General features: G+C 43.5%; 2 protein-coding genes across 4 annotated transcripts in view; both read left to right on the forward strand.

The window, feature by feature from the left end:
• The first annotated feature begins 2,966 nt into the window (after window positions 1-2,966).
• On the forward strand, window positions 2,967-56,984 carry ATP8B1 (ATPase phospholipid transporting 8B1). 2 transcript variants are annotated; one of them, XM_090285454.1, is made up of 27 exons: window positions 2,967-3,167; window positions 15,988-16,085; window positions 17,460-17,573; window positions 19,525-19,623; window positions 19,742-19,803; window positions 22,057-22,129; window positions 22,235-22,305; window positions 23,651-23,733; window positions 23,852-24,010; window positions 24,183-24,271; window positions 26,747-26,937; window positions 29,253-29,461; window positions 30,808-30,851; window positions 31,480-31,636; window positions 36,802-36,990; window positions 39,478-39,590; window positions 39,992-40,156; window positions 41,136-41,247; window positions 42,246-42,321; window positions 45,948-46,080; window positions 46,486-46,774; window positions 50,618-50,841; window positions 51,931-52,014; window positions 52,713-52,958; window positions 53,174-53,312; window positions 55,309-55,439; window positions 56,627-56,984. In XM_090285454.1, the coding sequence occupies exons 1-27, from the start codon at window positions 2,987-2,989 to the stop codon at window positions 56,849-56,851; spliced, it is 3,756 nt and encodes a 1,251-aa protein (XP_090141580.1). In that variant the 5' UTR covers window positions 2,967-2,986; the 3' UTR covers window positions 56,852-56,984. The 2 variants fall into 2 exon arrangements, with proteins under 2 accessions (XP_090141580.1, XP_090141581.1); XM_090285455.1 differs by lacking the exon at window positions 15,988-16,085 and having other exon boundaries at window positions 2,974-3,167.
• A 10,928-nt stretch (window positions 56,985-67,912) lies between these two features.
• The window catches only part of NARS1 (asparaginyl-tRNA synthetase 1), a 15,171-nt gene continuing 11,667 nt past the window's right edge, over window positions 67,913-71,416 (forward strand). Inside the window, exons 1-2 of one of the 2 annotated variants that reach the window (XM_090285457.1) lie at window positions 67,913-68,092; window positions 69,275-69,354. In XM_090285457.1, the coding sequence (XP_090141583.1) occupies window positions 68,050-68,092; window positions 69,275-69,354 (123 nt within the window). In that variant the 5' untranslated portion in view covers window positions 67,913-68,049. Of the gene's footprint in view, window positions 68,093-69,271; window positions 69,355-71,416 lie in introns of both variants that reach the window. The other variant, XM_090285456.1, reaches the window with a different exon arrangement.

The raw sequence follows: 71,416 nt of genomic DNA on the forward strand, positions 1-71,416 counted from the left end.
TAGAGTCCACTTGTAACTTTAGAGGAGAGAGAGGATGGTTGACTGGATTAGGGTTGCGGCGGTGGAGACTGGAGGAAAGAATGGAGTGGAGGTGTGCGTTTGGGTAGGGGTGACCTTGTCTCAGGGTTGTCAGGTGTAGTTATTTGTACCCTCAATAACCTGGAAGTGTCCAAGAGGTCTGCTCCCGGGGCCCAATGCAGTCGCCGACACCTAGAGGGAGGCTGAGTAAATGCACAGGGTGAGCGGGAGTGAGACATGCCACAGGGTTTCCACATCCGTAGTATACACAGCGCCTGCCTTGTAGGGCTTATGGTTTAGACCTGGAAAGCCTTGGCTAGGGCTTCAAAGAAATGATTTGTTCCTGATTTTTCTTTCACCCTCTTAAATGACAGAGCTAAGCTAGTCCTGCGCATGGTTGAGTGCCTGGGTTGCACACCCACATACATCGGAGAACTTCCCATGTAGCTCAGCGCTCCCTGCCTGGCTTCCCAGGCTTCTGGCACCGATCGGGCCTGTGGGGCACGCTCGGGTGTGACTTGGCCGGTTATCAATGTCTTGCTAACTTGGGATCACACTCTCATGGTTGACTAATCTATTTCTTTGTATTTGTTTGTCTCCTCCCCCTGCCTCGTAGGACTGGGTTCAGTCTTAATGTGAGAAATAAGCGTGGAGATGCTTGGAAGTAATGCTGATACATGTTTACTTACAAATGGTTTCTATAGAATGTGCTTGCTGCCACTGACCATACTCTTAAAAATGGTTTAAATGGTAAACTTTGTTATGCATGTTTTACTACAATCAACAAATATTTCTATAAGGTGGTGCTTTCAGACATTTCGATATTTTCTTTGCCCCTATAATGGAGAGATTAGATCCTGACCCTGCTGCTGACCAGCTGAGCCTCAGTCTACTTATCTGTAAGATGGGATGATAATGGCTGCTTGGCACGTAGTAGGTGCTTAGTAAGTGGTAACCGCTTTATTATTTTTGTTGTGAAAGATTTCCGGTGAAAGTTTTGCCTTTAAGAGTTTGGGGATTTTAAAAAGAGACTATATTACATAAATTTAAGTATTAGCTAAAGCATTGATGCTACGATATTACAAAACCACAAAAAGGCCAATTAAGTGCGTGTGAAGTCCCAAGAAATAGCCCACAGACATGTAGGAAAGAGCAAAAATGTTTCACTCTGCAATTAAAAGGCTTTATAACTGAGTATGCCTGGGCTTAAGTATACTCATATTTTTTAATAGTGTAATATTTTACCTCCTAATGAGAGGCAGGTGCATTTTAGAAGTGGTGGTAAAGCCTGAAGGGATAGATACTCATATGATTGCATTGGTGATTATAACATTTTTTCTAATTATGGAAATAATTGTTAACAATAATAACGATGATGAACATTTGAGTACTGTGTGTAGGCTAAACACTGACATGCATCACCTCACTGAAAATCACGCATGGCAGTTATTGGAATTTTGGAAATTGAATAAGTGTATGTGTGAATAACTGGGACTAGAATGCCTAATTTCCCCAAGAATATTATTGATTTTCATTAACATTTTGGTCATAAATCTCACCTTCCAACTTAATGTGTTTGGATATTCACAATGTCATTAAAAACCCTAGTGATCATGATTTAAATACCAATTTCGATCTGTCCCCATAGTATGAGGAGGCCATAGTTTACGTCCACAGCTGCCAGCCACTGGACATCCAGGTTGTTTCTGGGTTTTACGATTTTAAATAACACTGGACAAAAGCCTCATAGGTATTTGAACATTTCCTAGATGTACAAGAATGGCTATAAAAATTTAGATGTCTGAGCGGCTAGATGTAGTACAAAGCATGCAATCAGCTAAATAGTTCCATTCAAGGCAAACACCTGATTAAAAATGTATAACAAACTGTAACATGACAGGATAGAAATATAGAAAAATCTCTCTTTCGAAAGCAGTTGTTTTGGCTAAAAGTTTCTAGTAATTATCGTGCAAGTTATTCCATGTGGCAGAATTTGGGCTTTCTCCTCTGTAGAGCAGGTGTAACCATAATACCCTCACCCAGGTGGTGTGGGCAATGTCGGGTCAGTGTCTATAAAGCATGCCAGGCGGGGCCTGGTGTGCTCGTAACACTAAGTAAATGTGAGGTGCTATTACTGACAGGATTGAGTACACAGCAGTGTGACGCTTATGTAAATAATGCCAGGCTGTATGTCTGTCCTGAAGAATTTGTGTAAATGTTTTCCTAATATAAATGTAACCAAGGTTGTCCTTGTCACTTGGTCGAGTCACTCCGTACAGTGGCATACACACAAACACAAATTGTAGATACAGGCAGCTGGTGGTGGCAATTAGGAAAATTGGCTCGGGGGTGTGTGCAGAAGGTCATTAGCAAACTTTGAGGACCTATTCTTGTACTTAATGTATTGGAGTGAAGACTCAGAATGTTAGTGTTAGCAGAAACCAGGTATGTTAGGTAAATGGTATCCACAGTAAGAAAAATTCAGTTCCGTCAAGAACCACAACGCAAATAAATGTGTGTGCGCATTGGTTTGTAAAACTGTCTCACCAAGAGACTAGCTCTTACTATGTGTGCTGTACTAATATTTTATAATGTTTCATTTTATCTCAGTGTTGATTGTGCACCAGTTGATTTTGTTGGGTTGAGATCCACAATTTGGAATACAGCCTTAAAGTTTGTCTACACCCCCCCTCTTTAAAAATTTTTTGAAGCTACATTTTTGTTGTTGTTAATTCTCACCTAAGTATTTAATCAATGATGAATGATTGTGTTCTTATTTGCATGATAATTTGATAATTTTAACTTTGGGGTCATTATTCAGGTGTATTTACCTGTTAGTAAGATAACATTCTGCTCAAAGGACATTGTAACCACCTGCAGGCAGAATTCCACCAAAAACTGGGCACAGGTCATAATTCACTCTGGTTTCCCTCTCTTTTAAACCAGGTAGTTCCCATTTACCAGCAGAATGAGTAGAAAAAGAGACTCAGAAACGACATTCGAGGAGGATTCTCAGCCTAATGATGAAGTGGTTCCCTACAGTGATGATGAAACTGAAGATGAACTTGAAGACCAGGGGCCTGCGGTTGAACCAGCACAGAACCGAGTCAACAGAGAAGCGGAAGAAAGACGGGAGACGTTCAGAAAAGGTAACCGCTCCGGGACCTGGCAATGGCAGCAAAGGACGAATGGCCCGTGTTAGATGATCCAGGCGGCATCTTCCTATCTCGGGATGCCGCTGAGAGAGTGGTTGATGGGCTTAGAGAAGTGCACATCGTCCTCCGTGCGTAGGTCTGGTCTACCCTATCTGACAAGTCCTGCCCAGGAAGACAAGGCCTTCGTTAGTGTCTGTTAGTTTTAGGAGGGAGTTGTATGTGGAGGGATTTGCTTGTTACTGCACGCGGGGACCTGGGAGTTACCATACATTTTGTTTTTTTATTAGTGAATATAAGATGGTTTGGGCTCTCTATGACTCTATGAAGTTTTTTTATGAGTCTCTGATTGCCACATGGGGCCTGCTAGAGAGCAAACTCTGCTACCAGCCCAGAATCAAGGCAGCTTCAAGGCAGGAGCTAGACCAGGGCTGGCAAATGTTTTTCTGTTAGGGGCCACAGAGTGCATATTTTAGGCTCTGTGGGCCACACTGTCTCCTGCTGCAATTACTCAGCTCAACTGATGTTTCTTGACAGTCTGACATTTAGAGTAACAGAACACAGCTTACTGCCCTGGCTGGGTGGCTCAGCTGGCTGGGGCATTGTCCTGTGCACCAAAGGTTGCCAGTTCAATTCCCGGTCGGGGCATATACTTAGGTTGTGGGTTTGATCCCCAGTCAGGGTACATACTACAGGGAACCAGTTTAATCGATCTCTCTCTCTCTTTCTCTCTCTTTCTCTCTCTCTCTAATCAATAAACATATTCTCAGGTGAGGATTTGAAAAAAAGCAATATAGCTTACTTTCACAATTATGCTTTTTCCCTGGTGGCTTTTTTATTTCATTTCCAGCTGGTTCTGCTGCCCTGGCAAGTAAGTGTGGTCTTTTCTTGTAGCTCTTCTGCTCCATGAGGAAGCTGATGGTTTTCTCTTTGGACCCCAGCCTTGCTCCAGGTTGAACATGTTTCCTCAAGGTCCCTAGAATTCCAGCTAAATAACTTTCCCATTCACAGAAATCTCCATGAAATTGATCTTCTGACTTTCCAGACACACCCCTCCACCGCCTCTATCAGAATGGTTTCTGGTTTCATCTGGTTTCTTCAAAGTCTCCGTCACTGCCGGTCTGCCTTCCAAGATTCCCCAGAAGTCTGCTTCCCTCCTGTCACCCCCAGAACCCCCGTCTCTACTCCCGGGGTTCTGCTGTCTGGTTAAACTGGTCTTTTTTCAGTGTTCACGCAGAGGAGAAAGGGACACCTAGGCAGTGATCCCCCCCACCCCGCGTTGGTCTGGTGCTGCCTCTCTTTGGCTCCTCTGTGTGGGAAGGGTCACGATGGGAGGAAAGCCATGTGTCCACGTGGGGCCCCTCCCACCACAGGCTCTGAAACCTGGGGAGGCCATCAATTTGTATTGCCTGCTCCCAGCTTTCCCTATCAAACATGTAGAATGTTTAGACCTTCCTGTGAACTTCTGGCTGTAATTTTAAGCTATTGCATAATAAGCGTTAGTGTTTTCTGCCTTTAAATAGAAGTCATGACAATTGAGCTAAATTAAAATGGACTCACTGCCAATCTGCACAGGAATGTGGCCTCTGTCCTAACAGGTCCAGGCTGGATAGTGTGCACTGACAGGTTAGCGAGGAGTTCTAGCTGACTGCCCAGACAGTGCAGGGACGGGTCTCTTCCCCATTCCTTTCCCACTGCACCTCTGCGTTTCATATCGCAGTCTTGGAATCTCTGCCATATGGAGCTATCTGATGAGCTGGCAGAGAGGTGGCGGGTGGGGCGGAGAGTGAACTTTGCTGTTGCTGCCTGTGTCAGCGCTATCAGATGTGTGGTTAAGGGCGCAGTGAAGGGACTGGGGTTGGGTGCCTGCAGAAATGTCAGACAAGCACGAAGTGGGTGGCAGCTCTCACCTCTGGTTTTTTCCAACTCAGCCGTCACATTCTGGCGCTCAGGGCTCTTTCCTGATCATTCCGTTGGCAGGTCACATTTCTTGTCAATTTCTACCCTCCGAATACAGGCATTGAGGGTGCTCAGGCTTGCTCTGGTCTCTTCATAGTCTTTTTCTGATGGCAGCTTATCTTCTAGAAGAATTTGGTGGTTCTCATTTCTCAAAACCCCTGTCAAATGACTTTGCTTGTGACTTTTAAAAATGTTGTTGTCCTGACACCTCTGTCTGCCCTTCCCAAACACACAGAGGGCATTCAGTAAGTGCTAGACCTCTGCCCCCTCCCTTCCTACTTCTGCCTGGCACACACACACACCCCCAACCATCTTCTTCTCCCCTTCTTTCTCCCTCCCTTCTTCCTCTAACTCCCTCTTTCCATCTTTCTTATTCTTTTTTCTCCCCATTTTCTCACTTGGGCATTTTCCCAATGTTTTAAAAAAATTTTAATTTATTTACTTTTAAAGAGAGGGGAAGGGAGGGAAAAACAAAGGGAGAGAAACATTGATGTGAGAGAGAAACAAGAACTGGGAATCGAACTCGCGAACTTTCGGTCTGCAGGACAGTGCCCCAACCAACTGAGCCACACCAGTCAGGGCAGCATTTTCCCAATTAAAGTCAATGTCACTCTGACCTTTCAAGCATCATCTGTCTGTCTTGACATTTTACTGCAACTGCTTTTCGGTCGAAGGACATTTATTGAGTGCCGTGAGGTTTAAGAACAAGTGCAAACATGCTGTCTGAATGTACTGTTTGTGCTGTGGAGGAAGAGATAAGCCCACAGATTGGACTAAAGGAACCTGACCCTTAGCTTCCTTTGGGCAAGGATTGACAGGACTGGGTGAGGGTGTTTCCGTGCTGTGGGATGCACACTCTCTTTGCGTGATGAACACACTGGAACAGAATGGTATTTCCTACCGTGTGTTCTGGGAAACACTAGTGCCACCAGATGCTCCAGGAAACAAAGACTGTGGTTCCTGTGCCCAGAAACTCAGAATTCTTCGTCATCGTCTTGGAATTTAAGGCTGCCCATTGACATAAAAGGATCTGAGACGTTCAGCTTTAAAGAAACCAACTTAATTCCATTCAACCATGGCTTCCTTACATTCCTTGACTCCAGGATGCTGGGTCTTTCTGTTTGTTTCTTAGTTTACCATCCTGGTGCACTAGATCAGCTCCTTGGGTAACTCTGTGCCAGTTAGGAACCAGCTTAGGGATGAGTCCTTGGGCAGAAAGAGGTGCTCTGGAGAGGGTCCCCGGATCAGTGCAAGGGGGCTCTTTCATCTGAGCCTGGGGACGTAATACACAAGCTGTCTCCTGCCTCCTTGGCAGCGTGGCTTTATTAATGAACTCTCCCATGCTCTCGCTCTGGTTGGCTTACAGATACACCCACCGCCTCCCTGTCCACTGGAAATTCTTCACCGGAATCCTGCTTTCTGCCTCAGGCTGGTCCCAATCTCCTGTCTCCTGTTCTCACGGCCAAGCTCTCCCGTTCTCTTGGGTTCTTCCCCTCCATAGGCTACTGGCTATTCTATGGATAACATTTTCCTTTTTAAAAAAATTTTATAATTGTGTGTGTATATGTGTGAGAGAGAGAGAGAAAGAGAAAGAGAAACATCGATTTGTTGTTCCACATATTTATGCCTTCATTGGCTGATTCTTGTATGTGCCCTGACCAGGGATTGAGCTCACAACCTTGGCGTATGGGGATGATGCTCTAACTAACTGAGCTACCCAGCAAGGGCTGGATAACACTTTCTCAAAGGTTACCAAGAGCCCAGTGTCAAATCCAGGGAGCCTTTTATCAATTGTCTTCTCTCAACCTCCATTTTCTCTGGTGTGCTTGGCCTTTTTAACAGCCTCTCCTTCAGGAAATGCCAGACTCCTTGACAGGGGATCCGTCCTGTCCCGACACTCCTGTTTCTCATCTTTAAAGTGTCCGCATTTCCATTCATCCTCTGTTCTCTTGCTACAGGCCTTCCTTTGGCAGGCTGATCCCTTTCCTCTGCTTCAGGCACCTCATCTCTGTGCATGACTCTGACACGCAACATGCGTGATGGTGATGAGGGAGGGCCCTGGGTGAAGACTGGTGGCTTCACCACTTTCTAGTTGTGTGAGCTCGAGGAAAGGACTTCCACTCTCCGTGCCTCAGTGTCCCCGTCTATCAGATGAGCATAATATTAGTACCTATTTCACCGGGTGGCTGTGAGTAGTAAGGCAGAAAGGAAGTGTAAAGGACTTAGACTAGTTTTAAGAACACAGTAAGTACTCAATGAGTATTAGCTGTTATCACACCCCCCCCATACACACACCAGTTCTTCCCTTAATGTCTTTCACACCAAACCTAACGCTTCTATCCCTACTCCTCATCTCTCCCATCTTTCTATCCTCAAATCATCTTGGCCCCTCGACTTCCCTTTGGGGCAGTCCCATTCTCCTGGAACCCCCCCAGGCTGCAGCTGCAGCTGCAGCAGAAATTCTTCTCCATGGGTCCTTCTGTCCCCAAGTCCAAACACGAGTAGACAAAAAGATGAATAGAATGCAGAACAGTTGGTTTTCCCAGCAATGGTGTGGCCCACATATTGAGGAACATTTTATTTATTTGGTGTCATTCCTGCCTCTGTCATCTTATATACCTCTCTCATTAGCACAGCCTTGTCTGTCTGCAGACCAGGGGACATTTCTGCTAACCCCTGGGCTTTCCTATGCCCCAGTGGTTTTTCAGATAAAGTCTTTGGCTTATCTTAGATAGTTCAGCATACCTGCAGGCAATGAAGGCATGAATCTCTTCAAACAGGGAAGGCAGAAAGTGATGTTTATGGACAAGTCCACCCATGCACATCTGAAACCATGGGGACAAAGTTGAAACTTGCAAAAAGAGCCTCACTCATGCAATGACTTGTTCTTTGGGTGGATTGACCTGTGGTTCCACTCCAAGAGCTGTGACTCAGGAGTCTGCCCTGGAGGGGGTTAGGATGGGCTTCCTTGTGGAAAGGAATTAATTAGGGGAGGGGAGGGACACAAGTGCCCAGAAGAGCAGACCACATACAGAGACTCTGTGGCAGGGGGGAGGTGACAGGGCACCCAGAGGAAGTGAAATTAAGCCTGGGTGGTATGAACAGAGGTTGAGTGTGTGCTCACTCACATTTTCATCCCTATCACAGGATAATTTAAAAACGGAACCAGTGGGCTTTGGTTGCCCATCATTCAGCCAATCTGCCAGCACTACGAGGGCCCGGGGTCCAATCTGTCCTATTCCCAGCTGGTGTCAGGACACCAGGCTGTGGCCTGGCATGCTGTAGTGGCTCAGCGGGCGTGAGTGATTAAAGGCGTGGGCGCTTCAATAGGGACATCAGTGGGAAACCAGGGGAGCTCTTCCGTGGCCTTCCCTGATCAAGGAAGGCTTCCTGGAATGTCAGGACACCTGGCTGAGTTTTGAGTGAGTGTGACACCTAAGTCAACCCCAGTGGTCCCAGGAACAGAGCATTCCACACAGAGGCTGCGTGGCAGCTCAAGGAGCTGAGAGTTCAGGGAATTGCAAGTCATTCTTGGAGCCTAGATGAAGAGTTTGGTTCCTCTCCTGAAGGCTGAGGGAGCCAGTAAAGCAATTTGGGCTGAAAATAACCTGGGGAGGTGGATAGTGGCCATCTCCTACTATGGCCTCTCCATAGCCATGTTTGCTGCTCTCAGGCGGGTCTTCATCAGGGAAGTCTTCGTTGTACTTGGACTCTGATTCCAGCTCCTTCTCTTGGCTGCTTAGGCCCCTGTGATTTCATTCTGTCTTCCTCTCCCGACTAGCTGGCTGCCCACAGCTTGCAGCCTTATTCATCGTGTGCCATCCACGCCATCCTATCCTCAGTTCCTGGTTCATGGCAAGCCTTGCCCTTCCGCAGGACTTTCCATCCACTCTTCCCAGTGCCTACAGCAGCCCCTCCCCTGTGACCGGCTCCTTCTCCCCTCCCAGGTCTCAACATAAGCATCGCCTCCTGAGAGAAGCCTTGTCCGACCCCTGGCCCCAGCCCCAGCCTGGAGCAGACCCCTTCCTGTATTATCCCAGAGCCCCTTGCACTTACCTGCAATCCCCAAGTGCGTTTATAATGCCCTTGAGTGGCTGTGTGACCAATGAAGCTCTTCTCCACCGGACTGTTAGCTTCATGAGAATCAAGGCCATGTCTGTCCCATGTAGAGCACATGATAGGCACTCAATAAATATGTGTTGGGTACATGAATTTATTTTAGAAATCCCATGTTGGCAGCAGTGGGGAGAAGGGAGCAGACAATGCTCCAAGTAAAAAGTGGTGAGAATCTAAACCAACATGTCCAGGGTGGAGAAGAGGGGACACATCCTATTTGTTAAGGATTTGGTGTTCACAAATCCCATTCCCATTACATCTGAGGGTCAAGGGCAAAGGAGACCTGAGGAGTAATTTCTGGTTTAGGCACCCCAGTGGATATTGCTACATTAAAAAAAAAAAAAAAAAACCCCACCCCAAACTTATTGGCATAGAATGAGTATTTCCTGATGCTCACCAATTCTGAGTCAGGAGTTCCAGCAGGGCACAGTGCAGACGGCTTCTTTCTGCTGTAAGGTGTCTGGGGTCTCAGCTGTGGAAACTTGAACAACTGAGGTGACTTGAACCATTGGGGCCTGGATTAATATTCACTCCTATGTCCAGCACTTGAGCTGGATAACTCAAAGCCTCACCTGGGTCTTTGGATGGGAGCACCCTTGGGCTTCCTCCAGCAGGGTGCTGGGCTGCGATGGGAGTGCCCTAAGAAGGACCATCTTCCCAGGAGGTACAAGCAGAAGCCGGTTGCAGAATTCAGGCAGCATCTCTTGTGCGCCGTTCCCTTGGTTACAAGAGAGTCACTGAGGCCGGCCCTGATTCGAGGTGAGGGAAATCAGATGCCCCTTCTTGATGAGGGAGTAGCAAGGTCACGGTGCAGGGTGGGAGATACCCTTGCGGCTGCCCTTGGAAAGTGCTTCCTGCCTCAGTGGATAGCAGAGACATTTGTGGGGATGCGCAGCAGTGGGGACAGAGCCCCTCTGTGGGCCGAAGAGAGGGTTGTTGTCTGAGACATTTACGGGACACTCACTTGCGTTGCTGGCTGGCCAGCAATTAGAAATGTAGGATGAGGTAGTAAAAAATGGACAAGAACGGTGCAGCCTGCCCCTGGGAAATGACAGAATTGACATTCTTAACCATACTGTAATAGATGGCACTGAGCTTCAGTTTCCAGAGTGCAGTCCTTTCAATACCTGGTTGACCTTGGGGTTTTGCTGTGCCCATGGGAGTAGCATATTCTCAGGGAGAGGGAGAGTCCAGGAAAGGGCTTCAGGAGAGGAACCTCTACAGTGGTACCTGCCCCCTCTCCTTCCATAAACACTCATGCATTCCCCCACCTCACCCCCCCACACACACACACACTTAGCACAGACACTCGGCAGCACATTTGCGTACATTCTCCTGCTTGTGAGGTTAGCAAGGACGTGGACTACTGCCTATTAGAACTGCTTCTGTATGTTAGATGCCGATTTCACAACTTGGAGCTGGAGATGATTCACACAAAAGCTTCAGCGCCATCTATCTATCTATCTATCTATCTATCTATCTATCTATCTATCTATCTATCTATCTTTTCAAAGCTGAATAGTGCTGTGCAGTCCCCAAAGTCCTTTCTTCGTGCCTGGGTCGGCTTGCTGTCTGTACTTGAAACTGTAAAACTGCATTTCTTTAAAAGTCTTTTCCAACTCAGAACTTTGCATAGGGGTGAAATGATTGTTGGCTGACAGTATTTTTGGTGGAATGTTTGGTCACTAAGGTTTAAAGCAGTCACCACTCACCACGTGAGCCTCGGGAGCCAGGGAGACGTGTCCTCGGTGTGACTTCACCCTGGATGTGGCATCAGTGAAACCTGTGCAGCTGTGAGCCCAGTGGAAGTGCCCACTTCAGAGAAGAGTCTGGAATCAAGGGTGTGGATCTCTTGAGCATCTATGAATTCTGTTTTGTCTGGAATCAGGAAACAGGTTAAGCTAGTCCATTGAAATATACCAGCCCTAGGAAATCCTTGGAGCACACCGAGGAGGGATGTTTTCCACTTGATTCGATTTTTGACATATACCAGAATGACAATTCCACTCTGACTACTTAATTTCTTTCTCCAGCTGGCCGTAAAGGGCCTGCCTGTCACCACTTCAGCCTTAAGAACATCACAGCGACTGGCAGCTTGTAAAATAAAGGGTGTGTGTGTGGGGAGGAGGGGTGGCCTTCCTGTGCTGAGTGATTTGTAATGGGGGAGGGGCGTGAGACTGTGCTGTCTGGTTCTCTAGAACTTGATCCTGAGTAGTGTCATTTATGGCTGAATTGAGAGAGGAGCCTTTGCTCATGGGACCTAACATGGCTGTTGCTGTTCTTACTGCCGGCTTGGAACCTGCGTCTCTAACATAGGTTATTTTATTTTATTTTATTTTTTAAATTGTTTATTTATTTATTTATTTTTAGAGAGAGGGGAAAGGAGAAAGAGAGGGAGAAAAACATCACTGTGCGGTTGCCTCTCACTCGTGCCCCCAGCTGGGGACCTGGCGTGCAACCTAGTCATGTGCCCTGACTTGGAATTGAACCAGTGACATTTGGTTCGCAGGCCGATGCTCAATCCACTGAGCCACAGCAGCCAGGGCTCTAATGTAGGTTATTAATGGTAGAAGTCACCCAAAGAAATGTCTTTCTCCCTCTCTCCCTCTCCTCTTCCTCTCCACACACCACCCCCTCCTCTCCTCTCCTCTCTCCTCTCTCTCTGTCTCTCTCTCTCTGTCTCTCTCTCTCTCTCTGTCTCTCTCTCTGTCTCTCTCTCTCTGTCTCTCTCTCTGTCTCTCTCTCTCTCTCTCTCTCTGTCTCTCTCTCTCTCTCTCTCTGTCTCTCTCTCTCTCTCTCTCTCTCTCTCTCTCTCTCTCTCTCTCTCTCTCTCTCTCAGAATAACTGGGCAACAGGATGTGATTAAATAGAAAGCCCTCAGGGATTCCATTAGGATCCAGGGCAGCCCACATGCGCAGGAATCCATCTGGGATCTTGGGAAAATTCTGATTCCGGTGCCAGATTTGTTTCTACAGCTCATGGGTGGACATTTGCACCCAGGTGTCCTACAGGGGTCTTCAGGTCACCATGCCCAAGATGCACTGTACCCCCAGCTAGACTTATCCACCCCCCCCTCCCCACTCTCTAGGTGTTCTGTGTTGGCTCTGCCCATGCAGCCACCCAAAATCGCATCTGGAGTCATTCTTATTTCATGTTCATTTCTCATTTCTTCTTGCCCACAGTCAGGCAGCCATCCTCCTGTGATTCTTGGATCTGTCTTCTCTCCATTTCCAGTTCCTTAGTTCGGGGCCAGGCACTCATCAGCTCCCCGTTCAATGACTGTAGTGGTCTTCTGCCTCTGGACTGGCTCCCTTCAAATCCACGCTCACAGCTGCTCATGGGACACAGGTCACCAAACTTTGTCCATACCCTTCCCCGCCTTGAGCCCAGTGTTGGGTCTCCCCTGCTCTTGGCATGGTGGTCCAAGGCCCCATCCATCTACGTGGCTCTCCGCTTGTCTCCTGTCCTTCCTGGAAGCCACTCTGTGGTTCCCTGATACCCAGCTCTTTGCATCTGAACCCCGGCCAAACCGTTTCCTGCCTTTTGCTTTTGCTGCTGGTATCAATCTCTCTCCTCTCTCCTTCCAGGGGATAGCTTTTAAGAGTCCACTCAAGGGGCACCCCTTCCACCACCCCCTGGCCAGATCTATTGCTGCTCTTTAGCGTTTCTGCACTGCCAACTGCTTATCTTCATCCTTGCGTTGCTTTATGTTACCCATTGCCTTCCACTGATGTATGTGTTTAGGTGTCTCCCCCTACCCCGATGGGACAGTGGGTCCTTCAGGTAGGGATTGCGTCTGACCCATAGGTGGTTTCTCTTGGAAATGGGGTCCAGTTCTACCTTGCTCCGCATTCGTGGTTCTCAAACGCGAGTGTGGGTGTGACTCTTCAGGATTCATGTTGCTGGCCCGTGCCCAGAGTTCCTGACATGCCGGTTCTGGGCTGGTGCCTGACAATGGGCGCTTTGTACAAGTTCTCAGGTGATGCTGCTGGTCTGCACCCCTCCCTTTGAGAAGCCCTGTGACAGTGATACTCTTATCACAGCTGACCTGCACTTCCTCCACCTGCATGTTTCAGAGGCTGCGAGTATGGCGAGAGGCTGGGCCGAATCTGGGAGGACTAGAATGCTTGATGCAAGGAGGATGAGCTCCATCTGCTTTCCCGGGCAAGGTGGATTCTATCATTTGTTAAGTCTCACTTCCTGTCCTAACCTCTTGTAGCCTGTTGGCTGTTCTGGGCCTAGGTTACAGTGGCAGGAGCCAGCCCATGGACAGCTCGGTGACTGGTATGGGTCAGTGACCCAGGAAAGGCAGAACCGCTCCCGGCATCAGGAGTGAAGAGCAGCCGAAGCACGCTTCTCTTCTTAATACCCCCAGACCCATCCTGACACCTCCCAGGCCATGTCCTGCCACAGGCCCTAAGGAGACCTTGGCCTGGTTCACTGTTAGGTCGTGGCCTCTCTTGGTCACCTGTGCTGATACTTCTTGCTGCCATCAGCATCCTGGGTTAGCGCTCTTCTATCCTTACCTTGCTTTTCAGTTTGCCTCTTTCTTTTTCTTTCTTCCTTTCTTTTCTTTCTTTCTTTCTTTCTTTTTCTTTCTTTCTTTCTTTCTTTCTTTCTTTCTTTCTTTCTTTCTTTCTTTCTTTCCTTCTTTCTTTCACTATATTTTTAAACACTGAAAAGTGCATAGAAAGAACACAACAAGTACATGGTTTCTCAAATAGTTATGAAGTAAACATATGTTCAAATGCTGTTACCAGTTTTTCAAATGTCCTTCCAGAGATGTACACACACTTGTATGTGCAAAGAATGTGCTCTTGTATACTCATAGATACACATACACGTGAACACACGTGTGTCATGCGTGCATTCCTGCTACCCATTAATTCTGTGTGTCACATAGCTGAAAGCACAGTATCGTAGACACTCTCTGCTTCTGTCACTTAGTGTAACTTGGAAATCGTTCCCGTTAGTACAGTTTTGCAGACTGTGTAGGCTTTCGTTGTGTGAATGTTTAACTAGCTGCTCATGGCAGCATTTAGGTCGTTACTAATCGCTCTGATCAATAGGGCTGAATAGCCAGCCCTGAGCTGTGCCATTTCTCCTGTGCATGAGTATATACATGGGGGGTACACTTGTAGAAGAGAGATTGCTCAGACACTGTGTGTGGGGGTTACAGTCTGATACATCTGTTCAAATGCTCTCTGCAGAGACCACCTAAGAGGGCCTGTCTCTCCACTCTCAGCTCAGCGCGCCATCAGATTCTTGACTCTTGGCTGATATTGTGCAACTCTAGGATAAAAATTGGTGCCCCACTGAAGAAAGTGCCCTTCTTTTTGTTTTATGCGCTTGAGTATCTTTTCACATATTTAAGAGCCATTTGAATTTCCCTCGGTATGAACTGTCTAGTCATGTCCTTGACCTATTTCTCTTGTTAGTTGGGTTTTTTTTTTTTTTCTTTTTGACACTAAACTTTTGATCTTCTTACCTTCTGGGTTGCTAAAGTTTGTACCAACCAGTGCAGCTTGCTGGTTTGTTGGTGTGTCTGTAAGCAAAATTCAGAGCCAGCCGTGACAGGCTGGGGTTCAGGCCAAGCTTACTTCCTTTTCCAGATGGTGATGATCAAAGGCCTCGCTGCCTGTGGGAACACTCGGCGCACCGTGTAGCAATATTTACATGTTTTGAATACACATTTACCAGATATGGCGATGAGCTTGGGCCACAGCTGGCTGATGTTAAATATTTGGGGTTCTTGTTTACCAAACAAGAGGATGGTGAGCTCAGACGTTAGGAATGTGGTTGGATGAAGGGTAGAAAGAGAAAAATGCAGGGTGGGGGTGTGAGGGGGATTGGCACACAAGAGGCTTCCACAGAGCTGAGAATTGTTCTGTCGAACCAGGAGGCAACATCTCCTGATAACAGGGGCAAAAACTACTCCCAAGGAGAATCGGGTTAGAAACAGTTAGTGTAGGATGGGGCCAGGGAGAAGTGTTTAAAGAGACATGTGACTAAATGGTAGATGTGACATTAAGTTCATGAAATGAACTTGTAAAGAAGACAGATACTGGAGATCAGGATAAAGCACTGCATAACGCTGATGTATAATCAGGACTCTAAAGTGTTGCATTCAAACTGGGTTATTAAAGACAAGTAAATGAGTTTGAAAAACTAACTTAATTTAGTTGTGACCTGGAGCTCTGGGACTTTTGTTGGGGCCACATTTAAATGAGGATTGCTCTTTTAGAATTTTTATGTTCTATGGACAAGTTACACCATGTTCATTGGTGTGTTGAAACTGCTGGAACATAGTAAGTACCACACACTGGGGAACGTAAACAGCAGAATTTCTTGTGTCACCGTTCTGGAAGATAGAAATCCAAGATCAAGGTGTTGACAATGTTCATTCCTTCTGTGGGCTGTGAGGGAAAGATCTGTTCCAGGCCTGTCTCCTTAGTTTGTAGGTCTTTCCCCTGTCAGTTCACATCATCGTCCCTCTATGTGTATCTCTGGGTCCAGATTTACTTTTTTGTAAGGATATTAGTCATTTTGGATTAGGTCCCAACCTAATGACCTCACTCTAAATTGATTCCATCTGCTATGACCTGATTTCCAAATAAGGTCATATTCTGAGGCAGGGGATGGGAGTTCAGATTTTATCATGAATCTGGGAAGCACACAGTTCAACCCATAACAACATGCTAATTATGTACTCAATGGACTTTTCCTTCTTTCTTTTTTAAAGAATGTACGTGGCAAGTCAAAGCAAATGATCGAAGCTTCCATGAACAGCCTCATTTTATGAACACCAAGTTCTTTTGTATTAAGGAGAGCAAATATGCGGTGAGTTGATTTTAACTGCCTGAATCTTCTTTACCGAAAGCCGGTTTTTTCCAATGGCCGGCATGCTTGTTAGCTTCATGTGACACCTGCCTTCCAGATAGCCCCTGGCCTGGGTCCACTGATCATCACCGTGAGTTCCACAGAATGTCACCGTAAATTTGAAGGCCCCAAGGCTGTAAAGGGTGGCTCCAAACAAAACAAAATTATATAGATTGGAAAGTTCCTTATGTATTTGTAAAACTCTTAAAAATGTTTTGTGAAAGAATGTACAATAATATCACTGATGCCTTATGTTTGAAAGTAAGAAAAAATTGAAAGGCATCTTTCTCTTCTAATCCTCACCCAAGGATAATGTTTATTGATTTAAGAGAGAGAAACATTGATCGAAGTATCAATTCGTTACCTACCATTGAACCTGCAGCCTTTTTTTTTTTAAAGTATATTTTATTGATTATATTGTTACAATAGTTCCAAAAACCTGCAGCCTTTTGGTGTGCGGAGGACGCTCCCACCAAATGAGCCACTGGCCAGGACTGAGAGGAATCTTAGTAACTTATCATCCCCTCCATTGCCTGTGATGGATTTAGAGATTTTGAAGATATTTTCACCTCAAAAAAGCTTATTGCCTTTGAAATAAGATAAAGAACACCTGTTAAGTGTGGGCTTAAATGATGTGTGTATTAGTTTCCTAGGACCGCTGTCACAAAGTGCTATAAACTGGGTGTTTAAAGACAAGAGAAATGCATTGTCTCACAGTTCAAGGGACCAGAGTCCGAAAGGAAGGCGGTGGCAGGGCTGGTTCCTTCTGGAGGATGGGAGGAACCATCTGTTCTGGGTACCTGCCCCAGCTTCTGGTGCTGGCCGGCAATTCTTACCATTCCTTGGCCTCAGTCTTCACATGGGCTTCTCCCTGTGTGTTTCTCTGTGTCCAGTCTTCCCCTTCTTTGAAGGACAGCGGTCACTGGGGTAGGGCCCACATAAATCCAGGATGACCTCATTGTAACTTGATTATATCTGCCAAAACCCTATTTCCAAATGAGGTGACATCACCAGGTATCAGGGTTAGATCTTGAGCATATCTTTTTGGAGCACACAGTTCAGCCCACAATGGCATCTTTTACTCTTTCTTACACAGCAGCCTCCACCCACCCACCCCAACCCCCCTTAAATAAAAGTGTGCCTCCAAGGAGTCTTAAGTCATTCTGAGGCCTGGTTAGAATTAAAAGCTTAACAGAAATCTCAGTATCCTTCTGAGTGATAAGTGACATCTCTGTGTCACTGTTGGCCATAGGACTTGGTGCTTTTTACAGATGTGTGTTCATTGTGATAAATGTGTGGCGTGATTTCAAATGACTTTTTTATTTTTTCTAACAGAGCAATGCAATCAAAACATACAAGTATAACGCATTTACCTTTCTACCAATGAATTTGTTTGAGCAGTTTAAGAGAGCAGCCAACTTCTATTTCCTGGTCCTTCTTATCTTACAGGTAATGCCCTGTGATATCTTAAAATCTGTTTTGAATTATGGTGACTTAATAACATTTAAGTTATGGACACATGTAATGTGACTAATCTTGAAAGTTTTTATATTAACATAAGGGAATGTGCTTCATACACAGAACTGGCTCAGCTGGTGTTTAAAAATTCCATTTTGTACTAATATGAAGGTTAAAATTGGCTTCCCTGACATGAATCAAGTTAAGATCTTCACATTGTAAAATTATTTGTACCTTAAAATTAAATCTATTGTTTATGCTTATCTTTTATTCTTTATTTAAATGCCTAATTTCCCCAAGAATATTACTGAATTTCATTAACATTTTGGTCATAAATCTCAATTGTTTTTGTGAAGTAGTTTTACATTGTAAAGGCCTATTTTTTTCTGAGTTGTTTTTTTTTTTTTTTTCCTTAATTGTGGCAAAAAAAAATTCACTTATCTTGGAGAGCCTTGGTTTCATCTGTGTAGGGGTTATTGCTGTAATCAAGGGAACTCTTAGCATTTCGTGTGCTGGTTACAATGGACACATATCCACTTTGTTTTATCACATTCTTTATATCAAGCATTGGATTTGGAAAATAGTCTCACCTGCTGGCATTCACCTAGTAAGGTTTTTGTGAAAATGATAGTATGCGTGTCTGGGTGGGGATGAGGAGAGAGGAAGAGAGAAAGGGAAGGAGAAAGTGGAACAAAGAGAGAAAGAGAGAGAGAGACAAACAGAGAGGGAAACACAGAAAGAGACACACACACAGAGAAATAGATACTCATCGGATTTCGTACAGTGTAAGACTTGCTGACTTGACAGTACAGGACGGTCACATTATCAAGAGGGACCTTTGCGATAGGCTTGTAGAGATAAACACTACAATTTATAAAGTACTGCTGTGTAATGAGTGGGCTACTTTTCTCTTCCTTCCAGCAGGGAAAAGGGGAGTTACACATATTGACAAGAATGTGGGAAATGATCTATTTATTTTCCAAATGCTCTAGTTTCTTTAAAGTAGAGCAACGCAACTTAGGGTATTAGGAATAGCCTTAGACAGCCCTTTATTTGCATTGTTACTTCACTTAATTCTTGTGCTCTGACTTGAAGACTATCAGACCCTCTGTTTTACAGAGAAGACCTGAGGCCTGGCAAGACAAAGGAATGTGCTCCAAGTTCCATAGCCCATAAGTGGTAGATAGAACTGGGCGGGACTTGGGTCCAGGAGCTTGACTCTAACGAGTATGTTATAAGGCCCAATAATCAATAAGATGATTACAAAATACCTGTACTAAATTTGCTTCCCAATCTTTTGTTCCAGTTTGTATGTTGTCTTGATGGAGGCGGGGCTTCCTGCAAGGCCAGCCTCTTTCTTGCCTGGACCAATAACAACGGCAGTGAAGGAAGTGCTTTCTTCTCATGCCCCCAAAGATGCCCCATCTGATCACTAGCTGTCAGAGCCAGCCATGACCCACTGCCCTCTTTGCCTGCATCAGAGACCCGGGGCTAAGCAGCCAGCAGTGTAGAGCCTGCTGTATGAACTCCCTGAAAGTCCAAGGACTCATTTCACCCACATCCCATGCTACCCTCCCCCGGTAAATTATGATTATCATGCATGCACACACACACACACACACACACACACACACACACACACACACACACACAATGGAGCACTTACGTTACAAAGCTTTGTTGGTGTCCAGTTAAGGTCACAATGAGGCAATTCCAGGAAACACCGTCTTCTGGGCTCTGTTCCAGGAGACCAGAAGCTGGAGAAATCAGATGGTGGGAAGAATGTTGGCTGGATGCTTAGGTGCCTCTTCTGCATGCCCTACAGGATGCAGGCTTGGGTGATGAAGATCAGACTTTAAATTAACAAGCCTAGCATTAGCAGTTACCTGTGGATCAGCTGTGCCTTCGTGGGCACACATGGATGCCTTTTTATTTCTTCCAGGCAATCCCTCAAATTACGACTCTGGCGTGGTACACCACCCTGGTGCCCTTGCTCATGGTGCTGGGCATCACGGCAGTCAAAGACCTGGTGGACGACGTGGTAAGAAGGATTTCCCGTACAACTTTCTCCTCATGGCCATGATCTCATTTTTTGTTTGGCATTAATAATTTACATTTTGAGATTATTAAAATAAGCTTTCCCCATCTCTCTTCTAAAGGCTCGCCATAAAATGGATAACGAAATCAACAACAGGACGTGTGAAGTCATTAAGGATGGCAGGTACAGTCTGTCACTGGTAACCAAGTTACAAGGCTATAATATGTCAATATATCTAGAAACAAACTTGCAAATAACAATTAGAATCTATCAGTGCATTCACCCTTTCACTGTAAAATTCTTCGCTTCCTAAGCCTTTGTTTCCCTCTGTGGCCTGGAGGCTCCACGCAATTTACATTATGGGTGGTGGCTGATGGGCCGCGTCATCAGATCTCCTGTGTTCACACAACGTCAGCCTGGAATGTGCTGCTCCCATCTCTGCTGCTGCTCCCAAATTTCTGTTGTTCAGGGCTTTGCTCAGTTCTCCAGCCAAAGTGATTTCTTCACTGCACTTTTTCAGAGCACTTTGTTTTCATCATGATCTGAATTTTATTCAAATTATTGGTGTGGGTGTCCCCAACTCTAAGTTTCTCGAGGAGACAGTCCTGAGTATTTGTTTTGTGTCCATTAACGCCTCCAACACAGAGAGAGCACTCAAGAAGTGTTTAAATTAACACAGTCAACTGGGATCCAAGTGCCGGCTCACCAGCCAGTAATGAGTTGTTTCTTGAGCAAGCACCTTGTGGCAGAACTCCAAAGCCAAGTGCTAAAAATAGCGACTTAGGCCTAATTCAAAGATTTTTTGTGTCAACACTGTGGAAAATAACCTGGTTTATAGCTCCACTTCCACTCGTCGTCGTCGGCAGCCGTCCGTCTCGAGAGACGATGGTGTAGCTTCTTAAGAGTCTATCTGCACCGCCGAGAATGGCTGTGCAGTCCGACTCGGGAGTGACACGGTATCTGTCTCCTCCCGTGTTTAATCGACATCTTGCGATGACGCTGGAGTGTCCGCTCCAGTGAAGCTGAAGCTACAGAGCCTGGGCAGGGTGATATGGAGGGTCTGCTGTTGCCCATGCAGCAGACCCTCCACTTCCACTATGTCTAATTTAAATGTAGATTATGTCAATCTATAAGTATGTATAGGTGGCTTTTTTTCCCCTCACAAATAAATGGACTCAGTTCCAGCGGCCGCCTTTTAGGCCACTTAGAGTCACTGTTCTGAAGGGCAGCTTACTAGCCCTCAGCCTGTCTAATTACATTAATGGAGTGGCTCTGAGTTGCCTTGAATTTGGGAGTTGGGGCCACATATCAAGCAGCTCTGTGGCCTTGGCAGCCCCTGGAGTGGGGCCAAGCCTATGTGGGGACTTGAGCGTTGATGGGACAGGGCAACAAGGGCCTCCTAAGGGGACCCAGACATCACCATGTAAGAGTCCAAGGGAATTGCTTCTGTCACCTGCAAAGAGTGATGCCAAGAATGTGTTAGTTAACTTGTTTACTCACCGTTGGAGACCCACATGCAAATGGCTAGTTTACAATTTTAGAGATGTTGACATGTAATCTAGCTACAACTTCACTTATTGAAAAATAAGCCAATTTTTAAAAATCCTGGGATTAAAATTGTGTATTAAGTTCTTATAAAATTGGGGAAAACAGCATATAGGCATATATCTAAAATGTATTTTAAATGCCTAGGTCTTTTTTATTTAGAAATTCGTGGACGACAAACAGAGTAATTGAACTTCTGCCTCCAAAAATTAAGTTTACTAATCGTGGTAGGTTCATAATATCCGTTGGGAATACCATTTTTTTGTGTGTGAAAACCTTTAAAACAGACTATATTTTGAAACTGTTTTAAATGTTGATTTATTAGAAATTTAAATGGTATTGCCTATGGAATTTAATGCTGGAGACAGTCATCATTTTTATTTATTTTCTATTCTATCAGTATCCTTATTAGACTTATTATAAAAGTGATCCATACTAAGCTAAACTTTGAAGTTCCATGCGGATTGCAGGTGGCCTGTATGGGAGCCATAATGTGTTCCTGTCCTGGGTCCACCCGGGGCCGGCACCTAAAGAGGTGATGGATAGCAGAGATGAAAGAGGACGAGAGGTGGGAACACAGGACATGAGAAAAGACAGAAGTGGGGTGGCAGGTGTCTCCTTGCCACACACTGAAGTAGCCCCCTTAACCCTTCATTACAGGACGTAGGCTGAAAAAAAAGACTTCAGAGTTGTCACGGTCACCATTGCTTCCTTCAGAGGATAACCCAATTCTCATGACCGCTTAATGTGCTCACATCATTAAATGGCCAAACTTTTAGCAAAACTTTTCCATGTGATTTACATGTTTTCCCAGAATCTTTGGCTTCCTGAAAGAATCATTCCAAATCTCTTGCCATTAACCAATAACCTATCCTTATTTTTAATGTTTAGATTCAAAGTTACCAAGTGGAAGGAGATTCAAGTTGGAGATGTCATTCGTCTGAAGAAAAACGATTTTATCCCAGTAAGTGGCCAGGCCCTGCGCCTCTCACCCCTCGCCCTCCCGTCTGACTTGGCGCCCCGTCCCGCCCTGGGCCCCTGTGTCACCGGTGTGTTCCGTTTCACACAGGCAGACATATTGTTGTTGTCCAGCTCGGAACCCAACAGCCTCTGCTATGTCGAAACGGCCGAACTGGACGGGTAAGTGGGTCTTGGGTGGGCCTGTGTGAAAGCCCCCCTGTGGAGGCATAGTCATTGCTTTAAAGGCCGTGCTCTCTAGACAAGAAGCCCTGAGAGCTGGCCTTGCCTCTACCACTTGCTTTCTGCCCAGCAGTGGCCCTAACTGACCAGCCTCTCTGCTTTATTCCATCCGTGAGGTGGTGCTTTCAGACCTGCCTCCCTTCCCCCACTTCAGAGGAAGTAGAAGGGTCAAGGGCAGACTGCATGCTGAGCCCTTGGTAAACTGCTGAGCAGCGTTCAGATACATACGAATGACTATTAACATAATCTACTTTAGAAAAAAAAGAATGGATTTTTAAAGTCTATGCCAAGAGACAGTTTTGAATGCCCCCTTGATTGGTTTTGATTATTATGCTACCACTTGAAAGAGAGTCAAGTTCTGCTTTTGACCTGTTTTCGGTACATGTATTGAATGCCTACTAGGTCACCTTAGCTTTATGTTCTCGCTCATTTACTCTCAACAACTGTATGGGACAAGTAATAAGATGATCTCGACATTCCCCATGAGGAAACTGAGGCACCGGGGGTGAAGTGGCCTGCCCAAGGTCACGCAGTTTAAGTGGCGGAGTTGGGACGCTGCTCCCCATGCTGGCTCCCAAGGCGGGCACCTGTGTCCCATGCTGGTGTAAACCCTTCTCCCTCCATCCTGGGTGTGCGTAAGCTTCTTTATGGAGGGCTGAAATCACCTGTGTGGCGCCTAGATCTTTCTCTGTCCTTCTATAAGTCAGTCAGTTGATTGTTCAGTTTTAACTGTGAAACAGCTGTTATTCCCATGTGTGGATGGGACATGCCAGGAGTTGGGATTTGAAAGACAGAATTATCTTTCAGAGACAGGGAATCCACTTCTTCACTTGGAAAATGATAAGTTGACAGTCTAGACACTCTCTGTAAAAAAATATTATTTGTTTTGTAGAACCACTTTAGTGTGATTAAATATTAGAAGCTATGTTTTTAAACAGCTTGACAGCCTAGGATGGCGACCAGAGTTAAGTGAGAAGGAGGAAGGGACATTTCTATCATCAGGAATGGCCCACAACAGCAAACAGCGAAGGGGACTGACGTGTCCCACCCAGGTCAAGAGTTTTTCTCTAGTTCAGGGGATAACCTCATCCAAACCTGAAATTTTAAGATGAACAGAGAATTTGCAAACAAAAAAGGAAAACAAAAAGAAAAAGAAAAGAAAGAAAAGTGAATTATTTAGCTTTTGCTTCTAGGTATGCCTAGTGTTACTTTGTACTGTTCTCTTTGTATTCCCTTTTGAACGCCAAAATTTGTCTATTCTTTTTTTTTCCCCCTCTCTCTTTAGAGAAACCAACTTAAAGTTCAAAATGGCACTTGAAGCCACACACCAGTATCTCCAAAAAGAAAATTCCCTGGCAACGTTTGATGGTTTGTGCAAACACGTCGTACTCTGTTTTAAATTTTTGTTGCTTGATTTGGTCCCTATTAATTAACCCTGAAAATGTTTCATATGGGAGGACTTATACAAATCATATCTTTTTTAAAGGTTTTATTGAATGTGAAGAACCCAATAATCGACTAGATAAGTTTACAGGAACGCTCTTTTGGAGAAACACAAGTTTTCCTTTGGATGCTGATAAAATTTTGTTACGTGGCTGTGTAATTAGGAACACCGATTTCTGCCATGGATTGGTCATTTTCGCAGGTACTTTCAGAATTTCTTCGGAAATTGATCTGATAGCTGATTTCAAGATTTAAAGAGGAGCAGATTGCTTTTCCGTTCTTTCTCCATTGAAATCCAAGGAAGAGTAATTTTATTGGCAGGCCAGTGAATTGATTTTCCCAACTGTTGATTGTATTGAATTTTCCATTTTTAGGTGCCGACACTAAAATAATGAAGAATAGTGGGAAAACCAGATTTAAAAGAACTAAAATTGATTACTTGATGAACTACATGGTTTATACGGTATTTATTTTCTTTTTCTATAGAGGAAAGGCTAGATTGCTGTCTTTTGCTCTAATTTTGTTGTATGTTTTTCCAGTATAAAGAAATCTTACCTCTGTAGACCAGGTATAAAAATGCATGAGTCACTTCAAGATTGGATCGGGGTGGGGGGTTCCCTCACTTTTTCTCAAAAATGCCCCCACTTGTAATACGAGACTCCCCTTGGGAATGGAAACTCAAGTTATAGGGTGCCCTGTCTGATTATTTTGATGAGTGGAGTGGCCATTTGGAAAATCGGGAAACTAAGTAAGTTAATGGGCTGGGCTCCTAAAGTCAAGGTAGAGTTGATTTTACTACAATTAGTTTCCATAGGGTTACCCTGGCTGGTTTGGCTCAGTGGATTGAGCGTCGGCCTGCGAACTAAGTGTCGCTGGTTCGATCTTCCAGTCAGGGTACATCAGAGAAGGAAAACTCTGACTCCAAAAAACCTCTGCTGCCTTGCGGCATACCTCTTCAGGGGAAAGGCTAAGGGAGTAAACCCCGACAGAAAATCCGGAGCCGGAGTCCCTAAGGCGGTTGGACGTTGTAGTCAACACCGGCAACTCCTGCGGCGCACCTGAAGCCAAGCTGTATTGACTCCGTCTTTCCCTTGGACCCTTCAGCTGCGAAGAGAGGGGGGGTCTGCTGCATGGGCAACAGCAGACCCTCCATATCACCCTGCCCAGGCTCTGTAGCTTCAGCTTCACTGGAGAGGACACTCCAGCATCATCGCAAGATGTCGATTTAACACGGGAGGAGACAGATACCGTGTCACTCCCGAGTCGGACTGCACAGCCATTCTCGGCGGTGCAGATAGACTCTTAAGAAGCTACACCATCGTCTCTCGAGACGGACGGCTGCCTACGAGTTTCCATAGGGGTAGTTCTGTTAACAGCAAACTTTTTTTTTTTTTTTGACATATACTGTATAAATCCACATATAAGGCAAGCCTAAATCTAAGTTGTATTGCGGGTCCGTAAGCCCACCCCCAGGTTTGACGGTTCACTAGAGAGATCTCCCAGAATTCAGCATTCAGTTGTACTCACAGCTGATCTTATTATAATAAGATCAGCTCAGCAAAGGCAACGGGCTCATAGGGCAAAGTCTGGAAGAAGCCAAGCACAGGCTTCCAGAGTCTTCTCCCCATTGTGTCACACACACGAGACATAGGTAATTCCCCGGCAACAATTTGTGACAGCTCATGTCAAACGGGGTCTCTACCAGAGACCCTCATTAGAGACTCAATGCCTGGGGTTCTGCTGGGGTCTGGTCCCGTAGGCACCGTCAGCCTGGAATGACCAAATTTCCAGATTCCCCAGAGAAAAGCGGGTGTGGGCATGAAGCATACACAAAGAGACACAATGGGCTGTTCTTATCAGAGCATAAGAAATAAAGAATCAAGAAACCGTCACAAAATGTAAGTTCCCAGATGCCAGCTAAGGGCCACACTTGCAAGCAGGCCTACTAAGGATAGCAGTCTGGCCCCTACTATGTTAGGGTGACCCCAAATATTAAACAGTCCTCCAATTTCCCAAAGAGAATTAATACTTTTTTGAGTATTTTCTTTAATTTGCCTATATAAACTTCTAGGGAATGTATAATACTTACAATACTTTAATTGCATCTATATGTTTAAAGTCATAAAAGTAATACATAAGATACAATTTTTCCCCTGCTCTCACATTTCCTGGAAACTTTATTTGAACTCTTTGTCAATGTCACTGTCTGGGCTCCGGCTGGAGCGCTCACAGTGAGCTCATATCGCTCCATCTGTGCCACTTCGTTGGGAGACCTAGCACTTTTGGAATCTGTGTCCAAAAATTTAAATCTGTCCCTGGAAATTTTATTACTACCCACAAATACCCAAATACTACTAGGAGTGTTGACTTTTTTACTCCTTCCTTAAGTATATAATCATAACTTCCACAACAGAATGCTTACTATTCTGCTTCTTAAGTGATCTGACACCTTAAGTGATCATTAAACTTTCAAGAATAATGACCTAAATCTGGGTGAAATTTCCTTGCCTTTCAATGACGTTCATTTCCATCAAGCATTGCCTAAGAGCATCCCATTAAACATTGTTCGAAATTCTTTTATACTCAGGTATCTTCTCTAAGCAGCATGTTGTTGTTTAAAATAAAACTAATTGAGAGAATGAGGTAAAACATGGGGGTGTTTAAAGATTTGACTAAGATACTATCTTCTCTTCTGAAGTATAATTTTGGAATAAAACCTCACCTCATATGTAGAATGTAGGATAAATCATTCAATCATAGCAATCAAATCGACTTTCAAAGCATTCTTACGGGCACTGCTTTATCTTAAGTGTGTTGTTTTTACAAACGACTAAATCATCATCAACCTGTAAAGTATTGAGCAAGGTCAGTCAGCATCTATGAAATGCATGGAGTGGGGAATCCTTCAGATTACAGTTAAATATTGTATGTCTTCTAGATCTTTGTGCTTCTCAGCCTAATTGCTGCGGGCCTTGCCATTGGCCATGCTTACTGGGAAGCCCAAGTCGCCAATTACTCTTGGTACCTCTATGATGGAGAAGACTCTAGCCCCTCCTACCGTGGATTCCTCAATTTCTGGGGCTACATCATTGTTCTGAACACCATGGTGCCCATCTCTCTCTACGTCAGGTAAGGCTGCCTGCGCTTTGGCCTTTTGCTTTAAGGAAAGGACACAGTATGCTTTCGCTGCTCCGTGCCTTCCTTTCTAGCAATAATTGTTTCAAAGGTCAGAAGGAACAAGGAAAATAACTTTCGTTTCAGAATTGGGGGTAACGGAGGGGAGGGAAGTTAACAGTTGGGTGTCTGCTCTCTGCTGGGCACAGCACTTTGTATCTCAGCCTGAGTACAGATAAGGCTACAGGAGCTCAGAGGTCAGGCACTACCTCCTGAGTCACTCACTTGGTAGGATCCCTTCCCCATGGGTTCCCAAACTCCAGCGGCAGAAAGAGCCTAGGAGACAGCGAAGATTTAGAAAGCCACAGGAAAGCTTAGTTGTTTCCTGTGCAGGAAGGTGCCTTCCTACCCTCTCACCCACCTCTTCCTTATTTATACCCCGCCACATTCATTCCTGGTAAAATTCACTGGCTTCCCGGCCACGACCTCCCAATGGGAATGCCACTCCCTCTGCCCTGCATGGGCCTTTGTTCCATTCCTGATCTCAGTCACAACCACAGTAAGAATCGGGATCACGCCTCTGACAAACGGGAACCTCCTGGTTTTGTGACATTCCTTCCTTTTTTACTTTTTATGCCTTTAATATCCAACTTCACCGTCACTGGTCAGTTGGGTTTTAGACCTTGGGGAGAGGGATTGTGCCTTGAAATGTACTCAACAGCCCGAGTCTGCTTTTAGTTCCAGTAAGTAATAGCCCAGAGCCATCCAGGGTCACATACACACCTGTAATTAGAAGCATTAATTTAATTTTAATTTTATTACATGTGCACTTGTTTTCTTTTTAATTTTATTACATGTAGCTACTGTTGTTCTTTTAACATGAAGTCAAGCCCGGAGGAGCCATCTGTTTGCAGTCACTTTAAGAAAAACTGAGATGAGTTTTACCTTTGTCTAGGGAACTTTTACACAGATAATTTTTGTCATAAACTGTATGTGTAGTTTTCTGGTTTAAAAAACTCATGCCATGTGACTCCTGAGATTTCTTTCTTTCTCTTGGAAATAAAGGTCCTTTTAAAGCATAAGTCAGATCAGGTCACTCCAGATAGTATCTCTGCATTGTTTGCAGCCCTGCGGTAGCTTTCTGTTGCATTCAGAATAGACTCACTGAGGCCGCACTGTAACCCACAAGGCCCAGCGCATGTGATGCTTTACGCTCCCCCCACCTGCACTCCCGCACCTCCCTGGGCTCCTGCTACTCTAGCCTCCCTGATACTCTCAGGGGTGCCAGAGCCTGTTCTTATCTGTGCCTGGAATATCCTTCACTCCACAGCTACAGAAGTGTTCTTTCGTTTCTTTCAGGTCTCTGCTCATCTCATTGCCACCGTATCCCCTCGGCCTTGCCACCCCTTCTATCTTACATGTCACTTCCGTTTCCTGTTGGTCTCCATCTCCCCTTACCCTGCTTTGATTTCCTGCAGAGAAATTTTACCACCTAATATATAGCTCCTCATTTATTTATCTGATTTCATTAGAAGGTAGCCTTGATAGTAGGGCTTTTGTCTGTTTTATTTACTGATGTGTCCCTTGTACCTAGAATGGTGTCTGGCTCACAGTAGGCACTCAGGAAACATATATGGGAGGAGAGAAGGAGAGAGTTATCTTTTCATCTTTTTAACTTGTTATATCCTTTGCCCACTTAACAATTGCTGGATATGTAAACAGCTTCCTTAAAACTGAGATATATTCAGTCACTTACAGTTTTAGAATTGAGACAATCCTCTTCAAATTATCTGATTTTGGACATTCTATAACCATACACGAGCTTAGGGAAAAATTATGCTTTTTCAGAGTGTGGAATCACAATTTAGGGTTTATTGGACAAATTTCTTTTCTCTGCTTGAGATACACAAGGATCTGCAGCCTAGTGGGTTTGCCCTATACTTGGGGCAAAAATGAACATGGCCATTCCAGTTGTGCCCAAGTGCGGTGGGGAATGAGAGGGAAGAGGGTGAGAATGGCCACATTTGTGTGCCCTCTGCATGCCACCATGTCACCTGTTCCACTGGGCTGTGTTTGATCATGGGGCACCATGGCCATGGCTGGATGTGCTCTGGGGTGAGTGGGAATGAGAAGAGGGCCTTGACCTTGACCTTAAACCTGGAGAAAGTTACGTTTGGTCAGGAGAAGTCAGAGGCTGGGCACATGGGCCAGTGGCTGGCTTTTGTCTTGGTAGATAAGCCACTCCCTCTTGAATGTACAAGTGACAGTAAATGCACCACCTGCCACTTGTATCTGAGAATTCCATTGAAAGTCATCGTTTGTCTTCCTAGCGTGGAAGTGATCCGTCTTGGCCAGAGTTACTTCATCAACTGGGACCTGCAGATGTACTACCCGGAGAAGGACACGCCCGCAAAGGCGAGGACCACCACGCTGAATGAGCAGCTTGGACAGATCCACTACATCTTCTCTGATAAGACAGGGACACTCACGCAAAATATCATGAATTTTAAAAAGTGCTGCATCAACGGGCAGATATACGGTGAGTGGACGCCGTTACTGAGCCCCTGGGCATGTGGGACCAGAGCCTGCTGTCCCAGAGCTGCCGGGGCAGAGCCCGTTGGTCATCCTGGGCTGAGCTGTGAAGCAGTATCATCACTGGTGGCACTGGGAACTCACAATGGGAGAGCTCGGCAGTCAGAAGTGGGCACACATTCCTCAGAAAACTAAACTCAGAACTACCCTGTGATCCAGCAGTTCCACTTCTGGGTATATACTCAAAAGAATTGAGAGCAGGGATTGATTCAAATAGCTGTTTGCACACCGATGTTCATAGGATCATTATTCACAACAGCTGGAGTGTGGAAGTAACCCAGGTGTCAGTGGATGGATGAAAAGATAAAGAAGTGTGCTACAGATACACAATGGAATATTTGATTTTAAAAAGGAAGGACATTCTGACTCATGCTATAACAGGGATGAATCCTAAGGACCTTATGCTAAGTGAAATAAGCCCATCCCCAAAAAACAAGTACTGTATGATCCCACTTATGTGAGGTATCTAGAGTAGTCAGATTTCTAGAGATAGAAAGCTAAATGGTGGTTGCCTGGGTTGGGGGTGCAGGTGGGATGGGAGATATTATTTAACGAGTTTTAATTTTACCAGATAAAGAACTATGCCGCTGGATGGTGGCGATGGTTGCCCAACAGTGTGATTACCAGTTAAAACCACTGAGCTGTACACTTAACAATGGTCAATATAGTAAATTATATATTAAGTATATTTCACCACAATTATTTTTTATTTACATTCTAATATTTTGAAATGCGCTGCATATTTATAAAGTATTAAGGCCCATGTTGTATTTGATTAGAGTGCTCTTTTATTTAATGCAACTCTTTTAAAAAAGCTTAAAGAACACCGTATTCTTTCCACGTGTAGAAAAAACTTTATACTGGGAATGTGTTTTCACATTATGAGCATCCATGAGGAAGGTGGGGCTCCGGGGGCTGAAAGAGGGATTCTCATGTGCATAGTGACAATGCCTGCTGAGCCGGGGGAGGTAAAGAACTTCAAAGGACAGGATCGGGCCCAGAGGACATTGCAGTGCAGAGGGAACTTCCAGACCAGGAGTCATCGAACTTTTTCTGTAAAGAACCAGATAGGAAATATGTGCAGACTATACCAAATATTCTTCTTTTTATATTTTGTTTGTTTTTTTACAATTTTTGAAAAATATAAATAAAAAACATTCTTGACATGGGTGCTGTCCAGAAACAGGCTATGAGACCCATAGATCCACCAGCAACATCAACCCGAAGTGAGGTGAGGAGGGCCCCCTGGGACCAGGTGGAGGCTCAATTTGTTTTGCCCTGTGTGTTTTTTAGGAGACCATCGGGATGCTTCTCAACACAGTCATAGCAAAATAGAGGTGAGTCCTATAACTTAAGGAATTGCTGGCAGTGCGTATTAGTTTCCTAGGGCTGCTGTGACAAATGGGTAGCTTAAAACAACAGAAATGCACTCTCACACAGTTCTGGAGGCCAGACGTCTGAAGTCACGGTGCCAGCAGAGCCACACTCCCTCTGAAGTCTCTAGGGGAGAAACCTTCCTTGCCTGTTCCAGCTCCTGGTGGTGGCCGTCAATCCTTGGTGTTCCTTGGCTTGCAGATGCGACACTCAGATGTCTGCCTCTGTCATCACATGGTGTTCTCCCTGTGTGTGTCCAAATTTCCCTCCTTCTATAAAGATAGCAGTCACTGAGTTAGGGCCCACCTAACCCAGTATAACCTCATTTTAACTTCATTACATCTAGAAAGATCTTATTTCCAAATAAAGTCATTCCCATGGTGCAGGGGTTAGCACTTCAGCATACCTTTGCGGAGACATAGTTCCAGCCCACAACAGGGTATCTAAAAGGCAGCTGTGAGCCTCTAGACACTTAAGAATGTGTTAAAATCCTATGGTGGTTTTGCATAAAACTTAGCTTCATAAAAAGTTCGTTATCATTTGATAAGCCCAGATTTTTTTTTAATCACATTTTACTTCTTTTTCCTTTAGCAAGTTGATTTTAGCTGGAACACATATGCTGATGGGAAGTTGGTATTTTATGATCATTACCTCATTGAGCAAATCCAGTCAGGGAAGGAGCCAGAAGTGAGGCAGTTCTTCTTCCTGCTTGCAGTCTGCCACACCGTCATGGTGGACAGAATAGATGGTGAGTGTCTTCCTTGCTCTTCAGACATTAAAGACCAGTTTTTTAGCTTATAAGTAACTCATGCTTTGGGGACTCAAATGCATATAAAGCACAATAGTATACATTACAGGTTTGTCTCCCTTACACTCAAGCAATGGATACCTGTGGGCACCTACTACTAGGATGGCAGGTGGGGTAGCAACGCATGAAAAAAGGTCCTGACCTCTGAGAATCTGTCTGTCCTCCACAGCTCTGGCTCCAGGTGTATTTATCACTTTGTAAATGAAATCTTATCACTGAAGGAAATGGTTGACTCTTGAATTATAATAGAAGAATCAAAATCCTCCCAACTGTATTCCTTCTTATCTGGTGTATTGAGAATGAAGAGTCAAACCTTATCTGGACCATAAATGGACTTTAAACTTGGACAGTCTTTTCTACAGATAATTTCAGAGAATAACTTTCCTTTTCTAGATTCAGATATGTTTAGGGTTTGAAATATAATACCAGACAAAGCTGAGGCCTCCTGAAGGTGCCTGTTTTTCATTTGAAGGAGCATAATTAATGTGCATTTGCATGGGAACAAGCAAGTGTGTCTTGAAGGCTTCTTTGCAGAATTCTTTTTTTTTTTTTTTTTTACTTTTATTTTCTGTAGACTTTTATTTTTCTGTGATGATTATATGTTACTATTGTAGTTACAAAAGAAAAAAGTATCCTGTGCTCCCCCAAAATATTTAATTTAACCTGGTACCAATTTTTGTTTTTATGCAGTAAATTGAAGAAGCAACAGCTTTTTGTCTACATTAAGAATTTAAACACATACTTAAAGTTATTTACATACAAAGTTGTTGCAAATATAATTATAAAAACAGTAAAAATGCCTTTAAGAGTCTAAACACAATTTCTTAACACTGTTTGTATTTACAGTTTTTAACACCAACAATTTAAATGTTGAATGTAATACTCCATCTGTGCATCCTTAATAGGATCTATTCTAAGAACAAAAATTACTGCAAAGAAATCTTAGAACTTTATTATGTAATTTTATTGCTGATAGTTATACTGGTATTAGAATTAATAAGGACCCAAGATTTTCACAACCAGAAAAAGAGAGATAAAAATATAAAACCAAAAGTTCAGAAAGATCCCCGTAATATTAAGCATAAATTGTAAATCCTTTGCAGAATTCTTAAATGCAGCTGGTGCCAGTTTTGTTACAGCAAGACTGTCCAGGGTCTATGAAAGCTAGTCATTTTCTCACATATGAACTTATGATAAATTATACAGAAAGACATGGACATTGCAGAAAGAGCAAAATGAACCCTTTGGGCACATGTATCGGGAAGTGCAGTCTGCCTGTCCTCCACATTTCATCAATGCAGCATATGAAGGCCCCTTTCTGTTTTCTCATCCCGAGGTTTCACAGGTAGCTGGTATTAAAACTCCAGAGAAGGGATCTGCATAAAAACGAAATCTGTAGAAGTTGTACGTGATGTCTTTCAGCAGGTTTCAAAGGAACCCATTCTCCAAGGATGAATCTCATAGGGCAACAAAGCAAGATAACAGTAGCATTCAACTTGGGGTGGATTCATGGAAGGGGCTATTAGCAGGCAAAGTGGGGTAGACAGAAAGGGGTGACATTGGGTCACAAATGACGGAAGCACAGATCAAAGTCTGACTAGCCGAGCACATTTTATTCATAATAAGGATCAAGTATGATATTCCCAAGCAACTTGGTTCTCTTAGGTTGGACTCATTAGTAAGATGATTTCTCTTTTGTTGTTGTTAGTGTGTGGTAGTGTGATTTTCAGAGCTAACCAGTTCACTTAGGCAGCTGTGCGTTAATCTTATGGTCTCTGTTTTCTCCTTTCCCCCTGAGGTATTATGGGAAGAGTCCTGGACTCTGTGCTGGAGATGGGCCTTCCCAGTTTGGGTTCCTGTCATCACACACAGTCCCGACCAGGGCTCTGTCTGAGCACCAGTGTCCTCTGTGTGGCAGAATGGAGGTTGGCGTCTCTTCCCTCCTAACATTGTGCAGCTCTTTACCCCACTATCTGCTCACGCCAAGAGTTTTCCATCCTGAGAAATCCTTCCTCAGACAGTATGTGACAGGCAAATGCTCTAGTCACCGAGAATGAAGAAAAATTGGATTTCCAGGTGCAGGAGATTAAAAGAGCTGAGGTTGGGGCAGAATTCAGTTCCTGTGGTTGTAGGACTGAGGTCTCCATTTCCTTGCTGGCTGTCAACTGGGGCTGCTGTCTGCTCCTAGAGGCCTCCCTCCCTCCATCTTCGGAGCCAGCAGGGGAGGATCTCCCTTCCTTCCAATCTCCCCCACTAGGAAGAGTCCTGTCACTGTTAATGGTTGACCTCATTAGGGTGGGAACACCCAGATAATCTTTCTATCTTAAAGTCAACTGATTTGATCTTAATTATGCCTGTGAAATCCCTTCCTGGCAGTTATCTAGATTAACATTTGCTTGAATAACTGGAAGAAGGTACGTGTACACCAGGGGTGTGGGAACCCTGGGGCCATCTTAGACTCCTGCGTCCTGCAGACAGAGGCCAAGTGAGAGCAGAGTGTGAAAGAATTGGAGGCCTTTTCTCTACCTGAAGGGCTGTAAATTGGGATGCACTGTGACTAGAGAGCTGTGTTTTAGGAGGCTGGCTGGGGAGACACAGGAAGCTGAGGACCTAGATTAGGGTGGGGTCTTTGGGAAGGTGAGAAAGCCCTGAATGTGGGGGGCATTTGGCAAGCGGCTTGAAGAGAGTGCAGTGACCGAGGGGAAAGGTAACTGGTTCCGAGCCTGGGGACTGGAAAGCGGGGAGCGCTGTTATCAGCTGGAGGAAGCTATGAAATCAGGATAATGAGAAGTAGTGTGAGCACATTTCTTCTTTCCATCAGTTTCGTGACCCACAACTTAGTCTTTCAAAGAAAAAAAGTTCTTTCTGGTTGCCTCTGAGTGGGCACTAAATAGTTTTTATTAATGATTTCAGAGGGTCATTTTTCAGTCCAGGTTTCTCCCCACAAACATCAAGTTGGAGTTTGGACCAGGTCTCTGAAGTTCCTCCCTTCTCTTTGTAATTCTGTGGTTCCATTACTAGAACAAAATGGAAGCATTTTCTTTTAATGATAAAGATATCAGTGTTTGCTCCAGATATGATTCTTACTCCTGGGAACTGTACAACCTTTTATCGCTTTGTTTCTTTCCTCTTTTGGAAATAAGTTTGTCATCCATATGATGCAATATACAGGAGTCCCTCTCTATATCGTGGTTCACTTATCACGGCCTCACAGTATCATGGGATTTTAAAAATATTATATTTAATTATCGCGGATTTTTCGCTATATCGTGGGGTTTTGCGGTACTGTACAGTAAATACTAAAATAAATGTAAGGTTCCTACTTCACGGATTTTAACCTACCGCGAGGGGCCTGGAACGTAATACCCGCGATAAGTGAGGGATCGCTGTATGTATCTCTGTGCCAGCTAAGCTTGGTGAAGAGGTGGGGGCGGCGCCATGTGCTCACTGCTGCTTGTTTAGCTCTGGTTAATTATTCTGCCCTCTGGCCTGTGTGTCGTCGTCGTCGTCGTCAGCCGTCCGTCTCGAGAGACGATGGTGTAGCTTCTTAAGAGTCTATCTGCACCGCCGAGAATGGCTGTGCAGTCCGACTTGGGAGTGACAAGGTATCTGTCTCCTCCCATGTTGAATCAACATCTTGCGATGACGCTGGAGTGTCCTCTCCAGTGGAGCTGAAGCTACAGAGCCTGGGCAGGGTGATATGGAGGGTCTGCCTGTGTGTAGGTTTGTAGAAATAGCTGGATTTAGTAAGTGGCATTTGTAACTCCTGCTGTGTGACTCTCTGGGTGAACCAACAGAGAAGGGGGAGAACCTAAAGTATCATCTTTAATTACTAACTGGGACATGGTTAATACTGATGTAATTAGAATGGGACACCTGTACAGGTATGTGAAGGAAGGAGGGAGGGAGAGGCGCTCAGCTCTACCTCCAGCCCCTCCCCTCAGAGCACCCTCCTCCCCTTCCCACGGGCTGACGGCGGGGAAGCTGCCCATCCGTCCAGGGCTCACACCCTGGTCCAACCACGGTGGAAGACTAAGTGCCTTTCTCTGTAAAATTCATCTGACCATAGAAATACTTTTTTTTTTTTTTTTTTTTTTTTTTTTTTGCTTTGAGGCAGAACTACAGTAGAAAAATAGGGCATTGGGGGAGGCAGAAGAGGGTAAAGGGATAAGTGGTGATAAAAGGAGACTTGAGTTTGGGTGGTGAACACAATACAATATACAAATGATGAGTTTTAGAATTGTACACCCGAAACCTATATAATTTTATTAACCAATATCACCCCAATAAATTCAATTTTAAAAAGGCAAAAAAATAGAGTACAAAAATAGAAACTCTTGAGTAGACAGAGGTCTTATTTTTTTCACTTTTTACTAAAGTGCAGCATGTATAGAGACAAGCATATATAAGCTCAATGAACTTCACAAACTGAATACTTTGTTGTCATGAGTACCCAGAGTTTTACAAGCCAAACATTATCAGTCCCCTGGAAGTCCCTTCTGCGTTCACGTGCAGTCATTGCCCCTCCACGGTACCTGCTGTCCTGAGTCTGAGTGGTGTGGGTTGGCGTATAAAATAAAGCCAGAAAAACCTCTGTACACAATGTGATTATTGAGGATAAAAAAATCTGGAAGTAAACTAAGTGCCTATAATAAGAAAATGGTAACATGTTACCTTTCATTAAAATAAGGCTTAGAATGACTATGGCAACATACTTAAATATAATGTTAAAATATTCAGGATGTAAATACATATTCAGGGTGATAGAAACTTTTACAGAAATAGGCGTTTTCAAAAGAACCAGAAGGAATAATAACAAAATGTCAGTGTTTTTTTTTCCCCCTCTAATTTAGGTAGGATTATGGGACTATTTTTCCTATTCTTGGCCAATTTTTAAACTTCAAATTCATATTACTGTTTATAATTAGAAACAAAAATTCAAGTTTAACACGCGTTAATGTTGGCACACTCCTTTCTTGGGGAGTTTTGGGTGTTGCAGCGCATCCCCACCCCCCACCTGCTCCTCGGTGGGGGGCTCCTGGTGGGGAGCTCTCTCTGCGTCTGGCCTTACCACTTCTCTGGTTTTCTCCCTCCTCCTCTGCTAGGTCAGCTCAACTACCAGGCAGCCTCTCCTGATGAGGGCGCGCTGGTGAGCGCCGCCAGGAACTTCGGCTTTGCCTTCCTGGCCCGGACCCAGAACACGATCACCATCAGTGAGATGGGCACCGAGAAGACCTACAACGTTCTTGCCATTTTAGACTTCAACAGTGACCGGAAGCGAATGTCTATAATCAGTAGGTCTCCCTCAAGAGTATGTCTGTGAATCTCACATTTAGTTGCTGCCTGTCACACACTTTCTTTTTTTTTTTTTTTAGTATATTTTATTGATTATATTGTTACAATAGTTCCAATTTTTTCCCCTTTGCTCCCTTCCGCCCAGCACCCCCCTTCCCCGACAATCCCCTCCCCAAGTCCATGCCCATGGCTCACCCTTTCATATATCCTTCTTCTTTTTTTAAAAAAATAATTAATTAATTAGTTAAATATTTTAACAATAAAAAATAACAATCCCTCCCTCTCAGACTTAAGACCCTTTACAATCTTATAAAGGACAATGGACGAAGGTCTCGAGCTCCTCTAGTTGCTTCAAGCTGGACATGGTCGTCGTCCTACCTACCCTTGGGTCAAGAAATCCCTAATAAGAGTGGGGATGTGGAGGGGAGGGTGGCCTTCCCACAAGGGGAAGGATCGTGCAGACTCCAGGTTGGTTGGCTGTCTCTGGACAACGGCATGCTTGGTTTAACAGGCTGGCATCCTTGTTGTATTCTGGGGGCAACAGGGTTAAAGGACATCATTCAATCCGTAACCACTAGATGACAAAAGACAGGTATTAATTTTTCAATGTCCCACATTAGGGAAAAGAAGGGCTTCTTTAGTGCCTGTCACACACTTTCTTTAGGACAAATACCAGGATAAAGCAGCTAATGAATGAGCTACGTTGGCTTCTGGAAGATTTCTGCCAATTTTCTGAAGCTAGTGTTTTTTCCTTCATTCTGCCAATGTCCGTTGCCCAAAAGACAATTGCAGTATGTCAGACTCTTGCAAATGCTGACATTCTTCAGTGATCCAGGCTGGCAGCTGCTGATTCTGGGGTGGCAGGTGCAACATGCCCAGAGTGGCAGCTGGACAGCCTGCAGCATGGCCAATGTGTGCTTTTACTGCGTGAGCCATGCCGAACACCTCTGGTCTACACTCGATGTCAGGGAAGGACTAATTCAGCAGGAGAGGAGTTCCGAGACGAGCGAGGATGTGCTTATGACTTGGAATCATTCGTCCAGTTGAGGCACATTACCATAGGCCATCAAATGGAGATGCTGATTGCGTCCTAACGTTGAATGTTTTTAAGTTCACAATTTGAAATAATTTCAGACTTATTGGAAAATTGCAAGAATGGTTTAAAGAACTCCTATATGCTCTTCCATATCCAGTGACTATTAGCACTGGCCGCATATTCCCTGTCATTTTCATGATATAGAGGTTTTTGTTTTCTGAACCATTTGAAAGCAAATAACAGAGTTAATGCCTTTTCCCCTAAATACTTATGTAGGTATTTCCTAAGAACAAGAATAGTCACTAATACATACACACAGTGATCAGAATCAGAAAATGTAATGTAATACCATATTTTTATCTAATCTATGGAATGTTTTCTACATTTACCAGAAATTTCCTTCCTTCCTCACTCCCTCCCCCACACCTTTTTCCCTCCCTCCCTAACCTCCCCCCTCCTTCTTTCCTCCCTGTCTTTCTTTTGTCTTTCTGTCTTTCATATTCAGGATCCAACCTAAGATCACACATCACATGAGGTGATTTTCACTCTGGTTGCCTTTCATCTAGAACAGTTCCTCAATCTTTTGATCTCTCATACGTTGACATTCTTGAAAAGCACAGGTTTGTTATTTGTAGAAAGCCCCTCCACTGGAGTTTCTTTGATGCTCCCTCATGATTAGATTCAGATTATGCATTGTTGGCAGGATGAATATATAGGTTATGCTGTGTCCTTCCCAGCATTTCATATCAGAAGGCACATAACTATCAGTGATGTTAGCTTTTGATTACTCAGTTAGGTGGTGTCCACAGATTTCTCCACTACGAGACTGGATTTTTAACCAGTAAAAGATACAGGTTTAACTGTCCACTGAACTCTGACTAGGCACATGTTGCTGAATGCTTTCTCTGTGCCTGGCACTGATCTAGGCTGATTAGCATGCCTGGTATCTCCCTTGCAGAACTTAAAATCTAGTTAACTATGAGATGCATACTACAGTTAAATTACTGCACAGATTAAAAAAAAAAAAAAATCCAAAAGAAGAAATGGTCATGAAGTGTCATGTCATAATCTGAGTATTAAAGCTAGTAAGAGTTTATAGGCAAAAAAAAGTCCTATTGGTTGGTGTAGACAAAGAAGGTTCCATGGGAGAAACTAATTAGCACAGGGAATGGAGCACAGTAGGGACTCGGTATTTGCTGAAAGAATAAGGAAGGATATGGAACATTCAGTGACCGAAAGAATCTTTTCATATTTATTTCACCAATACATTCTATATTGATAGTGGCTTACCAACTTTCTTGAGAGCAACAATTTTATAGGTGCATTGACAGTTTTAAACTACTAGTGAATTATAAGCACAGTAATACTTTAAATTAATTTCCTCAGTGTAGCCTTCTCTTAAGAAATCAAACCTAAGTTTATTATTTGCTTTTCCTTTTCTTACTTCTAGTAAGAACCCCAGAAGGCAGTATCCAGCTTTATTGTAAAGGTGCTGACACTGTCATTTATGAGCGGTTACATCGGATGAACCCTACAAAACAGGAGACGCAGGATGCCCTGGATGTAAGTCGCACTTCCACGCTTTATACCACAGAGGCCATACTTACGTTCCAGTGCTGTTTCTTAACTCGAGTGAAAGCTGGACGCTAACCGTTGATCCTTCCCATCCCGGTGTAGCTGAGTGGAAAGAGTACCAAAGTAGGAACAGGGCAGGCTGACTTCCTACAAAATGACCATGGAGCCCTTCCCCAGCACCCAGGTCAGCAGAAACAGCAGGACTGACCCAGAGGAATGACTGGTCTCTTTTCCAGTGGCCTTGAGCAAGCTACATAACCACCAGCCTCCTAGAACATAGCTAAGGAAGGAAAGCATCCCTATGTGACAGGGCATGACAAAGCCATGTGTTGGAGAAGTGAGTTCTGATACCTTGGTTAGTGAATCTGTTTGTCTTTTAAATAAAACAGGTCTTTGCAAGTGAGACTCTTAGAACCCTGTGCCTTTGCTACAAGGACATTGAAGAAAAAGAATTTGAAGAATGGAATAAAAAGTTTATGGCTGCCAGTGTGGCCTCCAGCAACCGGGATGAAGCCCTGGATAAAGTGTATGAGGAGATTGAAAAAGACTTAATTGTGAGTTTTAACCTTCGTAACTTTTCCCCTTGACATTCTAAACAAAATTGGAAATTTTATTAAGTTTTACGACATTTTGATCTCATGCTTGAAAGATAATTCTAACTTCAGCATTTGAAACTGGTATAATGGAACTAGGTCATCTGAATTTCTTTTGTTCAGCGAGCAAAACAGAAGTTGCGATTATGAGAAACAGAAAACACTAAAAGATGTTCTACGCCCTGACTTGCGTGGCTCACTTAGTTGAGCTTTGACTGTACAAAATGAAAGGTCTCCAGTTTGATTCCCGATCAGGACACATGCCTGGGTTGCAGGCCTGGTTCTCAGGCGGGACACATGTGAGAGGCAACAAATTAATGTTTCTCTCCCTTTCTTCCACTGTCTCTCTAAAAATAAGTACATAAAATCTTTAAAAATAAAAAAGTAAGAGGTTCTATTCTGATTATTTTTATATCACTTATTAAAATTATGATTTTTATAGAGCAATAAGCCAGATTATACTTAGTGCATTGTGAGAATTACTGAAATGATTTATACTTGGCAAAATCTTGAAACAAGGAAAAAAATACCATTTGTAAATGAAATTTTTCAGACTTTAACATTTATTGCCTATAGAGTTTAGATTAATGGAAAGTGTTCAACAAATGGCAGTGACTTTTAGCAAGAATTGGCTTATGTCCAGGTAAAGTAATATATACGTAATGAAAGTGTTTTTATTGTCCTTGGTTATGTACTTTTTGTGTTTGCCAATTTCTTTTTTAAAAAAGTTTTGGTGGTTTTGGTTTGGGGTGTAAAACACAGCAACCTTCCCTGTTAGCGCCAGCCATGAACCCCAGTAGAGAACCGCCTGAGGTACATAATTAGCCCTTTTCTTTGTAGGTTGGCAAATTGTTATTACAGAACATTCATTGGTTATTTGCTAATTTGTTGTTCTTTTTTTTTTTTTTTGTTTTGTTTTGTTTTCTAATGTTCGTTGCAGCTATTGGGAGCTACAGCTATTGAAGACAAGCTCCAGGATGGAGTCCCAGAAACCATTTCAAAACTTGCAAAAGCTGACATTAAGATCTGGGTGCTTACTGGAGACAAAAAGGGTAATTCATCGTATAGGGAAGCATATCTGTTACCTTACACAGACACTCCTAGTTCCTGTTTCCGTGCCCAAGATGACCCTGTCAGACTTCCCATCCCGCACCTACATTATCCTTTCTTTGGGAGATGGACACTTTCCCTGAGAAACCTTTCTCTGTGGTTCCGGCCCACCATGCCTGCGTCTTTCCCCAAACACTCTCCATGAGTCCTTATAACTGAACTCCTGCTCGAGTCTTCCTGATTATGGTCAGTCTTGTCTCTCCAGCCAGACGTGGGTTGCTGTCCTGACGGGCCATCTTTCTTGGCTTTTCTGTCCTCCCCGGCGCTGTCATTTGTTGGCATAGGTTAGAATACTGTAAAACACTGAACAACTCTTATTTTTTTGCCCGTTTTATTGCTTGATAATTATAATTAAAATTTTATACCCAAGGGAATATTTTAATTTTTTAATTTAGAGCTCAACAAAGAGTTGGCTGGCATTTGTACTTTATTCCACAAGTGTCCGTCGGGAACCCAGATAATTTCTTTTGCTCTAACACCGTCAGTGGGCTCCACACTCTGATAAGCTGAGGGAAGTGCAGTCCTGACCTTAAACACACCAATGGGTGGTGATGGAAAAACGGGGGGGGCGATCTCCAGGACGAGCCCCATGTGAAGGCTAGTGGAAATGGTGTCCTCCCTACCCCACCCCATCCCACCCATAACAGAATGATTACACCACATGAACTGAGTGGGTTTAAGATTTCAATGAACACTGATTTATTAATCAGTCAATGTATTTGATAGCACATTTTTTATTATTGAAAACATTTCAAACCAGACTTATTTTATTAAAGAGGGATTTTTAAAAAATACGATTTCTATAATTGCTACAGAAAAAAGGGCACATTTGATTGACTTTCTAATTCATTAATTGAAAAAAAATCACCATTACTAGATAAAGTCAATTTTTAAGTTCATCAGCAGGAATGACATTTGACTTCATTTTTTCCTACTGTAGAAACTGCTGAAAACATAGGATTTGCTTGTGAACTTCTCACTGAAGAAACCACTATCTGCTATGGGGAAGATATAAAGTAAGTAAAGGGCCTACAGGATGGAAATATCCAGCATCTCATTTTTATAATCACAAGAGTAGGTGTGGAAGATACAGCATATACACACAGATGGGAGCTAACTGTCACTTAAGACAGTTTCCTCACGTCTACATGAAGCCAGAGAACAACAGGCAGCTCCCAGTGACCATGGTTGGCCGTGACCTTATGTTGTAGGGACACTTGGGGCCTTATTTGCCCTTCCAGGGGCCATCTTTCTCCAATCCTTCAAAGTCCTCAGGGCTTGCCTGCTGACACAGGAAGTGGGTTTGTGACATCACTAGCAAATTAATATGAATTATATTCCTATATTTTCTAGGAGTTTTACCTTTTCAAGGGAAAAAAGAAGAAAAACCCCACAGTCCTGCCTGGAGGGAAATGTTTGGGTGGGTTACATCTGTAATCTTGTCTAGATGGGCAGGCCTGATATTTCAGTGCTCAAATATCTCATCAGTCCTGCATCAGAGTTGCAGCAGAACTAGAAGTGTGTAGGGAAAAAGCGCCAGCTTGTTAGAAGCTATGAATGTGCTGTACACAGTTACCAGGATGTGTTTGCCGCTGGCGTGACAGTTCTTTCATTCCTCCAGACTGTCCCCTACGATGCCTCAAGGCCACATTAAGCTTTTGCCATACAGCACAGTCTGAGAGATGATGAGAGTGCTGATGGCTGTTATCAGTCTTCCTTCTGATGAGGATGATAGCGTTTGGGCGAGTCCTTTCAGTATGTTAGGCACTCTGCTAAATTAGACAAAATCAGTAGCCTTATAACCTAAATAGATCAATTCTGTTTGAATAGAAGAACATAAACCATGACTCTTTGTGCTTTTAGGTTTTGAAAAAGAGCAAAGGGCAAATAAATACTAACATGTTTACTTAAGTAGTTTCTTGATATCAAGTAATGGTTAATTACCATATAGTTTTGTTTATTTCTTGTAGATGGGGGACTTCATATATCTCTGGTCTCTCCTTTGAAAGTGTTGAAAATTGGGCCCTGAGCTAAATTAGAAGATAAAATGAATGCAAGTAGCAAATTATATGATCAGGCTCTGAGCTCAGTTTACCTTTATAGTGGTATTTTCAACCTTTTTCATCTCATGGCACACATAAACTGATTACTCAAAGTCTGTGACACACCAGAAAAACAGGTATAGTTTTCATTCACTTCCACCTGACAGGTATTGTTGTGTTGGCTGTTGTCATTTTTTACATTTGACAATCTAAGGGAGAAGAAGTCAGTGTCCCTGACTAAATTAGTCAGGTATTGCATGTTTTAAAAATTCTTGCAGCATACCAGTTGAAAATTCCTCCTTTATAGAGAGGAATCCTCTTTCTAGAGGGCTCCTAAAAAGATGAGCCTATAGTTTGAATGGGTAACTTCATATTTTTCTCTTCCAGCCTTTTAGGATTTGTCTTGGTCACTCCTTATTTTCAACTTGAAAATAAAAATTTAATTAATGTGGAAAATGGATAGCAGATACCTAACCCTCTAGAGCAGTTTTGCCTGCCATGGGACATTTTCGCAATGTCTAGAGTCAGCTTTGGTTGTCACAAGGGGGAGGAGAGGTGCTACTGACTTCTAAGGGGTAGAGGCCAGGGATTCTGCTAAACATCCCACAGTCCAGTAGACAAACACATACAGCAAAGAATTATCTGGCCTAAGACTTCAATAGTGTCAAGGTTGAGGAACCTGTCCTTGAAAGTGAAAAATAATCGCTCAGTGTGTGTAATGAGGACAGCCCTGGGCTGAGAGGAGAGCTCAGTCTTCATTCCAGTTTTTCCATCACCTTGCTGCAGGCAAATCACAGCATCTTTGTCAGGCTTCATGTCCTTATTTGTAACATGAAGGGATTGGATAAGGTATTTACAGTCTCTTCCACTCCAAAAGCCTGTGACTCATTCTGCTATTACATGAATGTTATATGTGGTCTTCTCAAATGCGTTGATAAAAAGCACAGAGCATTTCTCAAAACCAGACTTTATGTGGAAGTAAGTTTCTTTCTGCCAAATGGTAGCCCCTGTTTATATAATATGGTAGGGCTTACCCCAGTGTATTATAATTCAGATTAAGATTGCCTTCCCTCTGTTGCTTGTGAACATATTTTCAATGGTATCTTCCTTGTGCTGTTTTTGGCAAATAATGAAGCACCAAGAACATGGTGCCCCATCATGGAGGAATTAAGAGATAGTAAGATTATATGTCACCCATTAGAAAATGGGCAAAGGACTTGAATGGATACTTTGCCAAAGAGGATATAGAAATGGCCAACAAGCATATAGGGAAATACAAATTAAAACCACAATAAGATATCACTTCAAACTCATCAGGAAGGCTGCTCTCAAAACAAAAACAATATAACAAGTATGGGCAAGGATGTGGAGCAACCGGGACTCTTGTTCACTGCTGGTGGGAATGTAAGATAGTGCAGTCACTATGGAAAACAATGAGGTGCTTCCTCAAAAAAATTAAAAATGAGGTTACCATATGACCCAGCAACCCCACTTATGGATATAATTCCAAAGAACTAAAAGCAGGGACTCAAAAGAGAATATTTGCACACTCATGCTCACAGCAGCACTATTCACAGTTGCCAAGAGTGGAAGAAGCCAACTGTCCATCAGTGGATGAATGGATACACAAAATGTGTTATATTCATACAATAGAATATTGTTCACCCCTGAAGGAAATTCTGACAGATGCTACAATATGGATGAACCTTGAGGACCTTAGGCTAAGTGAAATGTGCCAGTCACAAAAAGAGAAATGCTACATGATTCCACTTGTGTGAGTTACCTAGAGTGGTCAGATTCACGGAAACAGGAAGTAAAGTGGTGGCTGCCACGGGCTTGGAGGAGGGGAAATGCAGAGTTTATGGGTATAGAGTTTCAGTTTTGAGAGATGAAAAACTTCTGGATATTACTATATGTAATACTATTAAACTGTCATCGTCGTCGGCAGCCGTCCGTCTCGAGAGACGATGGTGTAGCTTCTTAAGAGTCTATCTGCACCGCCGAGAATGGCTGTGCAGTCCGACTCGGGAATGACACGGTATCTGTCTCCTCCCGTGTTGAATCGACATCTTGCAATGACGCTGGAGTGTCCTCTCCAGTGAAGCTGAAGCTACAGAGCCTGGGCAGGGTGATATGGAGGGTCTGCTGTTGCCCATGCAGCAGACCCCCCCTCTCTTCGCAGCTGAAGGGTCCAAGGGAAAGACGGAGTCAATACAGCTTGGCTTCAGGTGCGCCGCAGGAGTTGCCGGTGTTGACTACAATGTCAAACCGCCTTAGGGACTCCGGCTCCGGATTTTCTGTCGGGGTTTACTCCCTTAGCCTTTCCCCTGAAGAGGTATGCCGCAAGGCAGCGGAGGCTTTTTGGAGTCAGAGTTTTCCTTCTCTGATGTGCCCTGACTGGAAGATCGAACCAGCGACACTTAGCTCGCAGGCCGACGCTCAATCCACTGAGCCAACACTTAGAAATAATTAAGATGATAAATTTCAAGTTTTTTACCACAATTTAAAAAAGAGATTATTACACATATGTCAAAATTATCTCCCAGTCAAGGGCCTGTTTTTGGCCTTGTACTTTAAACACTTCAATTTCTTTTCCCCAGTGCTCTTCTTAACACGAGGGTGGAAAACCAGAGGAATAGAAGCGGAGTCTATGCAAAATTTGTGCCTCCGGTGCAAGAACCTTTCTTTCCACCTGGCGGAAACCGTGCCTTAATAATCACTGGTTCTTGGTTGGTATGTATGTCGTTAGACTCTCTGTGCCTTTGGCTCAAACGAAAGCAGTTCACTATGGGCCAGTCTTAGATCGTTTGTCCTATAACTGCCAACCCCCAAATCTTTCAGCCTATAAATGAGTGGAATTTCCCAAGTTTGAGACTTAATGTTCCCTGATACATGAAAGGAATTACACCAAACTAGTCACAGTGGTCACACTTGGTTTATCAATTAAAGGTTATTTAAAATTTTGTTCTTTGTACAGTTTTCTACCTTTCTAAGTTTTTAGTCAATGTTTTATAAATAGAACAACATAATCAATGATATAATCCAAGAATATTCCTTCACACCACGAAAATCTTGGGAATGGAACTCTTGATATGAAAACTAAAATGGTTGTAATCCTTTCCTCCTGTGATTTCACAGAATGAAATTCTTCTAGAGAAAAAGACCAAGTCAAGTAAGATCCTGAAGCTGAAGTTCCCAAGGACAGAAGAAGAAAGACGATTTCGGACGCAAAGTAAAAGGAGGCTGGAAGCCAAAAAAGAACAGCGGCAGAAGAACTTTGTTGACCTGGCCTGCGAGTGCAGTGCGGTCATCTGCTGCCGCGTCACCCCCAAGCAGAAGGCCATGGTGGTGGACCTGGTGAAGAGGTACAAGAAAGCCATCACACTGGCCATTGGAGACGGGGCCAATGACGTAAACATGATCAAAAGTGAGTCCTGCACAGGCAGCTAGTGCGACCCAAATTGCTAAAGACGTGGCAGGGACATTTTAGGGGGCAGTTTATTCTGCTTTTGTAAAGCAGATGCTTGATAAAGGTACCCTACTATGATTGCTACATTTGTGACCCTGCTCTCAGGAATCTTATCGCGTCCCCAGTAGGAAAGAGCAGGCATGACGGTGCTCCTCATAGAATGCCACGTAGAGACGTTCCTTGTGGGTGATTTTTATCTGCTTCCTTCTTTCCTGTATTCGGAATTTTTTCCCTCTCCTACTGCTTTTCCCATATTTCTTTAGGGCTTATTAAAAATCCTACTATTTAATAAGTTTTGGTAAAAAATTCTGCTAATCTTGGTATACAATTTTGAACTCTCTCTGGTATTTGTTTTGAGATGATTCTCTGTCCCTTAAGTATCTTTTTTGGAGGGTTTTCCTCTTGCCTTTGGTAAATCTGTTAGGGCTTCACCATTGGGAGACCTGGAGTTAGCTCAGAGTAATACACTTGGCATTGAAGCAAAGCTCCAAAATAGTCTCACCATCTTCCTGACCCCCCTAGAAGACTGCCAAAGGTCCTCCTGCTGGTGGGAGGACCTTAAGTTTCCCCAAATGAAAGGTTTCCCCAAATGAAAGGTTTCAGTCCCATCACACAGAAAAATTCAGTTGTGTTGGTATTAAAGCACATGGAACCAAACCCTTACCAACATGTCTGAATCCTGGTCCTTTTTCCCTCCCTATATTACTATACAGATCTTGTAATGAAAATACCCAAACTAGGGAGACCTGAATACTTATCCTTGCCCTACTGCCCACATGCTCATCTGAAAATGAGAAAACTATCTCTAAGGTTACCTCCAGCTTTGCGATGTTATCAGGATGAACGATTACATGACTACCTATGTACACACATGTCCTGTTGTGCTGGGCAGCTAATGCTTTATGTATAACCAGGTTTTATATTCAGCCTATTTTGTGACTTATGCATCTGTTTTTCTTTTCTTAGAGTCTCTCCTCCTCCCTGATATATACTAAGAATATTCCAACCTCATCTTCCTCAACAGGAATCAGCTGTATGATGTATGTCTTCTTGCTTCTTTATTATGTGTCTGTTGCAACTGCCAGTTTATTTCCTCTCCACTGTTTTGCACGTGCTTGTGCTACCATGCAAATGGCATTAGATCTATTTCTTTCCTACTCTGTACTCCGCTTTTTCTCTTTCATTATATATCATTAACATAAGGGCAAGGAATTCAAACATTTGTATCCAGTTATAATGCAGACTTCTAGATTTTTTACTTTTATTTTTTGCGGGGGAGAGGGGTGCCTTGCAGATTTACCCTCTGATTGTATGACTTAAGACTTAAAAATGTTCTTGTTCCTCTGAGTTCACCAATTAATAGAAAAGGGATCACAATAGTCAACACAGATAACCTTAGAGAGAGACTTGCTTTTCTTAAGTGGTCTTAAGAATTTTATTAAGCTCTGTTATATGGCAGGTGCTTTTATATATAACGTATGGAGCATCCATTTGGGACAAAAATCAAGGAAACTGGAGTTTCCTTGAAAGTCAGTAGCTCTATCCAAATACTTCGAAAGCCTTTTTGTACTTTGCAAAAAATGTTGTTTATGAAGTAGAGTGAAATTTAAGTGTCAAAAATTTTTTTTTAAAATCTGACCCTTTGCTAAGAGGCTTCATGCTTAGCAGTCCAGTGCAGTAGTAGAGGCAATTGCAAACCACCACGTTTTTGCCCCCAACAAGGATCCAGGGACTCTCTCATAAGCTGCCTCTCTCTCTCAGACCTAAAAATGTCTACTGGCTGGTGGGTAGTTTTTCTTGGTCTAAGACCCTGAGAATGAACAAGCAACATTAAAGAGGAAAGACAGAGGCGGAATGGCTTGCGGAAATGATCTGTTTGTGAAGGAATTATGAAGGAGTCTACTGGTGAGACATTTGAAATCACATTTGGAATTTTAAGAAAATCTAGGTGCCTATATTTAGATTTTAGGGAAAAAGCCAGTGTGGCCTTATTAAGTACATCTATTCAGTTGCCTTGAATCACCCCATGGATCATTTCACATTCTGTCCTTGGTCTGCTCAGCAGAAAGACCAGACCAGATGCCAGGCCCCATGGCAGGCAGGCGTTCCTCGGCCTCAGCTCCCACAGAATCCTGCTGTTTCCCTCTGTTGCTTGTTCAGGAAAGAAAGCCGTGGTTTGGCAGGAAAGAGCAGTCAGCAATCATGGCTGGTGATAAGAACTATTTGTGTGTTTCGAAAGAGGTCATAAATATTGAATGAGATGCAATTTTTAGAATAGCAAAGTGTTGCTGAAAACCTTGGTTTAGACAAGTCACTACATTTTGAACTTGCCAGACCTTGTACCTTGTGTTCTGCAAACAGGGAAGGATTTTGGGAGCATCTTTTACTTGGAAACTCTGTTGAGTTGGCAGTCACTTCTCAGGATCTAATAATAGGTTGTGTTCTCCAAACACATGTTCTCTAAATGATCTGTCTTCACTTTCGTGACTTCTGAAACTTAGAAAAAAATTGTAATGCTCTACAATGAATATGCGACTTAATGACTATTGGAATGTATGGATAAAACTGTGACTATCATTTTTTATTTATTCTGGAAACCTTCCCCCCAACCTAAAAAAATTTAACTGTCTTAAGGTAATGGTAAGCCATGAATACATTTTTGAAAGTTTAATAGTGTCTAAGTTAGAACTCTTTTTGATTACATGTGTTGGAGAACAGCTAAAGCCAGCTTAACACAAAAGAGATTTATTTTAAAAGATACAAAGATGTCTTATGCACCTAAGAAGCCAGCCCTGGAAGATGCTGCAGCCAGGACCTGCAGCTTCACCGGGATCCCAGTGTCTGTCTGTCTCTCCCTCTCTATAGCCTATATGACTTTTTCTCTCTGCCTTGGGAACCCCTCAGAGAGAAATGTATCCATGCCACATCTCAGGAATTTACATGTTAAGGTTTCAGACACAAACATACCCAGATCCTAACTCCAAATGCTAACAGACTAATTGGCCCAGCTTGGGTATACTATCAGGTACTTTAAGCAGGAAGTGATTAACACAGGGGACCGAGGACTCATAAAAGCTCTGGATGGACTGAAGAAGCTGGTTTTAGCCTGAGCATCTAACATGTGGTATCACTCACTAGAGGAGAGTCTACTTTTGAGGACCTTCTGAAGAGCTTTTCGATTAAGAAGGCTTTGTGGCTGTTGGTGAACATCTGGCAGCTGGAGAATAGACATGGATGCACTCCGTTGCAGAAATGCCAAACTAGGCTTCGGTTTTGCTTCAGTATCACGTGGGTCGGAGCAGTGGACCTTAATTCCCAAAGAGAACCTAGCTATAAGGAAGTCTAGGCAATGTAGGGTTTTTATTTGTGTCCCGTCTCCAATTAGAACATGCTGGAATGGAGGCTGAGAGCCAAGTCACAGTATCTACCATAGACTATGTATCTGCCCATGGCTGAGTCAGCTATGGCTGCGGAGTCAGAGACACACTAGTTCCGCAGGACTCATCCTGTCGGTGGGAAGGGAGGCTTATGAGCTGGGATGTTAATACGGATGTAATTCCCCACCCACCTGAGGCCCTTCCACAGATATTTATGGAGGCCCAACCACGTGCTGTTTGGCACCTTGTACGTCTGACGTGGAATCGAGTTCAGAGGCTAGAGTGGGGGGTGGGGAGCAAGAATTTTCGTATTTATTATTCCATAAATGCCACTTTTTTGTTTTGCTACGGAAACACTATCATCTCAATGTTTTGCCTTTCAATAGGCTAATGAGTAACAGTACCTCCTCCCTCTGCCCCGCAGCTGCCCACATCGGTGTTGGAATAAGTGGACAGGAAGGCATGCAGGCTGTCATGTCAAGTGACTATTCCTTCGCTCAGTTCAGATACCTGCAGAGACTGCTGCTGGTGCACGGCCGGTGGTCTTACATCAGGATGTGCAAGTTCCTGCGCTACTTCTTCTATAAGAACTTCGCGTTTACGCTGGTCCATTTCTGGTACTCGTTCTTCAACGGGTACTCCGCACAGGTACTGTGATTCTTCTTTCTCTATTTGATTTACGGTTTTGCTGTTCTGTCTCTTAACAGCTCACTAAGATATGGATCACTTTTCTAAAATGTTCCTGGTGTTTTAACAACATTTTATTTTGCCTTTAAAAGGGTAGTTTGTTACTGGTCGGCTGGCTTGTTTGCGTGTTTGCTTTCACTTCAACTGGTTTTCTAAGTTACTGTGCCGTTAAAGAACGGCGGTAACAAACCGTTCAACTGTGGAAGTATAAAGTTATATTGGGACCCAGGCTAAAGGGAGATGACCATATATCTATTATCACGTCCCCGTCTGTTGCTGGATTGTATTAGTCTTTGCTGAAACAGCAATGGCAGGCATATGGAACAGGCTAAAATGGTGACAGAGCAGGAAAATACCATTAGTGAGAAATGAACCCGAGTCAGTGTCTGTGATGGACCACGCCCCTCTGATGCCATGTCACAGACTAATGGTATCAGGACACCCTCAGAAACCAGGGTCAGGAGCGAACCTGCAGCAGGGTTGGGCCTTCTTCCTGTTCCCGTGCAGGACTGCACGTATCTGCTGGTACCGAGTAAGGCCGTTTCCTCTGTCCCACCCTGAGGATGGGACAGTGCACAGCCTCACTTTCCCTTTCAGAAGCATACTTACATTCATTCAAATTCTGTTTTACAAAGTGTTTGAATGGCAATGCTGGACTTGCAAGATAAAAGCAGAAAAACTTTGAATGGTACTTACATGCTTTTGAATGTGTTTTATATATTCTCATTCATGAAGGGACATAAGGATTTGAACACTGACTGGATTTCCAGCTTCATTCAAACGGAATAGACTTGTTTTCTAAAACTTTTAGGGGTACACCCCCCCCCATATTTAAGGTGAAAATCACTTTCCATTGAATGGTTTTTTATTCTGCCCATTACATAGTAACAAAGCCATGCCATCTGCAGGAGTAGATCAGGGGTGTTTACTGTGGCAGAAGTTCCCACTCAACCTGGGGACATCCCTGCTTTGACAGAGCAGATGAATGCATGCCGACTGGGCTGGCAGTATGTCCTGGTTGATGACACAGGCTCTGTCCTCTCCTCACAGACTGCATACGAAGACTGGTTCATCACCCTCTACAACGTGCTGTACTCCAGCCTGCCTGTGCTCCTCATGGGGCTGCTCGACCAGGTAGGAGCCACGTGCTGACAGGGACACTTGGAAGGCCTCTTAGAGAAGTTCAAAGCAGGGGCACTACTCCAAGGCATTCTCTTGGTTCTTCACTTGGTTCTGAGTAAACCCTATTCTAGTTCTGTTGTCAAGCAACAAGGGGGACTGCTGAGCTTCTTGCTGAAGAGTAAGAAAAGGATTTCTGTGCCTCGGTTGAATTCACTAAGACTTTCTTGATAGGACATGTGACAATATAGTATGTCTTTATTATAACTCACTCATTTTTAAAGTAAATTCTTTTAACACTTTCCAAAACTTATTGTTTAATTCCCAAATTAGTTCACATTCTACCTCATAGTAATTCTTAGAGAAAGTGCTTTAATGCATATAAAGAATAATTTGGAATGAACTCATCAACTTGTATTGAAAATACTTTCCCAAAGAATTAGAAACAATATATCCTCGGAAGAGGTAAAAACAACCTCCCTACATTTTTTTGGTATTACTAATTTGCTCTTTCCATAAATAGCAATAATACATTTCCTTGGACTAAAGCAACGAGGTTCATCTCTGTACACTGAAACTATTCATGGTTTATCTCCTTTAGTTCCTGCCTTCATAAACCCTAAGTTGAAACCCTTTGTGACATATAAGTAGTATTTCTCTGAGTTCTTTGGTCCTTGGTGGACAGCACACAACTCTTGTGTCTTCCCCTTCAGGATGTGAGTGACAAACTGAGCCTCCGATTCCCTGGATTATATACAGTGGGACAAAGAGACTTACTATTCAACTACAAGAGATTCTTCGTAAGCTTATTGCATGGGGTCTTAACGTCGATGATTCTCTTCTTCATACCTCTGGGAGCTTATCTACAAACCGTAGGACAGGATGGAGAGGCGCCTTCAGACTACCAGTCTTTTGCTGTCACAATTGCCTCTGCTCTTGTGATAACAGTCAATTTCCAGGTATGTGGTTTTATCACCTGTTCTCAGCATCTGTTGGTACCTGTATTTCTGTACACAGACCAGCAGGCATATCCAGCACATTTCCTATTTCTTGCCTGAGCTGAGGATAGTTTGTTGATTCCAGCCAAATCATGCCTACATTGCTGAATCCTTGGATTCTCTATTTCTGGCTAATGCCCCAAAGTGAGTGCTGTTTTTCTCTGGTTTCCCAACAGATTGGCTTGGATACTTCTTACTGGACTTTTGTGAATGCGTTTTCAATTTTTGGAAGCATTGCACTTTATTTTGGCATCATGTTTGACTTTCATAGTGCTGGGATACATGTTCTCTTTCCATCTGCATTTCAATTTACAGGTTGGTATTTTCTCAATTCCAAAAATAAATATACAGAAAAATAAAACATGATTAGAGTCTGATATAACTTCTGGGTAAGTAAAAACACAGACTGTACATTACTGCTAGTGAAAATTAATGTCCTGAGTAGGAACTGAATGGTGGCAGGGGGCTAGAAAGAAAGGTGATTACGTGACAGGAGGAAAGCAAATTAAAATAAACTTAAGATATAATTGTGTATCTATTGTTTGATAAAAGTTCTCCCTCCCATAAAGCCTAATATTGGTAGCTTATTGGGAAATTGAGAATACACGTATTGCTGGCAGCACTATAATACAGTTTAATTGTTCTAAAACACTATTTGAAGATACATAATGAACTATAAAATTTTTTGTACATTTTGATCAGTAGTTCCACTGGGGGGAAATGCTCTAATTTAAAACACACCAAATTTTGGAAAGGTAATCTGTACAAAGATTGCACCATGTTTCTAATTATTTCTTAAAAGTGGAAATAACCAAAGACCTAAGACTATCAAATTAGCTAGTCAGAGTACAAACCCCATAGGATAGAATTCTAGAAGTCAAAAGTAGGCTACATCATTGGAGATATGTATGCAAAGAAATAAATACAATTATAGAAAACAAAATAGTTTACAACTATATAAAATATTTGACAGCCCCGGCCAGTGTGGCTCAGTTGGCTGGGCGTCTTCCCATAAACCAAAAGGTTGCAGGTTCAATTCCCAGTCAGGGCACATGTCTGGAGTGCAGATTCAGTCCCCAGTTGGGGCACATGCAAGATGTTTCTCAAACACATCAATGTTTCTTTCCCTGAACTTTCTGCCTCCTTCCCCCTTCTCTTAAATAAATAAAATCTTTTAAAAAAATAAATAAAATGACAAATTGACAAGTGCTAGAATGAATTTCAGCTAATATCATAAATATTACAAATATCATAAATTGGAAATTATGAACTTCTTATTCTGAATAGAGTAACTTGTATTTACAATGGCAAAAAAAAAAAAAAAATCCCATAAACTTGTTTTCCTGTGAAAGATTCGTTTTTCTGTTTTGTTTTGTTTTATTTTACAGCCAGTTGTTGGGCTGATCGTAAAAGCCCTCTGCTGTGGCAGTTCTCTTCTTGGGATTGAGATCATTCTTTATGACTGCATTTTTCTTTGCTGACTCTGTTTTAAAATTTTAGTACCTAGTGACCTAGACTGTCCCCACAGGGAGTGGTTTTTTAAACCCATACAAATTTATAAGTATAAAAACCACATTTAAAAAATATAGGCCATTATTTTTAGAAACTTACCATGTAAGTATAGAAAATGTGACGAATTTGGCTCTAGTTTTAAAATTTGGTAAACCAACGATTACCTGATTGTATTACAGAAGTGAATCATTACTTCCTCTGACGTAAACCAGAAGCCAGATTGCAGCGGAAAACACCCAGATCGCATCGGTCAGATGTGGGTCTTAATTCAGGAGTTGCCGTAGCTAGTTTTCTTATCTTGGGCAAACTACTTCTCCACAACTCAATTACCTTACATGGTAAAGAGGGTAATACCCATCTCTCAGAACTGATTAAATGGCATGATCTGTATAAAACACCTTGTACAAAGCCTATCACACAAATGGCAGTGCCAGTTAATATGTGGAGTTTCAAACCAAAACCATAAGCTGGAAAGTGCTTTTTTAAGTTCCTGAAAAAATTCAGAAGTCTAGATTGCCTAATTTCACATTTTTAATAAATGTGATGTCAACAAATACACATTTTTTCCCCCTTATTTGTTCACTTATGCACATTTGCCTTGTTCCAAAGAAGTTACCTTCCAAATCTGGCTTTGCTTAATCTGATGTTAAAGTGTTGATTCCTTGAGCAGTGACGGGATGTTTCTGGAGGGTAGTCTGGCTGTAAAAGTTCACCACAGAGAACCCAGTTATGGACTGTGGAAGAGGAACTATGCCCTTGGGATGGAAGGACCCGTGACACCATCTCCTGCTTCTTACAGGCACAGCTTCCAACGCTCTGAGACAGCCGTACATTTGGCTGACCATCATTCTGACCGTTGCAGTGTGCTTACTGCCCGTTGTTGCCATCCGTTTCCTGTCCATGACCATCTGGCCATCAGAAAGTGATAAGGTATAGGAAAAAAAAAGTCTGTCTCCTAACTCCAAGTGCCCCTCAGAGAAACGAGAAAAGCATTTCCCAAAAACAGCTTTCCTGCACAATTCTAAGCTCTTGGGCAGTTTGGTGAGAACATTTTTAATGACTACAGCTCTTTCTTTAACTCCATCTTGCAAATAAGTCCTTTGGGAATCACATTTTTGTTTGCTTGCTTTTTATTACAAAAATTACCAAATATAAAAGGGAGAATAGTATAGAACCCTCATATATCTATCCTATCTATTTAACAATTACACTATTAACATTCTGCCATGCAAATAGATTGGGCTGTTTTTCTTCAGTTAAAGAAAAGTCACCTTGTAGCTGGACCCTTTGAGATACAAGAAACAGAAAGCTGTGACTGAACAATAATGTATCACATCAAGTCACATGATAATTAGCAGCCTTCGGGCTCTGTTGATGAGCAACTTAATGTCATTTAAAAGTACTGGGGTTCTTTCCATCCCTCCCCTCTATCTTTATTATTAGCTTCGTTTGAAGCCAGAGGGCAGCTCTACAGCAGCTCTGGGCATTGCATCCTGACATGTCCATACCCAGGGGATTACTCTCTCTCCCTTACGAGCCTGGGAACTTTTCATGGAGGGGCCCAGCACACTTCCCTCAGTCTCATTGGTCAGAAATAGGTCACATGCCCAGTGCTGGCCTAGTGCAGAGCAAGGGAAATCAATCAATCAGTGCCAGCCCTGGGAGTGGCCTCCGCATCCCAGGAAGAATGCGGTTGTATGGAAGAGGGGGGTTCTGGATAAACTCAGTTTCCATCAGAGTGGGTGCTAGGCAGACAACCTGCTGTAACCCCTGGATTTCCCTTTTCCATTGACCGCTGACAAGTGTATGCAGTAGCAACAAGTGGAAAATTTTTCTCCTAAATCCGAACCAGTCTGACTTAAGAATTGGAAAGAGTAGAGCTTAGGACCTTCGGTTCCCCATCTTTTGCTCCGAGACCTTGGAAACCTCACATAATCTCCCTCCCTCCTTCCCTCTCTCCCACACGGTGTGGGTAAGCCTGGTCTAGCTGCCCCATTCATGTTCGCTCCCATCCCCCTCCTTTTGGCCAGGCTTCCGCTGCCATTACAGGCCATGATTCATCTCCACTCGGTCAGCCAGGTCCTTTGAGCCTTGTCCCATCTCTCTCCCCCCGGTAGATCCAGAAGCATCGCAAACGATTAAAAGCAGAAGAGCAGTGGAAGCGGAGGCCGTACGTGTTCCGTCGCGGCGCGTCGTCACGGCGCTCGGCCTACGCCTTCTCCCACCAGCGGGGCTACGCGGACCTCATCTCCACCGGGCGCAGCATCCGCAAGAAGCGCACGAACCTGGACACGATCATCGCGGACGGCAGCGCAGAGTACAGGCGCACAGTGGAGAGCTGAGGCTGCGGCGAGGCGCTCACACAGGGGAGATGTCTATTTTTTTATGAAACTCAGGACTATTTTTTTAAGAATTGAACTTGTCCCAAGGATTTTGAAGTTATAACCTTGATGATAAACTACTTGGGTTGGACTATTAAGCCAAGAATACCTTTTTTAAAGTCCTATATTGTTCAACTGTTTATGTTAAGATTCAAAGGGAACTTTTAACCCAGTCTCAATCTAGGACAACAGATTTAGAAAATGTCTTGTATTTCAATTCAAATGGTATTGAATTATCAAGTTAGAATTCGATTTTTCAGCCTGGGATCTTCAACCAGAATTTCCCAGAGATCTTTTATTTACAATGGTGATGACAAAAGGTTCATGAATGTTCATCACCTGGAAGCTCAGTGGTCCACGACTTTTTCAAAGTTGTCGATGGACTGCATGGTTTTCATGTTCTCAAATTGGTTTAATAATTCAGTTCAATCAAGGAAAATAAGTTCAGATTTCATAAGTACAAGGTTTCAGTCTGTTTCCGTTTACTACGAGGTTAAAATAGCACATTACATACCTTCACTCCTATGATTCCATATCATTTTAGCTATTTCTTGTAGCACCAGGTGAGTTTACTCCCTACTTTCATTAAAAATACATTTAAATATTTATGGGCTTTTAAAAAAGTTTTTAAAAACTGAGGATATCAGTGATAAATTGCAGAATATTTTACAAAGCTTTCTTTTGAAAAGCAAACTTTGTGCCTGCCTACATGTAAAGTATTTTATAAGAGACTTGAACAGAGACCTCTTTTTTTCATGTGCTATATCTTGAGAGAAAAGGCTTTTGGAAGCCACATTTAGTTCTAAGACTGAGAGGCAAAAGTTATTTTTCCAGAAGCTTTCCTCATTCTACGTCTTTCACAGTTTTCATGTTTTAGTGAGGATGTCTAAGTGTTTCCAGTAATTCTGTTCATCGGGCTGCGAATGTTCACAGTATGTGTCCCACTGAATTTCTAGATCTCAGTGTGTACATAGTTCATCTTCTAGGTATGATAAAAGAATGTATGGCTCTTTATGGAAGCAAACTTCTGAAAGTTTACAACTTCTCTTTATCTTGTAAATAAAAAAAAATTATAAGTTGGTTGTTCTGTGTGTGTAAAGAAAAGTTAGCTTGTGTAATTCTCAGTTTCAGATTTCTCTCCTGTTTTGCAAATTGTGGGAAAGGTCGACAATGCAAATGTGTCAAAGACTTATGTTGCTGGGTGCAATAATAACAATTTTAAAATGCAAATTGCTTTGGATAAATTATTTCTACATTCTGTAAATCTGAGATTTAATGTATATTTTTATTTAAAAAATAAATGATTTAGTAAAATCTTTGGAAAGTATAATATTTTCAAATATCCTTTAAGTTGGGTTATTTTACAGTTACATATATAAGAACCGAGGCCTGCAAGGTTCTAAAGGAAAGTAGCGGTCCTCTGGTGGTGAGAAATAAAGTTAGAGGCAGAGTACTTACATGTTAGGGGAGAAATGACTGAGAAAAGGTGACCAAGCTTTAAAGGCAGATGGTATGTATTCATAAACTTAGTCTATAAAGCAATGGTAGGATTGAGAAGATTAAGTCCAGTTCTGAAAAAAGTTTTACCGTGGGTCTGCTGCTATCAGCCTCGCACCTACGGAGAAATCGTTCGCGAAAGGAAGAGCCTATAGATGTGGCAAACTTGCTATAGCCACCCAGCCTTCAAGAGCCACCGCCCTGATCAGTCAGCAGCCATCAACATCAAGGCAAGACCCTCCGCTAAAAGATTACAACTTGCTGAATGCTCAGATGAGGGTTAGCATTTTTTGGCAATATTTTTCAATTTAGGTATGTACCTATTTTTAGGTATAATGCTAGTACACACTTAATATAGTATAGTGTAAATAACTTTTATATGCACTGGGAAACCAATAAATTATTGTGACTTGCTTTATTGTGGTGTTCTGAACCAAACCTGCACTATCAACAAGGGATGCCTGTGTATCATTTATACTTCAAAAGCTGCTTTTAGCCAGTCAGAGAAAGACAAGTACCATATGAGCACTCATATGTGCAATCTAATGAACTGAACAAACAAGAAAAATGGGAACAGACTCATAGAGTAGGATGACAGCTAGTGGGGAGTGGAGGTTAGGAGAAGCAGAGGTTAGGGGTGCAGGGATTGAGCAAAAAGGAAAAAGGACTCATGAATGTGGACAACAGTATAGTGATTGCTGGGACAAGGGGTGTATAAGAGGACTAATAGTAATATGAAAAAATACAATAAAGATTACATTTTAAAAAGCTGCTTTAAAAAGAAAATGGGGAGTGAGACTTCTTAAAATGGAATTTTCTTTAAAATTTTTTTTAGTTTTGAACCATAAGAATATATTATCTACTCCCCAAACTGAACAGCAGAAATTATTTTTAAGCTGAAGAAAAAGGTAGTTTAGCTGTTATTTTTCCTGCTTAAGTTCCAAATTATCTCAAACGGAGACTCTGCCCTTTTGAGTGACTGGGAATCCGAAGAGATGACAGCTTCCTGTTTATGGCTATAGACTGAGAACAGTGTGTTTTGTTAGGCCTTTTATAGGCAAAGAGGCTTTCTGTGTCTTCAGAAGAGTCTGGGTAACATCGTAAGGTCGTGTCAAAGAAATGGAAGCTCCAACCGAATTTGAGCGGATGTTCCAGGCTGAAATATCTATACAGATTTGCCTCTATGCTGCCCAACCATCAGCTAAGGCCTCAGTAGTAAGATGCGCAGGAAGAAATCACTAAAAGTTATCAGGAATGTGACCTCCAGGCTTGAATAAAATCCTAATGCAGCTTTTTATAATTAATGTAAGAGGAAGGGAAATTCTAACATGGAGAGAAATCCAAACCTCCTGACCAAGGATGGTGGTTAAAAACCTAGGATGTGCCTGCCAAGTGCAAGATACGGCTTACTCACTCCAGATAACCTGTTTAGGATCTCCAGCTGGAGAGATTATCAATGTTCCTTCTGGCCTGGTACTGTTAAACAACAGTCACTCTGGAAGTGCTATTATTAGACCTGGAACGTCTCCTTGTTTCTTTTCCACGTGGGGATTAAAGATATTGGATCTGGCTTGTGAGGCCGACGCAGGAGGGTTCTTTAGCCTAGCATTTCTCATCAGAAATCAAATCTCCCAAGTGACCAACCTTTAGAATAGAGGTCAATTTACCCACTGAAAGTCATCTTGCAGTTTCATTCTAAAGTGGTTCCGCTGAGCCAAGGTGCATAATAAATAAGCCAGTCTATGGAAATCCTATAGGAAGTTTCGGGTTACCAACAGCTTTGGGATTCCCAGCTGCCTTCAGCTTCCTTATTTAAACTTTGTGTGACCAACATGAAAATGTATGCTTACTGAAGAGTTTAATAAAGGTATCACTAAGGGCTATTTCTAATGGTAGAGTTTTGGTTCAAGTTTCTGGAAAACTTGCATCAGTATTTCATCATTGCAAACATTTTGAATAAATGTGGACCAAGAAGAGCTTTCAATTAACTGGGTTTGTCCAAGATTGGGATATGTCTTAGGATTTTGTGGCTTGTGGTGAAAATACTTTCCTGACCTGTTTCAACAGCAAAAAAAAAAACAAAACAAAACTCATAAATCAAGAAATCATTAGCAGAGCCTTGGAGACCCCCCTAAGAGCCTCGTCTCTTGCTAAACTGAAGCAATGATTGCTCTTCAAACTAACCTCGGGGAGCTCTTCCTCACTGCTCAGAGGACACAACTCCATTTTACTGTCTTCATCTTTCTCAAAGGCTACCCCAAATCCCACATTGTACCCAAAATAATGCAATGAAGAAATCAGCTCAGGCTGATGTTTATTGTGCTTTTAGAAAGCAATGACTTGCCTGGGCGCACACAGCCTGGGGAGGATGTTGGGGGATTGGGGTGGATGCTGAGAGCAAAAGGAAGTCGTGGAAGGTTGCCAGCTCCAGGGTGGAATGATTGGGTGTGCGTATGTAAGTGTTCACCCTGGTTGGAGTGTAAAGATCAGAATGGAGAGCTGAGAAGGGTCCAGAACACAAGAGGGAGGATACTGTTAGCATTGTACTAGAAAGAAAGGGCGTTGAAGCAGGAAGGCTGAGGGTTTTAAGGGAGGGCTGTCAGAGAGCTCCTATGTAATGGCATGATGGAAAAGACAGGTCATTTGCTGAGAGCTGGAGCAGTGGAAAAGATCTGCAGAGTCTGAGACATTCTAACTCTAGCCAAAATTCTCCAGGGGAAGGGGTGGGGTGAGGGTGGGGAATGGGGTGGGTGCATCAGCAGCCCTCAGCAGTTTGGTTGAGGTTTGATGTATGCAGGATCATGGAACAAAAGCATAACAATGACTAACCATTAATAAAAGTTCGTTCCGTTTTTAAGTAAAAAGATATTTTTCATTTTCACCAATAACTTTATTGAAAAACGTATTCACTGTTTTGTTTCACTGTCTTCTGCTATCTTTCAGTCAACTTCATAATTCCATCTTTCCAAAACATTTTATCTTTTTGAGCAAAGAACTGTTCCAGGTGCTTTTTGCAGTCTTCCAGGGAACTGAAATTTTTCCCATTAAGAGAATTTTGTGAAGACTGAAATAAATATAAATCCGAAGGTGTAATGCCTGGCGAATATGGCAGAGGAAAGAACTTTCCAGCCAACCTGTAATAGTTTCTGCCTGATCATAAAAGAAATGTGCAGTCTTACATTATCCTGATGGAAGATTATGTTTCCTGTTGACGAATTCTGGATGCTTTTCAGAGTGCTGCTTTCAGTTGGTGTAATTGGGAGCAGAACCTGGAGTTAATCGTTTGGCTTTCTGGAAGAAGCTCATAATAGAGGACTCCCTTTCAGTCCCACCATATACACAGCATCACCTTTTTGGATGAAGATCAGCCTCTGCTGTGGCTGGTGGTGGTTCATTTGCCTTATTCCACAATCACATTATTGTCAAGTATCCACTTTGCATCGCCCTTTACAATCTGTTGTGAAAACAGATGGGTTTTTTTCTGCTGAACTTACATGGAACCCAAACCTCAAAGTGATTAGCATAACCAAGCTGGTGCAAGTGATTTTCAATGCTTGATTTGGATATTTTGAGTATGTCAGCCGTCTCCCGTAGTGTAACGTTAATCGTTCTCAACTAATGTCTTGATTTGATTGCTATCAGCTTCATCTGGAGCGTAGTCCAGCGAGAAATCTCCGGCACAAAACTTCGCAAACCACTTCTGACACGTTTGAACTGTCACAGCGCCTTCCCCGTACACTGCACAGATCTTCTGTTGTGTTTCAGTTGCATTTTTACCTTTCTTGAAATAATAAAGCATAATATGCCGAACGTGTTGCGTATTTTCTTCCATCTTCCACATTTCAATGGCTACACAAAAATTCACGAATTTGGTTAAGTTTTTTAAATGCACGCCGATAGGGCAGCTGTCACAATCTAACAAAATTGCTTCAAATGCAATTAAAGACAACTAAGCGCTATTAAGAGCTAGCTTATGAAGAAACCGAACGAACATTTTGGCCAACCCAACATAGCCTACTTCAGAAGGCTCACTAGATGCTAAGCACACACTAGGCATGTTTACATATGTGATCTCACATCAACCTCACAGCAACCTTTCTAGAGAAGGATTATCATCACTTTACTGTAAAAACAAACAAAAAAGGTCTGTGGCTGAGAGGTTAAGGAACGCGACCAGGGTAACCGAGTCCTGTGTCCTATAGTAATACACAGGCATACCTCGGACGTATTGCAGGTTTTGTTCCAGATCACCACAATGACGTGAGTATCACAATAAAGCCAGTCATCATCTTTTTACAGGTCTGGCCTTCAATTTCTAAAAAAAAATCCGTAACATCTGCGGAGCCAATGAAAGCCAAGTGCAATAAAACGAGGGATCTTAACGATAGGCCCCCACGGCACAGAATTATCATTATCCCGCCCCTTAAAGGGCGGGCATTAGCAGCACTAACATTTCATTGTTGTTTGGGGCGGGGGGTGGGCTGATGGGGACGACCTTATAGAAAAAGCGCTTACCAGCAGGCAGTTCACAACTATAAAGAAGCCAGGGAATCCCTGAACTAAATCAAAGGGCAAACCTAGGTGCTTATAATGAATTCTCCAACAGAAAGGGAAGTTACGTTTTAAGTGAACTGATAGTGACATCTTAGCTATAAGCCCCACTTTCCGTCTGCAGTCTCAAGCCGGGGTTAAATCTTACTGAGACTTCAGGGCAGTGGGACCTATTCGCTCATTAGGCGAACACTGAGCTTCCCCCCACTTGCCCACCCCGCCGCCACTGTTCCCCGCCCTGGGACCACAGAAAGGAGCCCTCGAGGCACTTACAGTGACTCGCCCTTTCTCTCTCCGAAAACTGTTTTGAGGAGCAAATAACTGCGCGCTTGAAAAGGCGCGGAAGGCTTCCGTAGATCCGCTCGGCGGTGATGCCGGAAGGGCAGTGCTCGGGTCACCAGCGCTTCTCTCCCCACGTGCAGTTACACCGCGCGGCCAGAAAAGCAGGACCGAGCCAGGGAAACGCAGAAGTGGCCCAGAGACAACTTGACGACGACGACGGCGACAGCTTCGCGTACGCTGAGCTAGAGCTACGGTGGCCCGAAAGGGTCAATACACTTCTAGGACGACGATTCGCATCTGGCGCCTGATGGAGGGAAAGGGGTGTCAGTCGAAAAGACTCGGGCAACCCTGCGTGGCCGCCGAGACGGAACATCCAGGAGCGCCGGAAGGGGCGCCCGGAAGCTGGCCAGAGTAGGAAGAGGAGGCGGAGAGGGATGCCATTCATTCAATTCATTGCATTTATTATTTCATTCGTGAGCACCAACAAACTTCCGTTTGTACTTGAAAGTGACTCTTTCAACGCTGCAGGAAGGAAAATTCTGCTTCTGCAGGGAGGTGGGACTAAAGGAGACGAAGAGATAGTTATCGATCGCTCATTGAGTGCCAGGCTCTGTGCTAAATGCCAGGGAAGCGTGCTACCTACAATCTAGTGGTGACATGTAAGGGCCACTTACCAGACACAGTGAGCACAGGCAAGTGCAGTGCGGGCAGTGGGCAGATAAGAAGAAAATGCCCTGGGAAAGAGGAGGTGCAACCCGACCACTTCCTTTTTATTACAGGCGGTAGGGACTGAGGGTTGTGGGTGGAGGGGATGGTCTCCAGGAGCTGTGTTCTCTAAAAATTCTTGCCTACTCTGCCTACTCGCATTAGTGCAGGTCATAGACACCTCAGTTACTTCATGGAAATGAAATACCTGGAGACGTCTTTGAAACCAACGAACATACCAAAAAATAATAATATGCATCCCATTACGGGGGAGATTGCACCCTACATAGTCGTATAGCGCACCCTCATTGAGTGGCATAACTGACTCCCATTAGCGCATTCGGCTCTTCTTTTAAGTAGCTGCTTCTGGGTAATAGGGCATGTATGAGTCTATTGTTGCCACAGGAAAGCTGTTACAACATGCTGCCAAATTCAGAGGCAACACAGCCATCACTTATTCTCACTCTTGCATATAGGGGTCAGTTGACCTGTGCTGAGTTCAGTTTGGCTTGGCTCCAAGCTGCAGATTCCCACCTTCCTTGGACCAGTGTTCTTCTCATGGTCATGGCAGAAGCAAGAAAAGAGGCTCAGCTGTATAAGCACAGCTTAAACCTTTGCTTGCCCCACATATCCTACAAAGAAAATCCGCATGGCCAAACCCTACATAACTGAAGCACGGAAGTATATTTCTCCCACGTAAGAAAGGGGAGCACGTGTGACTATTTTAAATGACAATCTAACACAAAGCCCTTGGTTAGTCCAGTGAACTCCACAGGTATGAGCCCATGGTCATACTTCCTTCACTGAAAATGTGTTCTCTGTTTAGAGAAGGTACCATGGTGATGGACATAGCAGTCTGTAAGCTCACAGATGTTCGTGAGGCAGGCAGGGAGGGCACATCTCTATATGGACTAGGGCTGTACTTGAGAAATATATTGTTGCCTCCTCCTCCAGGGGTCTAAGGTAATCCACCTGCCACCAGGTAACCAGCTAGTTCCCCCAGAGACTGGTGTCCTATCAGGTTCTCAAAGTTGGCTGTTGGCAGGTTGGGTGCTCTGCAGTGGCAGTAGCCAGCCAGGTAAGCCTGGGCTGAAGGGCAGTCCACGAGGTCAGAGCTATGCATCGCCTCCATCCTCTTACTATAGTCACTCCGTATATGGTTTCTTTGAGCAAGCTCTGGGGTGTTTGTTGGGAAAGGCCAATGGCCACAGATTACAGGAACCTGCTCCATGTTGATTAAATGCCTTCTAATGGACATTTACATGGGACAATACATCCAATTTTTTAAAAATGTTTATATAGAGAGGTAGAGGAAGAGAGACAGATTGATCTGTTGTTCCACTTATTTTTGCATCCATTGCTTGCTTCTATGTGCCCTGACCCGAGCTCAAACCCTCAACCTTGGTGTATCAGGACAATGCTCTAACCAACTGAGCTACCTGGCCAGGGCAATACATCCAATTTTATGGATTAGGTAAAACTAAATTTATGAAGGGCAATTTGGTTGCCAGTCTTTTAGTACTACCTGATGGGAGCTGTGGCCTTCAGCTGTGGATGTAGCCAGACTGTCACAAAGAAGCTGTGGGAATAAGTACCGAACCTCACCACCTTCCTCTGCTCTTCTGCCAATGCTCCCCATTAGCTGTATCCAACCAGAGCCAGAGAGCCCACTGATGTGGTCTGAGGAAGTCAGCCTCTGGGGCTTAGAGCAGAACAAAGAGGAGAGATTCAGCTGGATGGGCTGTGGTAGGCAGCCCCTCAGACAGTTCCCACTGAGCTCCAGCTCTTGGTATTCACCCTCCATGTAGTCCTTTGCCATGTTGCACTAGGGCTGGTCTTTGTGGCCAGCAGACTATTGCAGAAATGATGAAGTACCACTTCACATATTAGGTTGCTGTGGTAGGCAGCTAAGGATGCCCCCATGATCCCTGCCTCCTACTATGCATGCCCTGGTTAAAAACCCTTTCTTGGGATTGTTGACGGGACCAACTGACTCGATTCTAATGAATAGGACATGGTAAAGTCATGGGATATCACTAAGAGTTGGCTACAAACGACTGACTTCCTTTTTTAAAAAAAAAGAGATTTATTTTTAGAGAGAGGGAAAAGGAGGGAGAGAGAGAGGAAAACATCGATGTGAGAGAGAAACATCAGTTGGTTGGCTCTCAAACACACCCTGACCAGGGACTGAACCCACAACCCAGGCACATTCTCACTGGGGACCGTCTGCTTTGTGGGACAACGCCCAACCCACTGGGCCACACCGGTCAGGGCCTGACTGCCATCTTGATTGCACTCTCTCTTGCTGTCTTGCTTGCTCTGATGATGCAAGCTGCCCCGTGGAGAGTCCCACATAGCAAGGAACTGAGGGAGACCTCTGGCTAACAGCCCACAAAGAACTGAATCCTGTCAACACCCACTTGAGTGAGCATGGAAAAGGAACTACCCCAGGTGACATTGAAGAATCTTCCATTTCAATGACTGCAACCCCAAATGACATCTTGAGTGCAGCCTTTTGAGAGACCCTGAGCCAGAATCTCCAGCTAAGCCACTTCCAAATTCCTGATGCTCAGAAACTGTGTGAGATAATAAATGTTTTGGTGTTTTCAGCTCCTAAGGTTTGGGGTAATTTGTTCTGCAGTAATAGATAACTAATATGTGGACAAGCAAAAAACATTCAGCAGGAAGGGAAAATGAAAATCTATAAAATTGATGAAATATTATTGAAGAAAAGTATTTGGTTCCTATTCTTGATAGATTCAGAACCTGTGTATGGAGTTATTTTTAGACTTTCTTTCATAAGAAAAAATATGTTTCCCTTTGAATCAAGGACAAACTCTGGTATTCCACTAAGTTGAGAATGATGATGTTAGCTACCATTTATTTAGTAGTTATTAGCTACTGGGTAGTGACCTTATATTATCCTTCACAAATAGGAAAATTCAGGCTCAGACAGGTTAGGTAATTTATCCCAAGACGTACAGTTATTAAGAGGCAGAATCAGAATTCCAAGTTTGAAGCCCCGGTTCTTTCCACAACATTATGACCTCCACATAGTGATCCTTATAACTTTAAATAAAAACATACCATAGTCCAAGTCATAAATACAGAGGTATGTTCATTAATTGAAGTTAGAAAGTTAAAGTATCGTTATTTCAAAACAGTCAATGCCTGTTAAACCAGGACAAGCTCTTATCCATGTTCCTCCCCCCTGCCCCCACCCAACCTCCTCGCTGGTGCTCAATACCTTTAATAATGAACCGGCAGGTCTCTATGAATTTGATTAATTTTGGTTTTAAATCCTAGCTCCAAAAATCATCTCTCTCTCTTCCTACCTCCCTCTTTCCCTCCACTCCCCTCTCTCTCTTTCTGTCTACACCACTCAGAGATCTAGCCTTTCCCCTGGAGAATCAGCAACCCCCAAGGCAGCAGAAGACCGCAGCTGGGACCTGGCTTTTGGTCACAAGGTCCAGACCTCTGGGAGACTAAAGACAACATCTTGACCTAAGTTACGTTTCACCTCCTGAGCAGTAAGATGGAACGACCCCCCTGGCTACTTTCGCATGAGCGAGGACAGAGGAACGGTGGAAAGGACCTCAGAGCTGTCCTTAAGACCTGAAGAAATGATTTATCGCCCCACCTCCACCCAATCAGCTCCCAGCAGGACCCCAAACTCCCTAACTCACTGGCGTCTTGTGATTTCCTCCTGTATAATTTGTAACCTGAAGCCATCAGGAGTGCGGTTTTGAGCATTAGCTTCCCGCCTCCCTACTGGCCAATTCAACATTAAGCTATGTTTTCTTTCTGTAGTGCAAACTCCTGCTGGAGCATTTCTTTGAGCCACAGGGAACTGGAGACGGAACGGAGCGCGTTGCTGCCCCGGGAGGTCAGGGAGTCCTGGGCCCCGCCCCCGTCTGTGGACCGGAAGTTGCCTCTGCCCGGCCCAAAGATGGCGGCCGAGGCTGCACTCGCCCTTTTCCCCTAACCTCCCGTAACCAATGGCGCCGCGACGCTCGGGTGACTCAGTGGGGCGACCTATGCACGACGTGATATGATGCAACGTTGGAGTCAAGGAAGCCGCCGGTGCACGTTGCGGTGACAAGGCGGCGGCGTTTTGGGAGGCGATGTCCTTGGAGGTGACCCAGGCAGTCGCAGGGATGGTACTAGGTGAGTGAGGCTCGGGGACCCGGGTGTGTAAGTGGGGAGGTGCCGTCGCCTGGGGCAGGGACCTCCTTGAAGCCGTTACCAGCACTTACCGATGGCCTGGCACAGAGTGGGCGCGCCACCACTCTTTAGACGTGAACGCTCGGAGGGAGAGTGGGAGAGGCCTGGGCTCGCTGGGCCGGGACTGCTGGGCCCGCCCGGGCTTCCTTCCAGTCCCCGGAGCCCCGGGGTTGGCGTGGCGGCCTCTCCCGCCCTGCCCCCTGCGAAAACCCCGTGATTCATCTGAGCCTTAGGCACAGTCGGACATCTGGGTAGCCCTCATATACAAATATGTAACTCTTCAAAGTGATCGTCAGGAAAGGGCTTTAGAATGCTATTCCTCTTTCACGCATCCTCATTTATATTGAGATTCCCAGGCTGACGCACGGTGCAGGAGCAAAGGAAAAAGGAGACCTGGACTGGGCTTACTGGTTGTGAGTCCTTCTGCAGTTTGTGTCGCCTCAGAGCCTCGGTTTCCTGGAAAGACCAGAGGGAACTGGGCTTTATTTGACATCTGTGCACTGGGACTGGGGTACCTGATTTATATGTGTGCTTTTATTTCACCCTCAGTACAGCCCTTCAACATGTGTGTTTGTTTCCCCTGTTTTGTAGTCAAAGAATTAAGCTCAGAAAGGTTAAGTGAATTCTCCAGGGTCACCCTTACTTTGAAGGTACAGCAGCCCCAGATTCTAGACTGGCGAGGCCACCTTCAAAGCCCTTCTTTATTTCTGGGGACTGGAGGCGATGGAAGCAGTATCACAAACAGAAGTGATCAAGTTCATTTGAAAAACTACATTGGTAACTAGTATGCTTTTATGAGATGAATGTCATTGAAATAGGGGAAAATAATGGTGATATAATTTCTTTTGGACTGTGGCTGTTTGTTTGTTTTTTTGTCCCGACCAGGGTCTGAACCTGCAACCCAGGCATGTGCCCTGACGGGACTCGAACTGACAACCTTTCCTTTTGCGGACGATTCCCAACCCACTGAGCCACGTCAGTTAGGGCAGGACTGTGGCAGATTTTTACTAAATCAGATGCTTGTTCTGTTTATAAAGATATAGAATGGATAAAGTAGTTTCAGAATGAGATGACTGGTAATTATTATCCAAATAAGTAACTTATTCTCATTTTGTAAATCAGCAGAGCTCTACGTCTCGGATCGAGAGGGAAATGATGCTACGGGTGATGGGACCAAGGAGAAACCTTTTAAAACAGGTCTAAAGGTAGCGTCTCTTTAATACAAAAATGATTTTGCATTTGTCAATGAGTCAATTATCCCGTGACTTGTCCATAATTTATTTCGAGCACTAGGTTTTGAAGAGAGTTTTCAGAAAAGGGAAATCAAGGATTGTGTACAGATATGTAGCTTTAAGAGTATGAGATCTAAGTCTAAACTTATCTGAACACTTTTAAAGGCTGTCTTCTTCTCTTCCTTGTACAGCATTGCATCTTGGAATTTGTCTCTCCAGTGCGTCAGGTGGCCAGGTTTTCAATTCTTGTCAAAATAAAAATCTGCTTTTCTCAGTTACATTGAGCTCATGCCCAGGTTTCTTCCAAAATGACTCCTAAGAGGTCTCTTGGTGAATTTACCACTAGAATCCTGATGTGATTGATCCTGAGCCTTGAGACTCAAAGCCTTAATTTATTCCATCAGCACACTCAGAATGCCCACATGCTTTGTAACTCCCGGGTCTGGAGCTTGAAGCCAGACGCTAACTTATTAATGTTTTCCTATTTCTCAGGGCCTAGAGTCCTCACATGAGTTTAGCATATTCTTTCTAAGCAGACTTACACGGAATGCTAACTACAGATCAGAGGGGTTTTTCCAGAGCATCAACTCAGAACATGAGTGTTAGGTAACTGATTGCATCCAGTTAACACGTTGCGTACTGGGGAATTTAAATGCCTTTTAGAAATGACGAGAATTCTCGCCACCTGTACGCAATGTGTTAAGATGTGGGTCAAGACATCCCTCCTAAAACAGCCATGGGCTTACCTGTTGAACTGAAATGTCTGCACCTGCATGTAACGAGGTGGTGGAAGCTCCCTCCTTGGGCGGCACTAAGAAGGCTCTTCCCTGACACTGTTTTCTGTGTATTTGTGCCTGGCTAATCCGCCTTTTCGTTAGCTCTGTTACAACATTTATTTAGGTTGTTACCAGGTGTCCCTCTCTTGGGAGCACTGTCTCCTTTTTAGGCTGTACTCTAGTTATGCTTTGGCATGTCATACACAGGTCTTACTTTTTAACTCCTAGGGGGAAATCTTTCTCTCTTTTCTGGGTGGTTGGGGTGACTTGGGCTCCCCAAATGGACAACATTGTTTAGGTGAATGTTTGCAGAATGCCGCTGTTAGCAAAAGCGTGCTGTTCTGCTGATTGGGGGAGTAACCGTTTGGCTCTTTCAATTTCAGTGATCAGAGAGGGAGGATCAGTAGAGAGTGTCAGGTACTAATGGAATTCCTAACCATTTGCAAACATCCCTACAAGCTGTAATTGTTAAAAAGATGAATTTATATATGTTTTTTTAGAAAGATCCAGGTTTCCTCTTGTTCTGTACCCATCACTGAGTTGGAACTACTGTTAAAACAAGAGGAAAGGTGTTTTTTAAGTTTGGAAACTATACCTTTAGAAAAGATCACTTTTGTAAGCTTCCGATCTTATCATTGAAGAGAGTGATTCCATACATTTCTTGGTTGACTTCATAACTTGGGAGAAAATTTGAAGGAATATTTGAAACAGTTAATAAAACGTCTATCTTTTACATATTTCCAACTGTGGTTTTTTTAATAAAACAAAAACAATACGAACTATAAAATATTAAAGAGCACAGCGATACCTGATGTGTCCCAGTGTTAGTGAATGGAGTATCCTGCATACAGTAATTTCTCAAATTAAAAGAAGCTGAGCCCTTTGTGTTCTTAGCCATTATTTTGTTGCTAGAGTTTTGGAATTGACTGACCTGTTTCTTAGCAAGGATTAACCATTTGGATGTGATCTGTAACTGACTTTTGCCATTAGCTGTCTCCTCTGTTGACAGCATGCCTCCCTCTGGTCTCTACGTTACTTAAAATTCGTTGCTTTAGTCTGCTTGTGGAAACTCTGTATTATGTAATTGAACTTGCTAGGATCATTGCAGAGGGGTCTGAGGGCTAAGCAAAATGCTCTTAGTGCTTTAACCAGTCATCCTGTCCACATGGACTTTTGACTCTTGGGGTCTTTGTGTTTTCTTCGTGGTTCTTGATTATGTTTTAGAACAGCGGTTCTCAACCTGTGGGTCACGACCCCTT

The sequence above is a fragment of the Furipterus horrens genome, unplaced genomic scaffold (genome assembly GCF_987537825.1).
Source record: "Furipterus horrens unplaced genomic scaffold, mFurHor1.1.pri manual_scaffold_8, whole genome shotgun sequence".
Taxonomy (NCBI): domain Eukaryota; kingdom Metazoa; phylum Chordata; class Mammalia; order Chiroptera; family Furipteridae; genus Furipterus; species Furipterus horrens.

Bases quoted from the DNA above. Each gene is read 5' to 3' on its own strand.
- ATP8B1 (XM_090285454.1), top strand. From the start codon at position 2,987: ATGAGTAGAAAAAGAGACTCAGAAACGACATTCGAGGAGGATTCTCAG. The intron at 26,938-29,252 runs GTAAGGCTGCCT...TTGTCTTCCTAG, and splicing joins CCCATCTCTCTCTACGTCAG to CGTGGAAGTGATCCGTCTTG. The intron at 50,842-51,930 runs GTACTGTGATTC...CTCTCCTCACAG, and splicing joins TCAACGGGTACTCCGCACAG to ACTGCATACGAAGACTGGTT.